The following is a 72,089-nucleotide window of genomic DNA, read 5'->3' on the forward strand; positions in this document are numbered from 1 at the left end:
TCAACTCTCTTGATTCCTTGTTAATAGTTGTGGCTCAGTGCATGTGCGAGTGTGCTGGAGTGCTAGCTGGAAGAGATAGAGAGCATAGTGGTGGAGTAACAACTTCCCCGACTGATCCTTTGAATTAGAAGTTCTCCCAATCCTTTCCAAATAATAATAATAATAATATTAACTGGTTTGAGGGAAAGAGACAAACGGGAAAAGTCTGAAGAAAAAATTGACCGTCACCACCAGGACTCGAACCAGGGACCTTCGCTTGTAGCCAGCGATGCTCTAACCACTGAGCTATGGTGTAGTCGTCATCCCAGCAGAGGTCGTTCAACATTTTCCTCAGACTTCGTAACTCACACTTCAATAATAATAATCATAATAAGAATAAGAATAAGGGCATCTTCATCTCTCTTTCTTAGGCGTCGCTAGATTTTTTAAAGAAACCTAGATATCACCTTACTGCTTCACTTACTCGTGCAACTTTTGATTGTCGACGTTCCATTACACACTGGTTGAGGGTGAAGGTAGGCATATCCAATTTCACAAGTTACAAACCCATCTTGTGTTATGCTTGCGATGTGATCCCGGGCAGTAGGATTACAAGCTGAAAAAGAAGAGGATGAGAAATTATTATCCCCGAAATCAAACATTCACATGGTCGTACTCGGTGCTGAACTGTATATTCAGCATTTTTTCACTCCTTGACCATCAGCAGTGTGATGCAGAAATGAAAGGCAGCTGGTGTATATGCAATGAGGTGCTGTAGGAAAGTGACTCCAAAGAGAAAGCATGCTTAACCTTTTTTCCGTCAACGTTCCCACCCGGGAACATATTTTCAATTGTGTATATTACCCTGTAGCCCTTTGTGTGCTATGTGCGAGTTAACTAGCTTTTGAAGTATGCTCATCCACTAGATTCGAGTTAACGCAATACATAGCTGTGCATAGACCAGTGTTCACCCTTGGAAAGATCTTGACCTCATCTTTCCGGCAAAATAAAGTTCCTTGCGATATGATACAGATACACTAAGCGGCGACAAGATGAACGCGGAAATCACGGCCCAGAGCAAACGCAAATATGTTTGTAAATGACTGCAGTTTTTTAGAGCGTGCCTGGGGATTTCCCTTTCGCACAGCGCATCTGTGAAGGACATAAAAGAAAGTGTTTGGTTCTCAACTTTGCAGCACAGTTTGAATTGTGAACAACTGTTGAATTTGGGGAAGAAGTCGAACAAGAAGCGAAAGTGAGCTGTTGTGCCGTTCCGAGTTCCATGCTTAACATGTAGGTCAGAACCATCCTGCAAAGTTTGAATGACGTTGGTAGAACCATCGCACCGCGAAGCATACCTTTCGAATTTCTGCTCATAGTACACCTTCCACCATTGAAATTAGACTTTCTTGCCAAGAGGGATAGCTTGCAACCTCGATATGGCTTGTGCCAGGCATGCTGTGAAGCGAAACCCTGTTGAAGTTGTGGCGGGGATCTGCCCTGCAACTACTACAACAGAAATGATTCGATCTGGGAAAGCGTGAGACCGCGAATCTCCTTTGAATATTTAGTAATTTAAATCTTTTCACGACGAAGATGGAGTTTTGTTTGGAGATGGTTGTCGCGGCAAAGGACATGGTTTCCGACTACTGGCATCTGGAGAAGCCAGGGATTATTGTTCCAGTCAGGTCGGCAGCCTAACCGTCAGCAAACTTGTGTTTGGATCGCGTTCTGCTCGATGTGGTGGCTCTCAAACAATTTTGTCCATGACACAGGTGCGAGACTAAACATGTTTGAGACGGAACATGTTTGAGACTAAACATGTGTGAGATTAAATATGTGTTACACTTAACATGTGTGAGACTAAAGATGTGTGGGACTTAGCATGTAAGATTAAGCATGTGCGAGAAAAAAACATGTGTGAGACTAAACATGTTTAGGCTCACACATGTTTAGCCATGTGTGAGACTTCACATATGCGAGACTTCACATATGCGAGACTAAACATATGCGAGACTAAACATGTGTGAGACTTCACATATGCGAGACTAAACATGTGTGAGACTTCACATATGCGAGACTAAACATGTGTGACACTAAACATGTGCGACACTAAACATGTGCGAGACTTAACATGTGTGAGACTATTGTTGTACATGTGGCTGCGCTTGCGTCTCTTTGTCGTACATGCTGCTGCTTTAGTGTCTCTTCGTTGTACATGCTGCTGAGCCGTGGTACACGCTACTGAGCTGTTTTTGACTCCTGCGTACATGCGGCTGCACCGTCTTCTGTCCCCGGTGTGTACACACTTGCTCGTCTTGTCCCCGTTGCACGCCTTCACTATTATATTTTGTTGTCTCGTCTTGTCTCAGTGTCAGTCGTTCTTTGTCAGTGTTAGTTGTTAGTTATGAGCTCTCCAGTCGCCTCGTGAGGTAAAATCCAAGAAAAGCTCTTTCTCAATTTGACTAGTCCGTTTGATGTGCGGCGTGGCAAGGGTATCGTAGAGGCAGCTCGTTCCCAAACCGAGACGACATTTGGTGCCCAACGTGGGGCTCGAACCCACGACCCTGAGATAAAGAGTCTCATGCTCTACCCACCGAGCTAGCCGGGCTCTCTCTAAACATGGTCCGGCATGGGAATGCTGGGGGAATGAGTGCGAACATATACAAAAAATATTAGATCTACATCATATTGCTAATACCAGTAGGAATCGGGGCACCCATTTAGAGAAGAAGGAAGATGGTGGGATTTTTGATCACCACAGAACAACATAATGTGGTGCCATGGACAATACGATGCATGTGTCATTGATAATAGTGAGGTCAAATAATGCAATGTACATGTGCAAGGTAACGGTACGGATATCTTGTGCTTCATGAATGACATAATCCGGGTTTCTGATACTTCTCATACTTCTGATACTACTTCTGAAACTTCCTTAGTTGCGTGTTGCGTGCTTTTGAGCCTCCAAAAAGCATAGAGTCCTTTCGATTAAAATCGGCGAAGCAGAACCGACTATGGAAAGGATTTCACCAGAACAAAACCCCAGGCGCATGACACAGGAGTGCGAATATGAGAAACAGTTTGAAAGACCACATGGCTGGACGAAGTGCTCAGAAGCCCGCCAGCCACTTTTGTACCAGCACGATGGTGCACTTTCGAAAACAAATAAAATCAATGCACGTGTGTTTGCAGCGAAGGGGAAAGGTAAATAGTTTGACTTTTAGGTTGTCATTCAGCTGGCGCAAAGTCCCGACTTGTCATTCTTCAACAGCATAGCCTGGTATCAATACGCTTTGCACGGTATTTTCGTGACGGACATAAAAGAAAGTGCTTGGTTCTTGATTCTCAGGCTATGCCTGTATGGCTCCTTCCATGGCATTCAGAAGATTGTAGCGGAGACAACAACTACTAGCGCCACCGTGGAGGCCATCAAGCTCTCTGTTCGACTGAAGAACTTGGCGTACTCCACGATCAAATGGCCCAATATCCCAGAAAATCGACCTTAGTGGCTGTGTTTGGTGAAATTGATTTTTTTAATGAGGCCAAACTAAAGAAGGTGTGTGGTTCGACTAACATGGACATTTTTTTTACGGGCGGGCGGGCGGATTTTTTTTTTTTAATATATTTTTTAGTACATGTAAATACACTGTATACGCGTATCGAGTAGACTCTACTACCAGCACAAGGCAGCAGTCGTACCACTCACTGCACTGCACTGCAGTACAACTACAAGTCAAGTCCAAAAGGAGCCGCCTGCGTCCGCAGACTCACGCCGCACAGCACGTAGACGTGGACGTGTTCAGTCCACGTACGTCAGTCACACGACAGCCCGCCGAAAAAAAGTTACGGTCGGGCTGAAATTGTACGGTCGGTCGGGTGAGTCGAACCACACACCTTCTTTAGTTTGGCCTGATCGGAATTATGTATCCCACTATCATCTCAAAATTTAAAAAAATCACGGTTCGCGTGAAACTCGGCTGGAGGCCGGGCTTTCCGCATCCGTAGGAACGCCACCACCCTTCAAGGATCAGGGTGCAGATGCAGCTCCTAAAGCTGTGGGAGGTGAGTAGATCACCTCACCAGCAAGTGGTCAAAGACCGAAAATCCCGTTCACTGAATCCATGTTTTCCTCGTGCCAGGCCACGAGTTCCCAATTAGCTGTGGGTCGCAGCATGGCTGGAACAAACACTGATCTATATGCCAGGTGTCAGGCACTGCGGGGCTACTCCACATCTCAGAGGCAGCTTCAGTCTGAAGTCGTGAAGCTGATGCACTTGATTCTTGTACTGCTACTTGTCCTTATTCACAATTATTTTCGTTTGGAGATCAAGTCCACAGGCAAAGGGAAGGTGTTGCCTTGGGCAACCAACTCGCTCCTCCATTTGCTATTGCCTTCATGCACTGCATCGGGATCCATATGTTTGAGACTGCCACCCTCCAGCCATCTCCCTATGGAAGGTATATCGACCATAAAATTTTAATTTGGATCTATGCCTCAGCTGCTCTGTAGGTATTCGTTTCCCACTGCAATAGCCCGCACCCTCATATCAAGCTCACATACAAAAGCAGTGAAAGTGGACCTGTTCCCTTTCTTGACGTTCGTTTTGAGGTTACCCCTGAGGGCACCATTACACACCACATGTACAGAAGCCTAAGCACAGCGGCGTCAACGTGGACTTTCATTCCCTCGCTCCGTCAAGTATGCGGTCGGTAAGCAGCACTTAGTCAGAGGTCAAAAGAATTCGTCCTCACCGGCATAAGCCTGTGAAAGTCTTGGTATGACAAAGAAATTGCTGCGAAGCAATGACTATCCCGAAGCAATCATCAAACAGATTTCTTGGACAAGTTGCCACACTGCCCAACGACATGAGCCTATATGAAAAAGATGCCGCGATACTTTTTGTTGTACTTGGTCCGCGTCAGCAATATTGTCGGTAATCTTTCGGCTTTGTTTTTATGTTGCCAATGCTCACTTGGCAGCCCGTGTCATCCCAATTTTGGTTAGCAAGTTAGTTTACTAGTACCTGAAATGTCTAGCTAGACTTCAGGTGGATCTTGAAAGCGGCAGGTGGGTGATTCCGAGTGATACAGTGCCGCATCAAAATATAATATCTTGTCACGATGTGCAGGCAAGACCAGAGCGATGTACAAGAGAGTAATCGGCTACTCTGAATCAGTTCCATTTTGCAAAATGGCCGAGATCGCTCACCTCAGGAATCGCTCGCTAAACTGAGATCGCAGTTCCCTCACATCCAGCTCAACGCTCAGAGTATCCAGCGCATCGTAGAGATTTGCAAGTACTGTAGCCGTCATCGTCGTTCAAAATAAATCTTGCAAACGGCGACTGATTTGAACCACACAGGCAGTCATGCTTCCCACACAAAGGCCTATAGAGAAGGCGGTTGTCACGGTCGATTTCCCTTTAGAAAATAGCCAGGCAGCGGAGAGGAAGAACTCCGAATCATCCATGCACCGTATCCAAAAAATAATTCACTCTTTGTTTGTTTCAGTTTCACAGCCAGTTTCTTGCATGAGAGGCGACCCCATTCGCACACTAGCGCTATTTTTCAAGTGCTATTTTTGTCAATACTCTGACCGCCAAAAGTGCCGGTTATAAGGACTTGCTACTACCTTGTTAATCACCATTGCATTCGACCTGAAGAGTAATGGAATGAATGGCCTAGTCGAACAAAAAAATTATGGCTTGTGTGCTTCGTGTGCTGAAATGTCTTTGTCCGAGAGCGTGTCTAGCAGCGTTTCCCAATCATTTCCCAGTTTCACCAAGTACTTCAGTATGCATAAAATGTCATGATTATAAGCAGTTATAAGAAAGGAAAGCATGTAGCAGAATATTTTATATGGCATACTAATGGTCCGACAGGTCAGCCCGAAGGTTTCAGCCTGCAACAACACAGCTAGTGATGGCACCTTGCATGATGTGAGATACATAATTGCAAGATAACATAAGCTGTGTTCCTCTTACGTATTTCACATATGACGGCCATTTCGGAGGTCGGAGGTGTAGTGGAAAGACCGTCTATTGTGGAGACGTATACAATGCTATCCCTTGAATTAGGCTCGAACTGGTTGATCCAGGCAGCACGACCGGTTGCTTGTTGCAATGTTGATGCGCATCTCGCCGTGTACGCGCTCACACTTAGTAATCTGCCATTGTATAGCCTGCACATGTCATGACCATCTGTAAAGTTGATATATTTGGAACCCTGAGTCCGTTTCAGGACTGCATTAACCTGACGACAGTAGCTGTACCCAGTCAATAGCCCTTGATTTGGATAGAAGCAAAAATACAGATGTAAGAGTCAAAAGACTGTCCTCCTATTGTTTGAACCAGCTCTACCACTCGGTATTGAACACTCTCTTGGACAGCCTGGAATCTCTCTGTTTTAACCCTTTGTGAGTCCACTGGTTTCGGAGAAAATGACCAAATTTTCCATTCCGACAATAATCCCCTGTAACTCCACAGTTTTTGAGAATATGTAATTAGAAGTTGTGTTTGTCTGAATGGAATCGTTCGGCTGAATCCAAAATACTATGTTAGAATGTTGCCATGGTTACCAATGTTGCCATATTAGGCACATATTGTCATAATCAAGTGTATAGCCGCGTTATTTACAGAGCGCACCATAGGAAGGAAATGAAACCATACTTTTATGTACAAATATACAGTAGACAAGATAGAAACTCACAGCACTGAGATAAGATATCCTTCACGGGAAGTGGCGTGCATGGTAAGCGGCGTAGCAGTCGTGGTCGCTCGTGATGTGGAGGTGAACATCGCACGTAGTGCAGTAGGTTACACACTGGTGCTGCTTGTTACCCACTTCTGTGCAGTTTCTGCAGTTCTTCCTTTTCCTCACTCCAGGTATGTGAAGCTGAGCAACAGGAACCTGGACATCCTGCGGAACAGGCACTGAGCGATACGAGCGCTTCGGTGGCGGTGCATGCTCATCAATCGATGACAGCTGCCGGATGAGGTTACAGCGGAAATCCGAGTGCTGCAAGTTGCATCGTCGACTTATCACCCCTGGATGCTGGCTCTGCCACAAGTGAAAGAGGCGGTATGCATTGACAGCGCACACGTCGACCATATCCAAGAAGAGACTCTTCCAGTATTTCTTCGTTTTGCGAAGCACACGGTGCGTTTCGATCAGCTGATCGAACGTGTCGACTCCACCCATGCTGCTGTTGTAGTCTCTGATGCACATTGGCCTCTGCACTTCCATTTGCTGGTGTGCACCATCAATCTTGACATTTCTTGTTACTGTGTCATGCTCATGGCCCTGATGTATGTTGCTGTACATTGACACACACCGCTTGTCCTTCCATTGCTGGTACAGGTGATCTCCGTTGCGAACATAGCGTGTTGCACCTCGCTCTGCATGTTTCTCGAACTGTTTCATGTCGGTCCGCAATACGGCTGGAAATCCAGTGCGGTTCGCGCGGACGGTGCCAACCAACGATATTTGCTTGGTACGAAGAGATGTGGCCAGGGTTTCGGAAGTGTAAAAATTGTCCGTGTAGATCACACTTCCGGCGCGCACGTCACTGACCAGCCGCATCACCACAGCATGAGTCAGGCCATTTTCACCTCCAGGTTGCTGGCCTGTGTAAACTTCAAAGTTTACAACAATGGAGCTTTGGGCGTCGCAGGCAGCGAAGACCTTGAAGCCCCATTTGACGGGCTTTTTGGGCATATACTGCGTAAAAGGAGCGCGTCCCTTGCACTTGACCATGCGCTCGTCAACACTAACGCACTTGCCAGGGATGAACAAACGCTTGCAGGCCGCCTGCAGATGGTCGTGAAGGTATCGCACCTTACGAAGTCGATCATTTGTATCCTCTGCCCTGAAGTCCACAATCTTGATGAAGCACATCAGCGCTAAGTACCTCCGGTAGGTTCGAATCATGCAGCGTGCATAGTTTCCGTTGTACAACGACGTAACGCGCCAGTAGTCCCTCGTCGCAGGCAGAGGATGAAATCCCTGGAAGAAGAGAAATGCAAGGAGGCCGTAAAACTCATTACGGTTGGTCTCCTTCCACACACCATCCGTCTGGTACGTCTTTTTTTCAGCGATATGCTCGTGCGCATACAAATTTGTAAACTTGACAATTGAATCCACAACTTCGTCCGGGAAATATAGTTTGAAGAAATCAAGTTCACATGTTGGAGCGAAATTATCAGGTAGGTTCAAACCAGTGCCAGTTATGTTGAACTCAGGTGTATTGGTTTGCAGCTGGTCAACATCATCATAGCCACTACAATTTTCGTACTGTATACCACGTCCTCGTCCTTGCCCTCTTGCAGCTCCGCGTCCTCGCCCTCTTGCAGCTCCACGTCCTTGCCCTGTCGCAACTCAATGTCCTCGCCCTGTCGCAGCTCCACGTCCTCGCCCTCTTCCACGCGCGGGGACACCTACTGCTTGGCCTCTGCCTCGTCCAGCGCCACGTCCACGAGCAGCGACGGGAACAGGAATAGCGATATCGTCAGCCGAATCGGATCCTATTTGCTCCAAGTCGGAAAAGAGATCGTCATTCAGGCGATCTTCCTCGTCAGACGAAATAAAATCGTTGTCCGAGTCGCCTACCTCGTCGCCTGAAGAGCAAGCGATATCCTCTACTGGGAGATCTGCTTGGTCCGCGTCTTGTATTAGGCGAAGCGCCTCGTCTGCATCCATCGCTGGATAAGTCCAAATTCTAATTTTGACATAATTGCAAAGGCTCTTTCAAAGCGTGCTATCAAAAAAATTTTAGTGGCGACCTACATCATGTTTAGTACCTACGTCACGGAAATTTTCTCAGGTACGCGGTGGTGAAGTCTCGGCGCGATGCGGTAAACCAGTCAAGCGCGACGATCAAAAATGTGACGCGCATTTGAAACGAGCGAAATCGCTCGTTGAGCGCACAAAGGGTTAATATCTATTATGGATATCTTTGATTTCTCTTTCTGCATTCATTCCTTTCCCAGCGTCAGTGTCCCCCTTCACCGAGACAAGTTCTCCGATCTGAGTTCTTGGTTTTGTAGATTTGACAATCCTGAGGGTGTCTTACATTTCATCTGTTTACTTTGTTCGCGTACTATTTTCTGTTTTGCTGGTCGAAAAAATAACTCGTCTTGCTCTTCGTTACATCGTGAGAGGTCATCATCATGACATGTTCGATTTGTTCCCTACTGTAGATCGCCTTTCAGTCCTTTTTCCGAACCACAGCAGCACTAGCTGCATGTGAAGGAGTATGACATCATTGCAGAAGGTCATCTCGGAGCTGTGAAAGATACTGGCTGCGCTACTTTTTGTCTATGACTTCGCAGTTTTTTGGAACGTACTAGGGGATTTCCCTTTGGTACGACGCATGCACGATAGACATCAAATGAAGCGCTTCGATCTCAACTTTCCAGCGCCATTTGAATCGTGAAAATCGGGTGAATTTGAGCATGATGCTGAACAAGAACTTGAAATTGAGTTATTGGTGTTATTCCGAGCCAAGGTCGGAAGACTCAACAGTGATGAACACATCTCTTAAGAGGGCCGATAACAGAGTAGAGGGGTGTGGGGTGAGAAAAAAATAAGAGATATTAATTTTAACCCTTTGTGAGTCCACTGGTTTCGGAGAAAATGACCAAATTTTCCATTCCGACAATAATCCCCTGTAACTTCACAGTTTTTGAGAATATGTTATTAGAAGTTGTGTTTTTCTGAATGGAATCGTTCGGCTGAATCCAAAAAACTATGTTAGAATGTTGCCATGGTTACGACTGTTGCCATATTAGGCACATATTGTCATAATCAAGTGTATAGCCGCGTTATTTACAGAGCGCACCATAGGAAGGAAATGAAACCATACTTTTATGTACAAATATACAGTAGACAAGATAGAAACTCACAGCACTGAGATAAGATATCCTTCACGGGAAGTGGCGTGCATGGTAAGCGGCGTAGCAGTCGTGGTCGCTCGTGATGTGGAGGTGAACATCGCACGTAGTGCAGTAGGTTACACACTGGTGCTGCTTGTTACCCACTTCTGTGCAGTTTCTGCAGTTCTTCCTTTTCCTCACTCCAGGTATGTGAAGCTGAGCAACAGGAACCTGGACATCCTGCGGAACAGGCACTGGGCGATACGAGCGCTTCGGTGGCGGTGCATGCTCATCAATCGATGACAGCTGCCGGATGAGGTTACAGCGGAAATCCGAGTGCTGCAAGTTGCATCGTCGACTTATCACCCCTGGATGCTGGCTCTGCCACAAGTGAAAGAGGCGGTATGCATTGACAGCGCACACGTCGACCATATCCAAGAAGAGACTCTTCCAGTAGTTGAGCGCACAAAGGGTTAAACTAAACTAAACTGATACTTGGAACAATAAAGCAGCAGTACTACAGTGGCCTGGTCACAACTGGACCCGGCAGATTTGCTCTCAGCTTCACTGCTTGATCCAGCTCTGGACCCAGAGCCTGCTGCCTCTCCAGCTGGAAGCTCGAATACCTGCTCAGAAAGCAAATGCCACTGCTCTTTCTTTGCTTTGAGTACGTCTGTCTTTCAGTCTGTTCACTTTGTCAGACACTACTTTCAAATTTAAAGTTGAACGATCTCTCCCAGATATTTCTTCCAGCCATGTTTTGAAAGCCTTGAACGTCAGTTTCTCCGTTTCTTTTAATCGGAAAAGCTCCAACACAAGACCATTGGACAAGCTCTCAGCACTACGCTTCAGCGATGGAAATGCTTCTTCATGCCATGTTTTGAAAGCCTTGAACGTCAGTTTCTCCGTTTCTTTTAATTGGAAAAGCTCCAACACAAGACCATTGGACAAGCTCTCGGCACTACGCTTCAGCGATGGAAATGCATCGTTGTTTTCCACTGAAATTAGCAGCGACGTCCGAGTCGAACCCAGCACTTATCACATATCTCGAACGATGTCCTTGTTGCTGTCACCTGTCTCCTTTTCTGTGGGATGTGCCATCGTTCAGGTAATTTGGCAGACTTTTGCTACTTCCTAAAGTTACAGGACGACTCGATCCTACTAAATCCGAGGGTGCTCTACACGAATATGAGCGTTTCCTCGGCGAGCAACCAGAAGAAAGTACTGAAAACACGATCAAAAAGATCCTCCATAAATTTGGACATCTGAAAACGGTTCAACGATGGCGAGCGACACACCAAACAAAAGCTACTGTCTTCACGAACCAGGAAATGGCTGTCTTCGTGCTGATAAATTTGAGCTTGCAGCAAAACATGTTAAAAAAGGCGTCGCTGCCCACCTGGCCACGTCATGCGTACATCCGCGTGTAGAGACCCAATGTATGTGCCCGGTCACGTGATTGAACTCCCTAATATAGGCACGGCGGTTTTTTCCGCGAAATTTGGACATTTAACAAGATGGCAGCCAAAAGTCTTGATTGGGCTCGATCGGCAAGGAAATTTAAATTTTCAAATTCTCAGCAGCCGATTTCGCTGTGGTTTTCGCTCGATTTAGAAAGCTACCAGGTCAGGTTTACCCGGAAAACAGGTATTCCGTGTTCCTCTTGAAACTAGCTTTCCGCTGGTACCTCACATGGCCAACTTCGTCTCAGGAACAGTTTGTTCCGCGTTGCACAAGTCAAGCGTTCTTTCTCGCTCGTTCCTTGATTCATCGTTGACATGCCTGCGTCAAGAAGCCCTTTCAGGAGTTTTCCCAGTCTAGCTTTCAGTTTTCCCAGGTAGAGGACTATCTTCTGGCTATCTTCACCAAGTTTTATCACGTCCCGTGCACAAACTTCAGGTCCCGTGCGTTCGATGCTGAGCTACCTTTTCATGCGATTTAGGGGACAGATGGCTTGGCGCTGGAGTCGCTGTTGAGTCCAGGAGGCCGAGGCCTGGTGGAAACTGCCCAGTAGACATGTGGGGTATTGCTGAAAAAGGCAGCAAGCACACAGATAGCCCCGAAATTGTGATGTAGATCCAATTGTGCGTTTGTTCGAGTGCATATCGGCAAATTTGAAAGTTGCACCCGTGATCCCGGCGAGGAGAAGCTGAAAGTCAGTGCGTGCGTCAATATCCAGACTACCAGGGACAGCTTGGAGAGGTTCGAAAAGGTCAGGATGCTGGTTGACCACGGGAGGAGTTCCTTTTACCTTCCTTCTCTCTCAAATTGTCTGGATATTGAGTATCTCGCTCGAGCGCTTTCAAAATAATAAATCCTGGTTTGACTCGCGAAATCGTGGAACCACACGGAGAGTGACATGAGTTTCATCCCAAAACGCAAACTCCCATCGTATTCATGAGGTTTGTACCGCGGTACGTAAATCGCACCGAACGACTCCATATTGTTAGATGTCCGTGCGCGAACAGCCATGATAGGCATGGGCGGGTAATGCTTGCATTATGGCTGGCATTATAGTCCCTTTTTTCCAGGTGGCATAATGCAAGCATAATTGCCGGTCGACAACGGTGTCATGCATGAAGCTGGCTAGGTCCAGTTCCGAAAATCGTGCATCTGAACCCGTCCGGCTTCGTCCGGAGAGGTGACGTTGCAAATCAACCTTCTCAGTGGGGGGGGGGGGGGGGGGGGGGGGGGGGTTCAGACAACCTTCTCTCAGTGGATTGTTTTAGACAACATGCTCACTGCTGTAGAAATTTTTTTTCTACGCTTTGGCCTTTCTGAAATCGACTTTTCCTACTTTCAAGCTTACATTATGGAGTATTGTGAGCATTATAAGTGGCATTATATCCTCATAATATGAGCAGTGCCGTTAGCATTATCGCAGCAAATAATTAGCATCACCCGTCCATGCCTATAACTATATTGGCTCACAATCCGAATTCAAATTTATAATTAGAGACGTCAGATTATTTTAGAATGACAGACTTGGTGTGCCAAGTCTGTCATTCGCTCAGGAAAGTAGAGCGGTACATGAGGCTCACGATCAAAGCACTAGTAAGCTAAATCATGAGGGTGCCTCATGTTGTGCGTTTTGTAAGTGCGCACACACACACAGCACACTTGTGCGAAATGTGATTTTACAAGCCTACGAGGGCAGTTGCTAACCAGCACCGGCGCTCCACTCGTCACCAGCAAGAGAACCAGCACCAGCACCAACTAGCAACGACAATGCCCGCCGAAACCCGTAGTAGTGCTCTCCGATCATTCCCCCATGCCACGATTCAAGACTGGAATCGTGTCTCATCTGCCCTGCTACGCAACCTTCCCACGCAGAAGGGAATGCAGGCATTCAAGGAAGGCGCACTGAAGTGTCGCTGAAGATGAGACCTCAAGTCGGCGGAGATGCTCCAGTATTACCACCACAATTGCTTCTGCAAGCACCTCTATCATTCAGTATTCTGTTCTCGAGGTTCGTGGTTTCTCGTACAAAAACAAAACATAGTGTGAATGCGTCGAATTCGACTCTGTAAACCATGGTCGTTTGCTGCACCGCGGTCGGAATAATCGCAAACTACTGCTGAAAACCTACGGAATCATTTTTACCATCGAGAAAACCGTGTGCTGTGCATTTTTGTTCGAGAAAATCACGGTTGAATGCACCGGTTGAAGTTGAAATTTCAAGTGTGATGCATGTCATGCTAACCGAGCATAGAGCACTGTACAAACAGCAATAACTTTGGTCTGACTACTTCAAATTCAACATATAACAGCTCATTCGAAAGCTGTTGAACGCAGCTTTCCAACGATGTTTCATTCGATATAGCGCAAAGTAAAATACTCAAGCGCCAAAGCTCGAAGTCCAGCAAATGGGTGGAGTTGAAATTTCAAACATGTGGCTGTGATGCACTTTATGCTGAAGTATGTGTTTGCCCCAGTGCACAGCCTATGTTTGACATGCACCAAAAATGAGCGCTAGAACAGCCTGGTTCTGCTTGTGTTTTAAGGGGAAGTTACGGCAAAAATCAAAATTGCAACAGTTGTAGTCTTCGGGGTGCTGAGTCGAATGGTCTTGGTCCGAGAAAGATCACTAATTCTTGATGGCTGTGGCCGCGTTCGGAACTACAATTTCAGCAGCTTCACGTCGAGCGCAATCCTCCATTACGACGACTAAATATCGGCGATGAAATTGAAGAACCTCGGCATTTTTTATATTTTTGTGCTAGCTGGGCTGCACGCATGGCTGTCGTGCATCAGTCGACAGCTTCCGCAACGGAACGGATGCGCATCAAGTTTGGATACACTGCATCGCAAAAAGGCTTCTGTGAATCATGATGATCATGATTGAGTATGTGTTCTGTCACTCAAACACTGCATAGAAATGCGGCACACACGTCAGGCGAAATAGCACGTCATAGTACATTTGAGTTCATCGAGAAGAAGATGACGACGTCCACTAATTTAGTATCTGTTGTTATGGATTGCATGCATGTTATGTGCAACGTCACAGTCCTACATTACATGCATGCTATGTGTGACGTCATTATCAGATTATCTTAGCTACTGTTACCATGCGCGTAGTTACTGTTGCCATGCGCGTAGTTACTGTTGCTATGCAGCACTCTCTGTATCTAGAGTGTACGCATGTGTGTAATGTGCTTCTCCTTGGATCCATCTTGGCTTCCTGTGCTACATGTCTTTCCTCTCTGGTTTTACCTTTACTTCCATGTTCCCTTTCAATGCAATGTATTTCTAAACTCTCCGATCCGTGTGTATCAGTGGAACTGTGTATGAGTAGTGTGCGGGCTGAATGCGAACCACAACATCTGTGCACAACAATCTGCTGTGTGTGTGACTCTGTGTGTCAGCTATAATATCATCGTCTAGAATGCCTAGCATGTACGTCTGAACCATCCTGCAAAGTTTGAATGACGTAGGTTGAGTGATCGCTCCGCGAAACATACTTTTTGAAATTCTCTTCATAGTATATCTTCCACCATTGAAATTTCTTGCTGAGAGGGGTGGCTTGCAACCTCGATATAGCTTGTTCCAGGCATGCTTTGGAGCCATCTTCTGTTGAAGTAGTGGTGGGGATCTGCCCTGCAACTGCTACAACAAAAAATGATTCCATCTGAGAAATGGTGTCCGACTTCTGACCTCTGGTGAAGCCAGGGATCATTTGTCCAGTCAGGTCGGCAGCCTAACCGTCGGTAAACTTGTGTTTGGATCCCGTTCTGCTCGATGTGGTAGATCACAAACACTTTGATATCGCACAAATTGATCTCAGCATTGTGCGTACGGTATTTTATACTCAGAAAATCCCAAAGTGTCTCTGTGTGGCCGTCCTATGCCACGAGAAACTCCAATCAGGCTCCTATGTCCTCTGCCTTCATCTTCGAGCAACGAACATAACAATTGAGGACGGCTTTGCAATGAAAAATACAGCTATACTGGAGCTGAAAAAAAGAAGAAAAAACCCTGCTCAGGATAAGACTCGAGTACACGCATTCTCTCCCAGCAGGTGAACGCAATTTTTGTGAAAAATGCCTGTCGCCGACTGACCAGTAATTTCGCCTGATAGAAATGCGGCACACAGCTGAGAATCACCGGTACTCAGGAGGTGGACATGTTCAACCAATTGTAACTCCGCTAATTCTTACTTAATTCTCGCAGTCAAAGTACGTAGGAGGAAAAGAAACCTCTGAACTTTCCCTTCAAACAATCGCCAGGCAATAGAAGAGAGCATTGCCAGAGTCATGACGCTCATCGGCTACACAGCTTCACACGGCCACAACGTTTTCCTGCAAGCGGAGGCGCTTGGTTTTCATTTTTTCCACACTTCTGCCACTCAGTGGCATAGCAACCGCAGATTAAATCAAGCGATGGACTTGCGGGACTGTTCCCCGACAATTGAGCTGGATACGTCGGTAGTGGATAGGTGGCAGCACTATTCCCGTGCAATGGTAAAAGACTGAATCTCTAGCAAAGGTGTTCATACTTTACAGTAGTCAATGTATCCTAAGCCATGCTGTAATATAGAATATGTGTGACCAACCTCGACAAATAGGCATTTCAGTTAGCGATCCTTGAGAAGTGCAGTGAGCGGTTGCTGGGCCCACCAGGTCATACCCAGTATTGCATTCATACTGCACACTTTCACCAATGTGGATGGAGGTAACGTTCACGCTGCCAGAAACTGGTGCTGAAACATTGCATTTCACAGCAACTGCAAGGAGACAAAGGGAAATTTAGGAAAGTCTCATCAGGATTCAATGGTGGAATACATCTTTCCTCCAGGGAGCATTATTCGTAGATTGACAACACAATAATGTTCAAGGTTCCTGTACACTACTTCCGCCGCAGCATCGAAATTGTAGCAGTTTTCCTAGTGACTTGTATATTATTAAAATTAATTGAAAAAAAGGAAAAAGTTGGTGCACAAGTTGAAGTCAAATGCATTAGAGTTCACCAACTGGCCAGATTGTGAACAGTCAAACGGGCACAAGAAAAAGCCAGACTGACAGGGAGTACTGAGACATTTCACGGAAAAGAAAGTGAGCTTGAGCACTAGTAGATAGCTCTAACCAACGAAAGTTCATGGATATTAGTGATAATTACTTTTTTTACTGTGGAATGTCTCAGTACTCCTTGTCAGTCTGGCGCTGCCTTGTGCGCATTTGACTGTTTAAAATCTGGTTTGGTTGGTGGACTCTAACCCATAACTTATGCCCCACTGTTTTCCTTGTTTCCACTTTTAATATTTTCCTTGCCTCACCATCTGAGTACTGATTTGTAAATAGTTAGAGATAACATTGGAAGCTACAGCAAACGAGAATTATTGCACAAGATGATTGCCGGTCCGGCTTTGTCCAGACCACTTTTTCGCCCGACCACGTTTTTTGAAGGCCCTGCAAGGATGCTTGGCATGCATCAGTGGGTTATACGACTCCCTAGCCTGCACCAGGGAGTCCTGCAAGTGTACATACATGCAGGGTTACCTAGTGTAGCTGTATGACCTACACCAGGGAGTCCTACACATACTGGATATGTGTATGGCCTAGACCAGGGCCTAGGGAGTCCTAAACATTCTGGATATGTGTATGGCCTACACCAGGGATTCCTACACATACTGGATATGCGGGTATGTGTAGGGCTCCCTGGTGTAGTCCATACATGTGTGCGGCACACAGTGAATGGGGGCCGTACACATACCGGATATGTGTAGGGGCCCCTGACCTGTGGGGTGCGCATCCACAAAAGCTTTTCGCTTGCATGCCTAGCGATTTTGTTGATTCACTGCTTTTATGTTCTGCATTTCCCAAATATTTCTCGTAGTTGTGAGTCTTTTTCCTCTCTGATTGCTGTTTGTGCAGACACCATGGAGGCTCATCAGCCTCGGAATTTTGCGTTTCCAAAGCAAAGTTTCGGGTGGACATCGATTGTCGAGCGTCCGTTTCAACCAGCTTGGTTCGATAAATTCAAATGGTTGCACTACGACGAGTTGACAGATTCTGTGACCAGCCATTTGTCGAGCGTCCGTTTCAACCAGCTTGGTTCGATAAATTCAAATGGTTGCACTACGACGAGTTGACAGATTCTGTGACCAGTAGGTGACCAGCCTTTTGTGTTCCGTTGCTGATCAGCAGGGGAAACTGAGAGCGCCATCGAAGGACTCGGCCTTCATTTCCAAGGGCTTCAAGAATTGTAAAGATACCTCGGAGGGGTTCCGTCGGTATGATAAGTCGCTGTGTCACATCGACGCTGTCCAGGTGCTGCGATGGTTGTGTTAGCGCAGACCATCCCGGATGTTGGTGAGGTAGTGTTTGCGACTTCGGCGAATCATGATCACCGAAGTCGCAACCACTACTTCGTACTGTTGTGTCCAGCGCGGGCTAGCGCGGGCTAGCGACTAGTTGGTTTGGAGGTGACAGCGTTGTGAATGACCGAGGGTCCTTGACGTCTGTTCTCAACGTCCAGGAGCGATACTGACTCACCCTGCTATCTGGTGTTCACGAGGTGTTTTTCGCGCTGGAAACGGAGCGTCTCTGTAAGTTTGTATCCCTGCTGATGTTTGTGCCTGGAGAGCACTATATAAGTGGTGCTCTTCAGGCACAATCTTCCTCAGCCTACTCAAGCTCAACTGATGAGGGGTGAATTCCCGCGAAACACTGTGTATTGAGCAGGGAGTGGTGCTTTCTTGCAGGTTTGCCTAGTCAAAGGTTCGATGGACTTCTCGTGTGCTCTGGATGGCAGTGGTGAGTCAGTCAAGTGTCAAGTGAAGTCGGCGGAATAGCGCGAGCTCCAGTGTGGGGAGCAAACCTTTTCTTACAAATCATTGCCGAAGTCGCAACCACTACTTCGTATCATAGTAACTTGTTTGATAAACTGTTCTAATTGTCCGCAAACTTTGACGCTCTTGTCCTGATCATGAGCCAGCTGATTGACAGGTTAGCACTGAGCAAAGTGTCACAGAAGGAGAGAAAACGACTGAGGCTTAAAAGGTGCTGGAGTAAAATTTGTAAAAAGAAACGCTGACAGTTAAAACAGGAAAAGTCCCTTACCTCTTTGACAAATAAAATGTAATGTGCTTGCACAAGGCAAGTCATCCCATTTACCAGGATAACGGCCATTCCACATTTGGAGACAAGGATCACCTCCGTTAGGTTCACCGGGCGCAAAGTTCGTCCAAGTTACTTCTCCAGAAGAAGATTGCCATTTGTTAGCTACAAGAGAGATTCCCAACCAGATTCCAGTCAAGGGGTAAAACTTATGCAGGCAATCATTTTCAGCTTCATTCCGGGGCCCAGCAATTTCCGCTCCCTGTGAGGAACGCTGGCATTGCTGAGATGCTTGGGATTTGGTCTTCGGAGATGGAAGTACCAAATAATCCAAATCAGTCACATTATCACAGCGCTGCCAACCTGCATACATGCAAACCAAGTGCAGGAAAATGGTACAAAACAATCAGAACAAGTCTCTTCAACAACGTGATCAGCGGTAAACAGGTTCAACTTTTAAGACCCACAAATATTTTGGATATTCATGTAAATTTGGATACTTGCTCAGTCGTTGGAATGTACTGCTATCTCTGAATATCAAATACCAAGGAATACAATAAGCTCCGCCCCAAGAGGATATGAAGAAATAATGTTGCCCATATATTATTATTATTTTGCTTGTTCGCGCTGGCATCAACCTGCATAAGGCAGGTATATAGCCTTCACTTAAAAAAGCTGCCATAAAAAAGCTCATCCGAAGCGAGAGGGCTAGAGGAAAAGATAACGATAACGAGATACAGAATACAAAGAAATCCAATGAGTTAAACATATTTCAACACATGAAAAAAGAAAGAAAGAAAAGAGAAGCAGAGGCGAAGTAACTAATCGGAGTTACGAATGCGTTGGTACCGACAAAGAATACTAATCCATTATTATTGCAAAGTAGAAACTGATTGTAGTTGCAGATCTCCTGGCGACGGCAAGCATATTGCCGATATCATAATTGTTGTTAAAATAATTTAAAAAATTTCCTCTGAGACAAAAATGCGATAATACACATACAAAGGAAACACTTGAGGCTCATTACGAACATCTTGAAAATGTTTGTTTTCACAAGTATACTTTCAAGCCTTCTCGTCAGGTGAAATACAGCCAAAGAAACAGGAACAGGAATAGTGGATTCAGTGAAGTAAGGAGGTGGTAAAACAGCGCAAAGAAGAAGATAGCTAAAGTAAACAGCGAAAATGCATGACCTATACACATAGCAATAATGACACAAAGATGCAAGTGCGAGAAACATGGCCAGCAATCGAGGACATCTGAGAGTTGTCATTTTTGTACTCCTCCGAGGTGTGATTTTTGGCGTGCTGGGCCAAGCATAAGGAAGCCATCTGCAAAAAAACTGCAGAAAATGGTTGATTTTTGATCCTTTGGTGTTATCTTTTTTTCTAGTCGAAGCTATTTGCTGTTTGGAGCAGAAACGCTGAAATTGGCTATTTTCTGCATGTACTCATACATGTACTCATGTACTCAGGCATGCAGTCTCACTCGTATTTTCGCTATTTTTCTGGAATGGATGCTGCTCTGCGCCCCTTGGTGAACATTTCCTGCGCTCGTGGAGCAGCTGAAAAGGACCACTGGTATGTCTAGTTCCTGGTTTGAAAGTGGAGAGTCGACTTTTGTGCCTTGAAAAAGGAGTAGAAGGCGATAAAGGTACGTCTGTGGCTTATTTTTGAGTGCTCCTCGTACATTTTTGATCGTGATAGAAATTCTCAGACCAAAGTCAGACCAAAGTCAGTGCGATGATGGCCGTACAGTTTTCTTGTGAATTTTTTAGTTGTTTCATCTCGTTTCTATGTCAGTATTGTGATGGTGAAGTGGAGAGGGTGATTTTCTTCCTCTAGGCTTAGTTCGGCCGACTTTGCTTCGTCCTCGTTGAAAAGTGATCCTGAAAAAAGGTCCATTCACGAAATTATGTTGAGTTTCAATGTACGTGATGACATGCGATTGCTGGCTATGACTCAATAAGCGTGACATGTAGTGCGACAACAAGAGACAACCACTGGACATAATTACCACCGTATTTCCGCGCATATAAGACAATGGCGTTATATCCGAATATAAGGTAGGGCTTGGCGGATAATGCCGGCAGAAAAATTGGCAGAATTCGGTACTTTTTCTGGTAAGTTTCATGCATGTTTGGTATGTGGATAAAGAAATGGAGCAGAATTCGAGGAATTGCCCGCCATAAGGTTTGTATGGTTCTGCCAATTTCGGTGCAAAAAAAGCAGAATCTGCCACCTTTTCGAGCATTATCCGCCAAGGCCTAATATAAGGCCACCCTCATTAACCCTTTGCCGGTCTAACTCAATGTATGTGAGGGGTGGTCATGCAAATACATGTACACACAACCAGCAATAACTCAAGAACCATGTGATGTAGGTATGGGTAAACCATATATTTTCAAAATCTGTATGCCTGAATGCGTCCAGAAAATTCAAATATGACTAGGTCCAGGCAAGGATAGGGCCCATGGTAGCCCTTCAAGTGGCGAGAAAATACAATTGCGAATGAAATACACGAATATCACAGCACGAAGGGCATACCAAGTTCGTGATGGAGCTGAAGTCGTACGATTAACAATCAGGTAAGGGCTGCGTCTTTACAAGAAATGTAGGCTCTCTACAATACCGCCATTGAACACCAACACCTCGCCATCGGCGATACGCCAGCAGCAGCAATTCCCATTCCACGATATCGCAGTTTCGGTTTGTTCATCTGAGCGCTGCTCGCGTCAGATTCACTCTCGCTCAGATGAGTACTCAGGCGCGAGCTTACGCATGCCGTGATTCTCACGGCGAGGCGAATCAGCTGATCGCACCTGACGAGTCCTTGTGACAGTCGCTGTCGCCGTGTCGGCTGCAAGAAGGCTTCCTCTCTGTTTGGAGAATTTTGTTTCTTCATTCGTGGACGATATATTTTTGAACTAGCAGGACTCAACGGAGCTCTTTTTCTCAACACACTACACTGCAAAACCTCCCGGGACATCTAGCCTGGACTGGTGATGTTATTGCTCTCAGAACGCTTGTCAAACACGGCTCCAAGAGATGCACTCGCATTCTTAAAATGCGCGCATGGCGGATGGTCGTCTTTTCCAATTTCAACAAACTTCAGTCGATCGATACGGCAAAAATTTGTATGGTAAGCATGGTTGTTTTGTACATCGTCAGAAAGCCTTGGACCTCAGCTACGCGTAGAGCGCCATTTTAGCTGTCTCCTAGCAACAAGACCCCAAAAAAATGTGGGCCAAACGTACCGATACTATAGTATCGGTACGCTTATGGTAGACCGGTAAAGGGTTAATAAAGCCATGGCGTTATAAGTGAACAAAATTCAATGCGGAGGAAGTTGCATCTGGCGTTAAAGGTGAGTTCAATTCTTTCAGTGAACCTACAGTTGCGGCGATTTTCTCTGCATGTACCCATCCCCACTGTCACATGCCATGCCGCCACCGCACCTTCACACAAGTTTGTATGCCACCTTGTACACCACCCAATAGGTTCACAATTTGAAATTTTCAGGGAAAATTGAAAGTACATGGATGCTCGAGATAACTGTGCAACGGCACCGTACGAGTACTCCAAGTTCATACTCTGCCGATTTTTTTGCATGTACGCGTCTCTCACTTTTAGCGCCATGGCGTTAAAACCGAGGCTATTTTCTCCAAAAATATGGTCCAAAACAGCGATGTTTCACCTATAACGCCATGGCTTTATATGCGCGGAAATACGGTATCAAATGCTGCAGAGGCCTATCCAGAATCGTCAATATGCTGGCCCTGGCCTGGAGATCTGCAACTACAATCAGTTTCTACTTTGCGATAATAACGGATACAATCACACTAGACACCCTCACACACTAGATACTCTAACAATTTTATCAACACAAAGCATACAATCTACACAAAGAAACCCAAACTTTGCAAGCAGAAGTAAATTAAATTCACACCTAGGCTATTAGGCAGGTCGTCAAAACCTCGTTAGTTGATATGTGGTAATTATCATAATTGTTGATAAAATTGTTCGGGCATCTATTGTATTTGTTTAACTTCAGCCACTACACATAGCACACATTACTTCCTTCCATATATGGAAATCAAATTTCCAACGCGACAATTTCGCGGTATAAACCAAGGTTACCACTTAGAAAACTACAGAAAGCAGGCTTGTATTGCACCAAGACAATCTATATTCAACCTGGGATATTGACCATAAAACGCATCCACATTTTTTCAAGTCAATAAGGAGCAACCATCAAGCACGAATGAATTAGGGGTGTGCACGGGTAGTCGGGTACCCGTGCTACTTGTGAGGACTTTGGGTAGACAGGTATAAAATAGCACCCGAAAACCAGAAGTCGCAGATGACATCATGTACAGTGCACGTGGCCAATGAGGAGGATGAGAATGTGGAGGACGAGAGGTTGGTTGGTTGGTTGGATTTATTTAAATAAATCCAACCAACCAACCAACACGAGAGGGATACTGACTAGGAGGAGTCGACAAGAAGAAGTCTGCCATTTTCAAGCATTTGGTGTCCTGTCCGGATTGTCGTAAGTTGTTTGACGATTCCTGGTTTAATGTTACTTGTTGCGCACGTTTCAGGTGTTGGAAGCTGTTTATATTCGTACACGTGATCCTGTGCTATGCAAGCAAAAATAATTGTTGTAGCACTCACACTTTTCAAATAATACGCACTCACCAGTTTTGCCCACAAGCACTCACAACTGCCACATTCATCTACCGCTACCGTTGCATAAGTTAACACTACACATGTTAGGCATAACCCCGTGCTGCTGCATTCTCACGCTCCTTTTCATTTTATTCTGGCTACTCAAGAGAGAGAGAGAGTGAAAGCTTTGTTACAACTCTGAGTTTCACATATTAATACGATCATCCGGTTATATTCTAGCTACTGTAAAACCAGAAAGTCTAACGGGTCACAAAGTCTAACGTCTTAACGACCAATTTTCATTCGCTATTTGAAGAAGTGTGATTTCATCATCATTTCACGGGCCTTTGAGCTACTTTTTTTCCTTTCTCTTTTCTTTAAAATGTTTTACTGCCAGAAGTCGTCTTCATATAAAGAGGCAGATATGCCTGTTTGTTGTACGACTTTAATTAAACGACATCGACATCAACGATCGCACCAAAAATTGTCGGTGGCGCAAGGAGAAGCTTGTCGTTTGGAGTGACAAGTGGTCACCGCTGCTTTTCCAGAACCTACCAGCATTGTGGTATTACATTGGAAGCAATACCTAATCGGGTACATGTTACCATGGAAACAATACCTAATCGGGTACCTGGCCTACCGGTGGAAAACTACCCGAACCTGATACACGAAGAAAATGCTACCTGACTCAGCACTAGAACGAATGCAGTGTGATGTACCATGGGCTTATCTGTTTCACAAGGACATTTCGGTGGGCTTATACGAGAACATGGGCTTATACGCGGGCATGGGCTTATACGATGACACCAACATTGTGCTATTGAAAAGTGCCAAGGAAGTGAGAAGTACATTGCTGAAAGCCACTGTGCAAACAAAAACAACCGATGATTATGTTTAAATGTATAAAAAAAAAAACCCTAAACATGTCGTACTACGTACATGTACAATCATCATACATGTACATGTACATGGTAGGACCAAGAGTCCATAATTTATGGACTCATGGTACAATTTAGGCCCATGGCCTTGTACGACGAAGCCTTGTGATGTTCGAACTTTCCCTGGGCTTATGCGCGGGCATGGGCTTATACGCGGGTGGGCTTATCCGCGGGATTCTATGGTATAATAGCTGGCACTTCAGGCGTTTTTTTCAAAACCAGAACTACTCGTGTTTCTTTCTTGTATCCGACTCAGATAGGTTCAATAAGACTCCACAGAAAATTTGAAGCAAAAAGAATAACTTGGCACGGAGATATGGCCACCCAAAGTCGGAGAATTGAATAACGGCAATTTCAGTATTTCGACGGCACCAGCAGCATATCAGAAACTGGCAGGACTTGCTTCAGTTTCTGTAGTGGCAAAATACCAGGCTCGCTGGAAGCAGGTCAAAATAACCAGATGAATACAGAAACAGCATGGTTTGGAAAACTTTTTTTGGAAAAAAGCATTTTTCACCCGTCCGGCACCTCAGACGAAAATATCGGGTGTGGTCACCATGGCAACTCCATTTCAACAGCATAGCAACTCCATCGCAACAGCATGAAAACAGTGCAGAGAAGCTTTTGGAAAAGCATAAGATGAGACTTTGAGGAAAGATAAAGTAACTACAATAAGTCAGTGCCAGAACACATTGTTGTTACATGTGTAGCGTTGGCACGCTGGGGACTTCAAAGCGTATAGTGTTTAGAGTATAACACATCCCCATACTGTATCCCCGTACATTAGCGTACGGAGTCTGCCTTTGTATCAAAGCTGCTGCACACTATTCTTGTATAGCCAGTTAGTTAATTTAGTTGCCAATCAGTTAAAGTTAATTTCATTGCCAGTTGCCAGTACATTTCAATTGCCAATTACAGTGTGTTCACTGAGACCCTTGTGCGTTCTTGCCTCCGAGAGACTGCGGCCCGCTACACATGTACAGTACTTTTTTATATATTTTTTATGTTTATTTGAATTCGGATAGCTCAACAGTACAGAAATACAACTACAAAGAGTACCGAATAGAAGGCCCCGAGAACGGGAAACCAAAAAAAACCAAAACAAAAACAGTAACATCAATTTACTGATTATGCATATTGCTTGAAAGCAAATCACAACAATGATTAAGAGTTAAGCTGTCTTTTAGCCAAAGAGCCAATTTGACGCGGAAATCTGCGATAGTAGTGCAGGACTTCAGGTCGTCTGGTACTGACGTGGTGAAGACTGAGCAAACTCGAATTTACCGGGTATTTGACGGAAAGAAATGACAAACTATTACATGCACAACATCGTCGGCAATTTTTTGGGACTACTGAAACTTCAGCAACTCCAGCATGAGAGATTTTGTGCATAGAGTGTGTGCTGGATTCTTGGTATATAATCTCACCGTCAATGCTTTTCTTGGTCGCTGGAAGCCACCTGCTGATCAGCTGACAATTTGTTGTTCCAAGCAGGCCGTTTTGATGTCAGCTCTCTTGGTCCAGTCGCCGAAATATATACTGTCCTACTCATCGCCTGCAGAAGAGGACGACTGCTCCGATGCCACTCCAATAACACTTGGCAATATTTCTTCTTGCGCAGCCATGCGCATGGGCTCCGACGAACAAGGACTACTGCCAGGAGGACGCCTGCCGCGGCTCGCTTTCAATAACACCTCGCATTATTTCTTCTTGCGCAGCAATGCGCAAAGTGTCGGACAAACGAGGACAACTGATTCCGAAAGGAAATAAGAGGCTGAAGACGATGACCTACGTGGCAAATGCATGCAACCAAGTGAAATGCCCGAAAAATCCTTGCCGATTTTACTCGAACTGTACGTGAGTTCCAAAAAATTGCCGCATCATGGCGTATGTGGGCTCAAACGAAAGCTGAGGGCCTCAACTACACGCTGCGCGAAGGCCCTGTGCAGCTTCCGTGCAGCTACAGATAGATCTATGCATGCGGCTTTCATTGGTGCCACGCATGTACGCGATTCGGCGTTAGCACTTTTTGACAGGCCATGTCACGTGACTGAAGTGCCTAATAATAGTTCGGAAATTTGGAGAAAAATATATCTATGTGAAGTATACAGTCCTGAATGATCTTGGACTGTTTAAACCAACTATACGTGATTGCTAGGGGTGAAACAATTATACCAATTATATTCGAATACTCATTTGGATTTTTCAAATATAATCGTACTCGGAATAAATCAGAGTTCTCGCTCACACATGGTACATGCATTTGCCACCGAAGTCTGCATTTCAGAGCAGCAGTCAGCAGATATTGATGTGCAGACTGTGTGGTGAGCACTTGTACACGAGTAAAGAGAGCCCAAATGACTCCCCAGCCAATACACCCGAGAAAAGGACTGCCAATCGGTTCAATCAGGGTTGTATCATGTGATTTTTAAGGCCATTGGTGTGCGATTTTTATGATTTTAAGAATACTCGAATACTCGAATATTCGATGGGAGAAAATCAGAGTACTCGAACTCGGGTTCTCAGCGCCAACTTTCACCCCTAATACAGAACCATTCATTTTCTCTGTGTGTGTGTGTGTGTGTGTGTGTGTGTGTGTGTGTGTGTGTGTGTGTGTGTGTGTGTGTGTGTGTGTGTGTGTGTGTGTGTGTGTGTGTGTGACTCTGAATCGTGTGTGCATGTGTTTCAGTCTTGGAAACTGTTGAATGGTGTAATCCCAGCACAAGTTGCTATGTCTAACATAGCTGTTCGCGATCATCGCTTCCGCGATGGGCAGGTCTGAGGTCTGAGGTGTGTGCATGTGTGTGTGTGGGAGGGGAGGGGGGGGGGTGCATGTGCATGTGTGCGTGTGTGTGCGTGTGTGTGCGTGCGTGCGCGTGTGTATGTGTGTGTGTGTGTGCGCATGTGTGTAAGTATGTGCTTGTCAGCGTGTGCGCTGCTTCAGCAGGAGAATAAACAATGATCGTGATAGAGTCTGTGTCCTGTCACTCACCCACTGCATAACAATGCGGCACACAGCTGAGAATCAACAGTGCTAAGAGCAAGGCAAATCCTGCAAGGATAAGCATACACAATAGAAAATGCACGGAAATGTTATTTATAGCGAAGAAATTTACCAAGAAACTACGAGAAAGCGACCAAGGAACTATAAGTAACGCTTTAATGTCCATTAACACCACTAGTTACTGTAAACTGCTTAATGTTGGCGAAGTATTAATGTCTTCTAATTTTGCGAGAAGAGAGTAACACATATTTTAACCACCGTGAAATCAAACTTCAACAGTGGGTGTATATGTGTGGCCGCGGTGCTCCGTGAACATATGCCAATGAAATTAATCATTGGCTCTCCATACGAGTCCATCCCTGCGCCACCCGATGGAAATGTTATTATTCGAACAATACAGACTTTAATCGTCGAGGTTTGAGTACTCGAGGAGGCCATTCGATCGAGTGCCTTGCCACGGTTCACCGTGGTGAATGCATTGCCTTATAGTTTACTAGTATCAGTGCTGCCGGATAGTTCCAGTTACCAACTAGAGTCTCTCTCCAACTGATTGCGATGACACAGGTGAGAGCAGCCAGCATCTCCCCTTCATAATTATCTGCCCCTACCCCTTCTCACAGTGAGCAGATGACACCACTATACATTACACTCGTAACAATGCCGTGGTGGCCGTCTAGCAACAAGACCCCAAAAAATGAGGGCAAAAACGTACCGATACTAGTATCGTTTCGCTTATGGTAGACCGGTAAAGGGTTAAGGTGGCCGGGCGGTGGTACTTTTTCGGGAAATTTTGAGTTTACCCGCAAGGTGGAGATGAAAATTGAAAATGTTTTTTCGGTAAATCTCTGGAGAATAGACTTCTCTAGCTTCCTATGGTTTTCTTTTTTCTTTCGGACTTAATTTGAAAAAGGTTTATGGAAGGTCTGTGGAAAAATAACACGGACCTTTCATAAACCTTTTTTCAAATTTTATCCGAAAGAAAAAAGAAAACTATAGGAAGCTAGGGAAGGCTATTCTCCAGAGATTCACGAAAAACATTTCCAAATTTCTTCTCAATTTTCAAATTTCATCTCCTCTTGCCAGTAAACTCAAAAATGCAGTCCAAATGTAGCCAAAATTACCTTAAAAACCACCCCAGCCACCATAATGTGATCATCAGGGTATAAGCCGCACCCCCCTTTTGGGGTTGAATTTTGAGGGTTCAAAGTGTGGCCTATACTCCTTGGAAAATATGGTAAGAAAGGGTTTGCTCCCCACACCGGAGTTCGCGCTATTCAGCCGACTTGATGGTACTCGATGGTTTTGCGGAAACCAGACGTATCCCTCATAATTACTATTCGATGTATCCCTCGTAAACAAAAAATATTTCATGTATCACTCATAAACAATTATTCTGCACACAAATTGAAGCCGTTTCACAGCAGGAATTCTCGAGTGCTGCTGCCTACTTCCTAGGTCGGAGAAAGAAGTTTCTACAAGTCTCTTTAAAAAGCACTGATGCTGACATAATAGTAATTGCCATGATGAATTAGTGATGAACTACAATGTAATGTAAGACTACGGTGAAAAGCTAAGAGAGGACCAACATGATACATGTTTTCAAATAGCGGAGTCCTCCGGATCGATAGAGTGCTCAATGCGGAAGCAGAGCAGTAACACACAAGTCACAGGAAAACCACGCGTCTTGATTGTCGTAACTTAAAGTTTCATGCCATATAGCAATCTTCAGACAACTGATTACGGTGATGCACAGCTAGTATGGTATTTATACAGCAGCATAGGAAGGAATCTGTGAAGGTTTGAGGTCTGGTGGGTGCAAAAAGTCCTGGATGGAAAATGTGCCAAACTCACATGGTCCGTGAGTGAGAAAAGAAATGTGATATGGCAGGAAGGCAAGCAAGGCTGTGTGAAAGGATGATAATGATAATGTGGCTTGCCTGTAATCACAATCATACAGGTGCAAGATGCCACACACTTTGGTAAGCGCTTAAAATGAGTTGGAGGAGGGGAGATACTTGCTCTTCAATGCACCAACAAAACAGGTGCAAGATGGAAATTTCCACGCGCTGTGATGGCTATAGGTGCTTAGAATGGGCGAGGAACATGAAAAGAAAGACCTGCAGCGTATCAGCAACTCGCCAGACGTGATAGTACCCGCCGACAAGACGCGCAACCTGTATAGTACAACGGTCGATAACTACAAAAAACTGTTACACGACAACATCACCAAGACGTATCAGCATGCACCGGAGGGTGCGTACAGTCAAATCAACCTGGAGGCAAGGGAAATCGCGGAACGGCTTGACATAGCGGACAGGACGGAGGTACTCGCCAAGGCCGAATGTTTCATAACGCTAAAAGACCATAAAGAGAATTTCCACCGTGCCCTACCGTGCCGCCTAATAAATCCAGCAAAAAGTGAGCTAGGCGTCGTCAGCAAGAGCACCCTAGCCAACATTACAAGGCAGCTCCGTGACGCTACAGGGGCGATGCTTTGGAGAAGCACGGCCGATGTAACTAATTGGTTCAAGAGAAAAAGCGCCATACGTTTGTAGTATTTGACATTGTCAATTTCTACCCGTCGATCACGAAGGAGCTCTTGCAGGACGCCCTGGAATTTGCTAAGCAGCATGTGCAGGTCAGCGACGACGACATGAATGTGATTATGCATGCCCGCAAGTCACTGCTATTTGCCCAGGGTCAGGCATGGTCTAAGAAAGACCGAGGTGATATGTTCGACGTTACCATGGGTGCATACGACGGTGCGGAGGCTTGTGAAGTTGTTGGAGCCTACATCCTCCACAAGCTAGCTGTGCACCTGGACTGGACGTCGGTGGGGCTCTACCGTGACGATGGACTTGCAGTGCTGAAGGATGCAAGTGGACCCGTAGCGGACAGAGTGAGAAAACAAATAATCGAAGTATTCAAGTCGTGCGGCCTGAAGATAACGATAGAAAGCAACCTGCGCACGGTAAACTACCTGGATATAACCATGTGCCTGGAATCCGGTACGTACAAGCCATACCGTAAGCCAAACGACACTCCGCTTTACGTAAGCGCAAAGTCCAACCACCCACCGCAGGTGTTGAAGAGCTTACCCGTTGGCATCAACAAGCGTCTGGCGATGATTTCCAGCTCAAAGGAAGTCTTTGAGGAAGCCGTGCCTGAGTACGCCGACGCGCTAGCTGCCAGTGGCCACCCCAGAGTGCTTGTGTACGACGATGTGAACACCCAGTCAAGTCGCAAGAGGAAACACGGGCGAGACATCATCTGGTTCAATCCTCCGTATAGCGCCAATGTCAGGACAAACATCGGAGGCCAGTTTCTCGCACTAGTAAGCAAGCATTTCCCCAAGAACGCCAAACTGCGAAAGCTCTTCAACAGAAACACCTTGAAAGTCGGCTATAGCTGCATGCCTAATATGGAAACGCGGATCAAAGGCCACAACAAGAAAATGATGCAACCAAAGCACGAGAGAGTCCCCTGCAACTGCCGAGTCGCCGCATCTTGTCCACTGTAAGGTGAATGCAAGTCGACCAATGTGGTGTATGAGGCCGACGTAACGTCGGACAGTGCCCTGAAGACATACACTGGAATGTCGGCACCGGATTTCAAGTCCAGGTATGGAAATCACATGACGTCGCTGCGCCACGAGCGATATGAAGCAAGTACGGAGCTGGCAAAGTATGTCTGGAGCCTAAAACGCCAGAACAAGGCCTATGAGATTGGCTGGTCCATCTAGGAACGTGCACGGGCTTACACCAATGTCACCAAGCGTTGCAACCTATGTATCGCAGAGAAATATCACATCAGCATATCCGATCGCAGCACCTCCCTCAACAAGCGAACGGAGCTCGTATCAAAGTGCAGGCACTCTGCCAAGTTCCTGCTTAGTGGGTACGGAGTCACGTGACTTGCAGCTACATGACGAGCGACAGCCATTTGCAAACGTCTGCAGCCCTTCTAATTATGGGTGTGGAATCTTGCATATGGCCTCGCTTGACGTCGCGTCATCGTGGTCATTTCTTTCCAACTTATTTTAAGCGCTTACCAAAGTGTGTGGCATCTTGCACCTGTATGATTGTGATTACAGGCAAGCCACATTATCATAATTATAATACTTGGATTGTCCCAAAAGACCGATATTTGACTGAAATACGACGGTTTGTAGCTTGGCTGTCCAGACGCACCAGTGGGTAAACTCGCCAACTTTCAAGTGCACTTTTCTGCACTGTACAGTTTTTGCGATAAGGTCTGTTTTCTCATCTGACGGCTCCATTATCATCCTTTCACACAGCCTTGCTTGCCTTCCTGCCATATCACATTTCTTTTCTCACTCACGGCCCATGTGAGTTTGGCACATTTTCCATCCAGGACTTTTGCACCCACCAGACCTCAAACCTTCACAGATTCCTTCCTATGCTGCTGTATAAATACCATACTAGCTGTGCATCACCGTAATCAGTTGTCTGAAGATTGCTATATGGCATGAAACTTTAAGTTACGACAATCAAGACGCGTGGTTTTCCTGTGACTTGTGTGATACAAGTTTTCCGTACTTCCTCCGGAAACAAAAACTTCTGGTGACTTTTTGACAAGACTTTGCAAGTAGTTACTGTGCTCAATGAATGTGTTCTTTTGGGAAAGAAACACTTCAACACATTCAATAGACATATCTACAATATGTATAGGATCGATTAGTGGGACTAGAGTCTTAGTCTGGGTCGCAATCACTCGACTCATAACCGCTGAAACCGTTCCAAATAACCGCCTCCGCTCTTGCTCGAGGATGCCCCGGAACAACAAACACAGGAAACATCAAACATTTCAAATTTCATCAGAGAGATATCATAGCCACACCAGCACTTCCCGACTACAGAGATCGGATCTCGCCTTCTCTTTTGTGACCAAGGACACATCATGAAGGCTGCTGGAAAGGCGAGATCATCCATGTTCAGGTCTGGGCTCTGCAGTGGCAGGTAAAACAGTGATGAGTTTTTGAGTGAATGACTATAAGCGCAAGAAGTGTGCAGGCTGCAACGCCTGACTGATCTCAGCGAGTTGAAAGTACCATCGCAGCGACATCACCGAAGAAATTGCATCTAGTTCAAAAATTTCAGCTTCCAACAACAGAAAATAGAACTTGGCCGCCACCCTATACTGATGACTATCGCCCATGTCCGATTCCTTGCCTGTGGTACGACTGCTGGCGACAATTTCGATGACGCGGAGGAAGTAACTGGTAGTTTTGGACAAAAACTATGGATAACATTCAACATTTTGATGCTTCCTTTCTAAATAATAATTTTTGTAAAGAAATAACAGATGTGAGTAGGAGTTCAGAAACATTAGTTATCCACAATAAGTTATTTGAACTCGGATACTGAGCCAATAATACATGTAGAAAAGAGAAGAAAACACATGAGAACTAGACCTAAGTCTCGGGTCGCTGAATGTCTCAGTAGCCTGTCAGTGTTGTGCCCAATTCTCGCATGTTCTGACTCTTTATCATCTTGTAAAGTCGTGGATATCTGCTGCATAACTCGTTCTCACGTGTTTTCTTCTCTCTTTTATGTAACAAGTTAGTTCATCATGGTATTATGACAGGCCCGTCGCACCGACTTTGGAGGTGGGGCGGCCATGGAAGGGGGTCCGGGGCCCTCCTCGTGAAAAATTTCAAAAAATGAAGCCAATTGCAAGCATTTCCGGGCATTTGGTGCCATGTAAATGTCAGTGTACGGTGTTATGTTTGAATCCATAGTCTGTCTGTACATGATCTGTACGCCATACGCTGCTCTGTGTGTACTGCACATTATACATGCATGCCTTGTACACTGTTGTCAACTGCTTTGCCATGTGTACGTTATGCGTAGTGTTTGAAGTAGAGGGCGTAGTCTACTCTGTCAGCTATGTCAGTTATTCGTTTCCTGATTTCGAATAGTTCCTTGCTTGTCGTTCTGAAGTATAGTTGTAATATATTGTGCTCTTGCTCATGTAGTTCTCTGTCGATCATATTCTGGCAAATATAACACTGGCGACAAAGATGGAGTATAGTTGTAATATATTGTGCTCTTGCTCATGTAGTTCTCTGTCGATAATATTCTGGCAAATATAACACTGGCGACGAAGATAGTTTTTGTAATCCACAATGGCAGAACGCCCAGTACCTCAGTTCGATCCTACTGGCCCTGCTCAAGATGTATCCATTCGCTGGGCGAAGTGGAAACACAGTTTTCAATACTACCTTGCTGCAGAGGATATCACCGATTCGACACGGTCGAAAGCAAAGCTGTTACATCTTGTTGGTCCCGCTGTACAGGACGTGTTTGACACGCTCCCGGAACCTCCAGCTCCGACGGATGGTTCTGTCCAGAATTCTTACGACAAAGTAGTCACTATGTTGGATTCGTACTTTCAGTACACTCCGAATGTAATGTTCGAACGACATACTTTCCGCCGATTGGCGCAAATGGAGACAGAGACAGTAGCTCAGTTTGGCAACCGTTTGGTTCAACAAGCAAAGCTCTGTTCGTTTGCTGACCAGGACGAGCAAGTGTGTGACCAGCTTGTAGAGAAGTGCATCGATGATCGTCTACGCCGAAAGTTTCTGGAGAAACAAGGCACTCTCAAGCTCAAGGATGCTCTGGAGTTGTCCAGACAGTTCGAGGCAACTGAACTCAGCGCTCGAGGAATGTCACAATCGCGCAGTGCTCCAGCTCCTGTCCGTATGGTATCCTCCACTACTGGCACTAGGACACCAACGTATTCAAGTGGTCCACCCGGAGCAGAGTGTAGCAACTGTGGTCTTTCGGATCACACAGCGGAGTCTGCTAACTGCCCTGCACGTGGCAAGGAGTGTCTGAATTGCCACAAGAAAGGTCACTACAAGCGCAAGTGTCGGAAACCAGTGACATCCAGGTCGTCCAAGACTGGAAGGAGAGGAAGAGGAGGTGGTACACATCAAGTCGTTAGTGCACCTTCAGCACACAGCGCACCAGCATCTCAGCAGAAGCCTGTCCAGCATGAGTCCTACGCTATTGGGAAAGTCACGTCTCCGCTGAACGAGTCAGACTCGCTGTTTGTGTCCGTGTTCGTCAACGAACGGCCGCTGAGAATGGAAGTGGACACAGGCGCGAAAGTCACTCTAGTACCTGAACACGTGTGGGAACAGTCCTGGAGTGATGTTCCGCTTGCGGCGTCCCAGCTGCAACTCACCACCTATGATGGCAGTTCGCTACCAGTGGTAGGAGAGACGGTTGTTGAAGTAGCGTACGGTGAGCAATCCATCACAGACACCATTGTGGTTGTGAAGGGCGGTAGCCATCCCCTACTCGGTCGTAACTGGTTGCACCGTCTTCGTCTCGACTGGCCATCATTGTTCCGCATCAACTCAGTGTCGAGCACAGAGGCTGACTTCAAGAATGAGTTTCCGGCGGTATTTGGAACTGGCCTCGGTACGGTCAAGGACCACCAAGCTGAGATCCACTTGAAGGAGGGAGCGACCCCTCGCTGTTGTTCAGCTCGTCCCGTTCCGTATGCTCTGCGTCCTGCCGTGGAGCGTGAGCTCGACCGTCTGGAGGGTGAAGGTATCATACGTCCAGTCAAGTCAGCTGAGTTGGCCTCGCCACTAGTGATAGTCAGCAAAAAGAACGGCGACAGCCGCCTTTGTGCCGACTTCAAGGTCACGATCAACTGGCACATCGATCCACGTCAGCATCCAATACCTAATCCGAATTATCTGTTGTCACGTCTTGCCGGTGGGTCAATGTTCAGCACGCTTGATCTCAGCCAGGCATACGCACAGCTGCCGCTATCCGAAGCAAGCCAGAAGTATTGCGTCATTGCCACGCATCGCGGTCTCTATGCATTCAACCGTCTGCCGTTTGGTGTTGCAAGAGCCCCGGCAATCTGGCAACAAACCATGGATCAGATCCTGCAAGGCATCCCCGGTGTGGTTTGTTTCTATGACGACATCCTCATCACCGGAGCAACCCCAGCCGAGCACGATGAACGCCTACGTCAAGTACTGGAGCGACTTGCCGAATTTGGTGTACGTCTACGTCTCGAGAAGTGTGTGCTCAGCGTTGACCAGGTCCGCTATCTCGGTTTCACTGTCTCAGGCGAAGGCATTCAAACCAATGGCGACAAGGTTGCTGCCATTGTCGACGCACCACCACCGAAAGACCAGACAGCTCTGCAGTCGTTCATCGGTTTAGTGATGTTCTACAGCCGTTTCGTGCCATCTATCTCAGATGTACTGCAACCGCTACGACAGCTTCTCGTGAAAGAAGCACCCTGGGACTGGTCTTCTGAATGTCAAGAATCTAATGGCTGATGCACCCATTCTTGCCCACTTCGACATCAACCGCAAAGTCATTGTCGAGTGTGACGCTTCTCCGTATGGCCTCGGTGCCTGTCTGCTGCAAGAAGATGATACTGGCAGCCGACGTCCTGTGTGCTTCGTGTCCCGAGCTTTGAGTTCTGCCGAATCGCACTACAGCCAGATCGAGCGTGAAGCTCTAGCAATTGTGTTCGCAGTGAAACGTCTTCACATGTATTTGTATGGTCGTCCGTTCGTACTCCGCACTGACCATAAGCCGCTGCTGCGTATCTTTGGACCGCACTCCGACATGCCAGCAACAGCCGTTTCCCGGTTACAGCGTTGGGCAGTAATTCTCAGTGAGTATGAGTACCAGATTGAGCATATCAGTGGCACCGCTAACGTCATCGCTGACTGCTTATCCCGCCTGCCATTGAAGCTGTCCGAGCAGCAAGAAGCAACCGTTGTGAACGCCGTTCTCCAGCATGCCCGTGATCCATGTGAGTCTCTACCTGTCTCTGCTGCTGATGTTGCTGCAGCCAGCAAAGACGATGCCATTATCTCGCGCATCATGCAGTACCTTCAGTTCGGTTGGCCCACCGACACCCCCGACGATCTTCAAGCCTACCGCCGATGCCGCAACGAGCTGACGATCGAGTCTGGTTGTTTGGTGAGAGGCCATCGTACCGTAATCCCTGTGCAACTTCGCCGCGCGCTGCTGCAGGAGCTGCACAGTGTGCACCTTGGCATTGTGCGAATGAAGTCCGTCGCACGCAGTTTCTTCTGGTGGCCAGGCATGGATGATGATATCAAGCATCTAGCCACGTCATGCCGTCAGTGCCAAGACACCGCTAACGCTCCGCCCAAGGAAGTACCGCATCCCTGGATCTATCCCTCCGAGCCCTTTTAAAGAGTGCATGTCGACTTCGCCGAGCACGACGGCCAGCACTACTTTCTGCTTGTAGACGCCTATTCAAAATGGCTCAGCGTCTACAAGATGTCTTCTACAACAACCCCCCAGACCCTGGAGTGCCTACTGTCGTTCTTATCTACGTACGGCATCCCGAAGACACTGGTCAGCGACAACGGTCCGCAGTTCACGTCGCACCTGTTCCGCCAATTCTGTTTGGAGAACGGAATCAGCCATAAGTGCACGCCGCCATACCATCCTGCGTCCAATGGACAAGTAGAACGTTGTGTCCAAGAGTTAAAGAAGGCGCTACGTACTCGCCAGGACAACGTGTCAGCCGGCACCCAGCTCCACCGTTTTGTGTTCGCGTACCGCAACACACCACATTCAACAACACAAGTCACGCCTGGAAGCTTGGTGTTCGAGAAATCCCCAACCGTCAAGTTCTCCCTGCTGAAGCCCAATTTCAGTAGTTCCCAGCGTCAGCGTCAGACTACAGCGTCATCAACGAAGAGAGACTATACTCCCGGTGATGCTGTAGCAGTACTCAACACTCGTAATGGCAATGGTCCAAAGTGGATTCACGGAACTATCGCCGAGCGGCTTGGTCCGCTATCGTACATCGTTCGTACCGGTGAACAGACGCGACATGTACATTCTGACCACCTTCGTATGGCAGAATCTGAGAGGGAAGAGGAGACTTAACAAATTGAAATGCAACCGCAACCGGCCGTTGAGTTTCGCCAGCCTTCCACCGTACCTGCACCAGTTAGTGCACCAGCAGAACACGCTCCCGCTGTACCAGCTGTCGAGCCAGCATTTGAGCCCGATGCAGACATCGAAGTAGCTCAACCCCTATCCACATCGTCTGAGGCTAAGCCAGCACAGTCGCCGCGCCGATCCTCCAGACAGCATCGTCCCCGTCAACGCTTGATTGAAGAATTGTGATGACACTAACAGTCCTGTCATGATTCTAGCACAGCTCATTCCGTTTTGTTAATTGTTCTGTGAGCTTTACCTTTACTGTGTTCCCTGTTGCAACGCAGTAGTTCTTTTTTGTTTTAGTATGAACAACATTCTATTCCTCACGGCGTTTCTTATCTAAAGGAGGAGGAGTGTTATGTTTGAATCCATAGTCTGTCTGTACATGATCTGTACGCCATACGCTGCTCTGTGTGTACTGCACATTATACATGCATGCCTTGTACACTTTTGTCAACTGCTTTGCCATGTGTACGTTATGCGTAGTGTTTGAAGTAGAGCGCATAGTCTACTCTGTCAGCTATGTCAGTTATTCGTTTCCTGATTTCGAATAGTTCCTTGCTTGTCGTTCTGAAGTATAGTTGTAATATATAGTGCTCTTGCTCATGTAGTTCTCTGTCGATCATATTCTGGCGAATATAACATACGGTAACTACAATGAAAAAAACGTTTTGATTCTGCAACAAACCAAGATTAAAAAAGACCTTATGATCGGGGACAAACACTACCCTTCGGGGGAAAAAATTCAAAAATTGAAGCCAATTGCAAGCATTTCCAGGCATTTGGTGCCATTTCAGTGTAACTGCAATGAAAGACTTTTTGATTCTGCAACAAACCACGATCGGGGACAAGGATCTGCCATGTTTGTGCTTAGCTAGCTGCGATCATCGCGCTTTGTTGCAGTGTGCTCCAAAAAAAAACGGCCAAAAAAGTGGGTCGGCCCCAGCCGCCCCAGCCCGGGCTGTGACGGCCTTGTTATGTCAGCATCAATTGTTTTCCACAGTGTTGTGAAAAAATATCTTGTCTTCACTGAAAAAGCACTGCAGGTCACACATAATAAAGTAATTATTCAATATTTCGGTCTGCATGACAATTAACGGAATAGTATCAATCTGACAATGTTCATGCAAACCAAAACGCCGGGCTAATTACTTGACTATGTGTGAACTGCAATGCCTATTTGAGTTTCGGCAAGTGGCCTATGAGCGAATCAAGTCAGGTGAACTGGTGTAAGCCGTCCCTCGGAATTAAAAAAAATGTTTCACTCGAATGCTGAGCCGCTAGTAAATGGAGAATAGAAGATAAACACATGGGAAGGAGTTATGAGGTAACTGGACTAGAGATGTGTTAGAGCTAGTGTTGCAAACCACCAGTTCTCAATTGGGAAAGGCCTTCGCGCTTATGGCGTTGTATTCGTCGCAATGTTGTCTTTCGACTCCGCCGTACCGCTGATGTTGCTGCATGGCATACGCTATATGCGCTGTGTGTGTTTTTGCTGTATACGCTGTTATGTCCAGTTTTATATGCTTATGTTTTGCATGTACGCTGTTTTTGCATGCTATAAATAGCTGGTGTTATTAGTGTTCATTGTTAATTATCAGATGAAGTGAAATATACTGTGTAAAGGAAAACAGTTGTCCTCGTGCCGTGTGGTCGTACGATCCTGACAATTTAGAGAATCTTAGAGGGTTCATAACATTTGGCGACCACGCCAGGATAGGAGCGAGCATGGCAGAGGAACTATGGAACAATTTGGAAGCCAGCTTTATCGACAATGGAGAGCGGTTAGGATTAGAAGGCGAGTTGTTGAAGGTACATGTGGAGCAGAGGCTCCAACAGTACGCGGAGCGTGAGGAGCGCAGTGCCAGACGACGAGAGGAGGCGCTCCGCACCGAGTTTGCCAAAACACTAAACGAGATTAACGAGCGCATCGCCAATGCGCATGAGGGTGAGGGTAAAGCCGCGATGGGAGGTACAGAGGAATCTCCCAGTCACAGCGGGGGGCGTCAACCGTTGATGAAAATCCCCTCATATGATGGAACGCAGCCATTGGAGCGTTATCTTGACCTGTTCGAGGACATCTGTTCCAAGAACGAGTTCGAAGAAAGCGAATGGCTGCTGCGACTGCGCATCGCGCTAGCGGGTAGCAAAGCGGAGAGGATATGTATTGGATGCAACAATTACGAGGAAGCAAAGCGAGAGTTGCTTGCCTCGCTCGGAAAGACTCCGGATAAGGCGTGGAAGACATTGCTGACAGGCAAGCAGCGGTCAGATGAGTCGTTTCATCAATACGTTGTCCGTGTTTGCCGAGAGGTAGAGGTGTGGGCCACACTCGCTATGACAGAAGATGGCGAGGTGGGCACCAAGTATAGCGCCGATATAGGTAAAATGGCCCCGGTGCTGCAAGCAATGGCAAAGCAGGTAATCTTGGAGCAATGCGGACCTGAGATGAAGACGTACCTGGTCGAACGGCAGTGCTACGGGATGTCACTGCGCCAGGTACAGGAGCACGGCGCGTCTTACCAGGTCGCGCACGGACGACAGGGTGATACTGCCAGGAAGCCAGTAGAACGATCCGTGCCAAGGCCCACGGCGTCGGCACAGTGCATGGCGATATCGGTCGCAGATGCAGAGAAGCAGCTAAAGTCGCTGCCACAGGAAGAGAGAAAGGGTTTTCTGCAGCGAGAGAGACTCTGCTGGAACTGCCTTAAGTATGGCCATATGGCCAGAGAATGTCGGTCAGGCTCGAGATGCACGAAATGTCAGAGGAAACACCACCTGCTAATACATGATGTGTTGGATAGAGCAGGTTACAGCCGGGAGAAACCGACTGAGATAGTTACGGAGAAGAATGTTGGGTCGTGCTGTCTACACTCGCCAAGTGTGCGGCTGATGACCGGAGTGGCACGAGTTGAGGGAAGAACTCGAAACGCGAAGGTTCGCGTGTTCCTGGACTCGGGTGCTGAGGCGTCATTCGTGACTGCAGCGTTGGTGTCAGCAATCGATGCAGAACACGTTGGGGTTGAAAATGTAGAGGTGAAGCCGTTCGGCGCGGAACCAACCCAACAGCGCATGGATAAGTACGCCATCACGATCCAGGGTAGCTCCGCTAGCATTCGGGTACGCGCGTTCGTGAAACCAACGCTTGAGCTGGACCTGAAGTGCGCAAGTCCGCAGACCATTGCGCAGTGGCACAGTTGGGGAGTAGAGCTGAGTGACAAGCCTCAACAAGGGACATCAGACGAAATACATATGCTGATTGGTGCAGACTATATCAACGCGGTACTGCACAGCAAGAAGGAAGTTAACCCTTTAAGAGCCACAGGAAAATTTCAAAATTCTGCATTTTTTCGTGTTCCTTGGATCATAGCTTCAGTTCTACTCACTCAATCCTCACAATCTAGGGCTTCCTGGAAAGGTCTCCGCGAGAGGAAGAGAATGAGGTCGATCATGATGGCCAGCACACCGTCTATCCAGCGCTAGATCGCAGCGACAGTACGAAAAATGCCCCAAATGCGTCCAATTGCGTCCCGCTCCAGATATTTCATTTTACTCGATCGTGGAGTTCCAATTTTTTCGCTGTGTACTCTTGACAATATCAACAGTGAAACCCGTGCAAATCCGAGTAAACCAGCGTGACGAAAAGTCTCAAAATTCTCAATACTAAAGTCGCACTGCGCGCTTTTGAAATTGCCGCGATCGCGGCTCAACTTACGAGTGATTTATCTCGAGAACCGTTGCTCGCAGCGCTTTGCGGATTGTTTCTCCCGACAGGTGAGCGTTTTCTCTTCGCCCTGGATATTTCGATCACTGGATTTGAGCGAGATTGGACTGAGTTACGATCTGTTGAAGTTTTGCATTTGAATGCGTCGTTTACGACGCATTCAAGTATGGGGCGGCTCTTAAAGGGTTAATGGTGAGACGGTGTGGAACACAGAGATAGGTAATGTATTATCTGGTCCAGCGTCTGCACCAAGTCGAAACAGTCAGCCGGTGACCGTGTCATGTGTCACAGCCCACATTGAACAACTATGGCAGTTGGATGAACCTCCAGAACAGCATCAGCACCTGCCATCTTTCCCGCTATGTCGCCAGGGCAGCGGGTACCAAGTGGGTCTCTTGTGGCGAAATGAGCGTCGCCCAACGGATAACTTTGCTCAAGCTAGAGTCATCGCAACGCGGCTTCTTGAAAAGCTGAAGAGGAATGGGAAGCGTGCGCTCTATGATGATGTGCTGATCAGGGAGTACCGCGAGCTTGGAGCAATTGAGCTGGAGCCATGTGAGAGCGATGCCGGGTACTATGTACCGCATCATGGTGTATTCCGAGAGCACGCTGCAACCACGAAGTTAAGAGTGGTGTTCAATGCCTCGGCGACGGCTCCAGATGGCAAGTCGTTCAACGACATGGTTGACCCTGGACCGTCGCTATTGCCGAGTCTCGCAGGTATGCTATTACGGTTCCGTGAATATAAGAGCGCGCTGCAAGCGGACATCCGCAAGGCTTTCTTCATGGTCGCGGTTAATCCCGAAGACCGTCCGTACCTGCGTTTCTTGTGGCCCGGTCGAAGCGACAGCGATGAACTGTTAACCTGGAGGCTAACGAAACTGCCCTTTGGCGTAAACTGCTCGCCGTACATGCTTACTGCGGTGATTCAGCATCACTTGAAGGAGCTACGGGCGTTGTCTGCACCCAAAGAGCGAGAGCGTATTGATCTCTTGCTCACGAGTTTCTACGTTGACGATTTGGTCTCTAGTGTCTCAAATGCCTCGGAAGCCAAGGAGATGCAAGAGTTCAGCGTGCGTGTGCTTACGGATGCTGGCATGGAGTTACGCAAGTGGCGAGGCAACGAAATCCCGTGCGATCCAGAGGCCGGAGATAAAGTCCTCGGTCTGAAATGGAAAACCAGTGATGACTTGCTCAGCATAGCAGCGCTAGGCGAGTCCGATAGGCCGTCTGTTTGGACCCGGCGATCCCTCCTCAAGTGTGTTGCATCAGTGTTTGATCCGCTAGGTCTAGCAGCACCGGCAGTTGTGCCGGGAAAGATACTGCTACAGCAAGCCTGGAAAGTCAGAGGCAACTGGGATGATGGGTTGCCTGATGGCATCGCAGCCGCATGTGCGCAATGGTGGGGAGAGTTGGCCGAAGTGGTGAGCATTGACATACCACGTTGGATTTGCTGCAATCTTGACACGCCGATTGCGCTTCATGCCTTCGCCGATGCCAGTGAGAAAGCGTTTGGATGTTGTTTGTATGCAGTCGTCAATGGACAGTCGCACTTGGTATTTGCCAAGGCCAAAGTGGCACCTGTGTCTCCGCCCACGTTAGCCCGCCTTGAGTTACAAGCAGTATGTCTAGCGGCTCGCTACGCTGAGTTTGTGGTGAAGGAGCTGCGTGTGACCGTCACGCAAGTCTATGGCTGGACTGACAGTCTCACTACCGTTCATTGGATCAGTAATCCATCGTACAAATGGAAAACATTTGTGGCTAACCGCGTCAGTCAAGTCCAAGAGATATCGAAGAAGGTCGGCATTGTGTGGAACCATTGCCCGGGCCTTCACAACCCAGCAGATTTACCGTCGCGTGGGAGTAGTGCACAGCAGATCCGTAGTCCGTTCTGGAGGGGCGGACCAACCTGGATCACGGAGCCCAATGACTGGCCCACCGCATCCTCAACCGCAGCTACAGATGAGTCCAGTGTAGAAGTACGAGTGTCAGCCACCACCTGTAGTCGAGAATCTGATAAGGAATGGTGGCTCCGATTCAGTAAATGGTCGAGGGCACAGGGCATGGTGACTCGGATGTTGCAGTGGAAGCACACTGAGCCTCGTGCTCAACTCTATTTTGCAGCAGACAACGTATTGTACCGCATCGTTTAAGCCGCATGTTTCGCTGAGGATCTTGAGCTGATCAAGCAAGGTCAACCAGTGAAGCCTGGGTCGAAGGTGTATCAGCTTGCACCGTTTCTGGATGAGCATGGAGTGCTCAGAGCCGGGGGACGACTTCAGCACAGCGAGTTGGCGTATGGAGCCAAGCACCCAGTCCTGTTAGGCAAACATCATCTGACCGAGTTGCTGTTGGAGAAAATGCATGTTGAAAGGATGCACCAAGGTGTAGAAGGAGTCTTGTCGTTCATCCGTCAGAAATTTTGGATCATCGTTGGTCGACGGGCGCTACGCAACATTACTCAGCGATGTGTTACATGCCGCCGCTACAAGGCTAAGGCTGCCTCAGAAGTCTGCCCGCCGCTGCCGGAAGACCGAGTTGTTCACGAGAGGCCGTTCGCAACTACCGGCATCGACTATGCTGGTCCGTTGTACGTGCGCCGTGGTGAGTCATCTCCGAAGGTATGGATAGCATTGTTTGTGTGTGCCACCACCAGAGCAGTTCACTTGGAGGTGGTCGATAGTTTAAGTACTGAGTCATTCTTGATAGCATTTCGGAAGTTTGTCGCGAGACGTAGTTTGCCGTCTCGGATCAGGTCTGACAACGCTACAACGTTCAAGGCGGCATCTGACAAACTGAGTGTGCCATGGATGTTCAATCCTCCAGCTGCACCATGGCATGGAGGCTTCTATGAGAGAATGGTTGGTACAGTGAAGAGTGCCTTGAAAAAGGTAATGGGAACAGCGTTTCTGAAGGTCCAGGAGCTTGAGACCCTCTTGTATGAGGTTGAAGCAGTGGTGAATAGTCGTCCGCTAACTTATGTGTCTGATAGCCTGGATGAGCCACCAGTAACCCCTGCAATGATGATGGGTAACATCTGGATGTCGTCAGAGAAGCCAGCAGGTACCCTGGACGCTGCGCAGATGTCATCGAGATTACGTTACCTCAGTCGGACACTGGAGCATGTCAAGAATCGTTGGGAGGTGGAGTACCTAAGTCAGCTGAACAAGCACCAACAGACCAGGTCGCGCCCTTTAGCTATGGGTGATGTTGTCTTTGTTCTCGATGATACCAAACGCAAACAGTTCTGGCGTTTGGGACGGATCATCGAGTTATTCCCTGGTCGAGATGGTAAGCGTCGTGTTGCCAAGGTTAAGTTGAGTACCAGTACCCTGTTGAGGCCGATCCAAAGGTTAGTGCCATTAGAAGTATCGTCACAGGACGTGGCTCCTGGGCTTGCCGATACCGCTCAACCTGCTATCGTCCCTCAGCAGCCAGCGTATGAACCGTCAGCACCGTTACCACCACCACGGCAGCAGGAGATGACGCGTTCTGGGCGCGTAGTCAGAGCCCCGGATCGTTTTTGACTTGTGTGCATTGTTGTACGGCGGTGAGAAGCCCTTTGGTGGGGAGAATGTTGCAAACCACCAGTTCTCAATTGGGAAAGGCCTTCGCGCTTATGGCGTTGTATTCGTCGCAATGTTGTCTTTCGACTCCGCCGTACCGCTGATGTTGCTGCATGGCATACGCTATATGCGCTGTGTGTGTTTTTGCTGTATACGCTGTTATGTCCAGTTTTATATGCTTATGTTTTGCATGTACGCTGTTTTTGCATGCTATAAATAGCTGGTGTTATTAGTGTTCATTGTTAATTATCAGATGAAGTGAAATATACTGTGTAAAGGAAAACAGTTGTCCTCGTGCCGTGTGGTCGTACGATCCTGACAATTTAGAGAATCTTAGAGGGTTCATAACAGCTAGGTTTCAGGTCGTTGAATGTCTCAGTACTCTGTTACAGGTCGTCCCCCGTTAATACGAGTCCGGTTAGTACATAAACCCCGTTAGTACATAAGAAATCTCAAGTCCCGGACGAAACGTTGTCACTTCCATACAAATTTTGTCGGTTAGTACATAATTCGTTAGTACATAAACCCCGTTAGTACATAACATTTCTCCGTACCCGCACGCCACCTACCTCAATAGTACATAATTTGTTGGTCTTTTGGCCTTCCAGTGGAGGCACGTCGTGTTCTAGTTTCTACTTGTGGATTCAATTAGCTCAGAAATCAGAGTGCATATCACAAACCGACAAAGCTCTGTTTTTTTTCGAGTGACTGTATACAGGAACGGCTGGACATGTATCATGTAAACTGTAGAATCTTCGCTGACGGGGACCGTTATAACATAATTTTTATGTTATATCGAGGGGATCAAGAATATCTCGCTCCCTAGTCATGGCAGCAAGAAACACTCAGAAAAGTTGAAAAAAGTGAAAAATTCTAGTATACAAGCAAGTTATGTACACTTTCGTTTAGTACATAAACCCCGTTAATACATAACATTTGTCAAGTCCCAGAGATTATGTATTAACGAGGGACGACGTGTATCGCACTTTCTCACTGTCCATTAACCTCTCTCTCTTCCCTCTTCGCTACCTTGTCATTGGGAAGAAATTCCCGTAGGATTTTGCGAAGTAAAACAAAGTTAAAAAAAATAAAAAAATAAAAACCCTCTTACAGTCATGGATAGTTGCTTCATAACACGCTCCCATGTGTTTTTGTTGTGTTTTTCTTTTGTTTTTGTTGTTAGTGTTGTGAACATTACCATGCAACAATCTTTTTTAATCTTTTATTCTCACGATGGCCTGTAGCCAATAAGACAACAAGAAATACAGACAGGGTGATTGGATAAAGTGAAGTCATAACTTGGCTTAAATAACCGACGAGGAGACAAAAGGCGTAAAGTAGCAATGAATAAAATTGATTGAGCACTCATTCCCATGTATTAAAAAAATTATTATATAAAAAAGAATGAAACAAACTATACTGTGTTTCTGATGATCGCTTAGTGCGTGAAACTCGAGAGTAAAGACACTTTCTCTGTCCTCCTACTGTTTGTACCAGCTCTACCACTCGGTATTGAGCACTCTCTTGAACAACCTGGAACCTCTCTGCTTTATAAAAAGGATTGTCCAGAACGTTTTCTCTTGACTATCATCAGTGGAATATTGTCACATGGTAAAAATCACTAAACACCCTATTATATAGCCAGGATAATGTCAAAAACGAAAATACAACAAAACAAAATTTATCTGTGTGCTAAAATTATAAAATAGTAACGATGCTAATGAATTACAATTTCTAAATTTGGACTTCACGGAGAATTTCAAAGCATTAGGGAATTGGAGGCCACATGCCACGTACTGCTCTTTTCTCTCCGAAACTCAACACTTGCAAGCCAGATATGAAAGAAAGAAAAAAAATCAGTCACCTGACCGGACTCGAACCAGGGACCTTGCTATTAGCGAGCAATGCTCTAACCAACTGAGCTACAGCAACACTCTTATCCTGTGGATATCTGGCTTGCAAGTGTTGAGTTTCGGAGAGGAAAGAGCAGTACGTGGCATGTGGCCTGTGATGCTAATGAATATTTGTTTTATCTCCAGACTCTGGCAAAAAATAAAATAAACTATAATTATGTTTGCTCGGAACATTGGATCTCCCTGGGGGCTCGACAACCAAAGTACGTAACCCTCTCCAAATATTACCCATGACAAGAATACTATAGAAATGGCTGCAATATAATTAATATTTCGCTGAAGTAGATTATTCCAAAATTAGCGCCGGTGAAAATTTACCCATTTCAGCGACAGAGTTAAAAGTTTTGCCCCGCAAATCTTCTTCTTTTTACACAGAAACTTGGATCCTGAGAAAAAGCCAAAGTTTTTACCTGCTAAATTTATCCGTTCTACATTAATACAAATGCAGTTTCACCAACCTGAAAATATGCCAAAAGGGGCCATGGTTCTAGGGCCTGTGTCCGTCTGAGAGCGAAATCCTGGCCGCTTGGAGAGGACACGGTTTACAGCCATATCAAGTAAACTATAAAACACACACACACAATCACATACATCCACACACACACACACACACACACACACACACACACACACACAAACAAACACATCCACACACACACACACACACACACACACACACACACACACACACACACACACACACACACACACACACACACACACAGGCAATCAAAAGCGAACACACAAAACGAACACACGTCAATGCACAAACAAATACACAGACCAACGCATAAAACAAAGAGACACAAAGAAGCACCCGCACGCATACACACACATACAAACGCGTGCAAGCACGCACACATACACACACACACACACACACACACTACTACTACTACTATGATACAGCTACCCTAAACGGGTCACGCCGCCCTCCACCCAAGCATGAGCACTATGAGGGGCAGTGGCAAATAAAGAGAATCAGCTAGCAGAACTGGCAAAACAGATGAAACAATGGAGCAGAACGGACGACTGCTGTACTGTAACAACAACCTGACAGCTACAGTGACAACGACTGAAAATGAACAGGAAGGAAAAAAAATTCAAAATTTCACGTCACGAAAAAACACTGTCCATGAAAGAATCCACCAAGCAAAAGGAGTGTGGGCATCCGAAATCCCACCAGGACTCCACTAGCAGTTCTTCCACGTTGACGATGTAAGCGGCAGGGCAAGGCCTCACAAATCCGACAGACTTCCACAACGCTTGACCAGTGCACTCATGACGACGAAATATTGAAGTTTCAATTCCCACCATTCCGCCATTGGGACCTTCCTCTCCGCACTCGCTCGTCCACTCCACTGAAAACAACGAGTTGTTCCAGCACTCCACCGGCCAATCCTCAATTCCCACCACTGCATTCTTCGAGCTTGGATTCTTCACAGCACTCGAGGGACAGCTACTCCACTGCGAGTGGTGGACCACGGCCGACGCAGCAGTGACAATATCGAAGTAAATTGTCCTGCAAGCTACATCGCGATTCCGCGCTCCAATCATGCAGCACTACCTTGGCAGTGTGCGAGGGTGCTCCAGGGTCGACTCTGGCTACGCCAGAGTCGCCCTGGGCAGGCAGAAAACTTGGGAGAAAGCCAAGAACACGGAGCTCAGAAAGTGTAACCTGCTCCCAAGGAGCAAAAAACACACACACATACACACATACACATATACATACACACACGTACGAAGATAGTATCGTATTCCGTCACCAGCCGCGAGTGAATGCAACTTCGCTTGGTTGTGAAAGAAACATCATCTGGAAGTGATTAGAGAGGTTCTGCATAACGAATTTCGTTGCATTTTTTCGTCACCATGAGTGCGGCGAAAAAGTGGACGAATATTCGTCGAAGTGGGCGTGAAACTCGAGTGTTGAGCGAACAAATTTTTGTTGCTCTTTTGCTTCACTGCGGACACCTTTTCTACGTACTACGTACAGTCTTGCTTTGATCTGAGTCGATTTTAGTTTCTATCTCCGTGGCACGTCGTTCAGTGTGGTACCTTCAGCTTACGATTGAAGCACTTGGACGGCGTATGGTGAGGGAAGATGATGGTGTGGATCCGCTGACTCCCGTTGTGCAAGCGCCAATTCTGGTGACCAGAAACAACAATTCATCCTGCTCGAGGTCTCCGTCATCGTATTCCAGTAGTAGGAAACAACACAACAACTCCCCGTCATCATCTCCTATATCCACCGACATCTCCCACACCCACGCCACGGACAACACTTCACGACTGAACCAGGTGATTTTGCTCCGGAAACACAAGTCAGAAAAAAATCCGTAGAAAAGCAGCATTGAAAAAGCAGCGAAAATAGCGCAGCAAAGTTTCGTCCTGCAGACCCTACCGGCGTTTGGATTTTCGCGCCTCAAATTTCGTCACATTTTTCGTCATCAGCAGAGACGAAATTCGTTATGCAGAGCCTCTCTATTACTTTATCATGATGGGAGTGATTACTTCATCATATGGGAGTGATTACTTCAATATATGGGAGTGATAACTTCATTATATGGGAGTGATTACTTCATCATATGGGAGTGATTATTTCATCATATGGGAGTGATTACTTCATTATATGGGAGCGATTACTTCATTATATGGGAGTGATTACTTAATTATATGGGAGTGATTACTTCATTATATGGGAGTGATTACTTCATCATAGTGGTGTGATTATTTCATCATCTGGGAGTGATTGCATCATATCTGCTAGTGAGTTCCGTAGTTTCCAGGGTATGAGCCTGACATTTAACACTGGATATTCACCCAAAAAAGTCAATGTTCAAATTGAATGTGATGAACAGGGTGGATATCTGTCAAGATACTAGTGTGCGGCTTATACTCCCCACAGTACATGCATTATGGAGAGTGGTATTGCCAGAGTGCCTCGCTTTGCTAGTACTCGTGCTGTATTGCCATGCAATACGTATTGCCCATAAATATACAGACTGTTAGGGCATGGCAGGTGTCTACAAGATGTTCGCTTGTTCACACTTGCTCTGTGACGCCCCGACAGCCTTTGGGCTATGGCACGGCTGTTTTCAGCACGACATCTATAAAGATGGCGACGACCTGTAGCAACGGCCTTGGATACGGGACGCGCGTATACCGCGTGGGCACGCGATTGAGTTTTCATGCACGAGTGATTGTGGAAATTCAAATTATTTGGTTGCTGCGCTGAAGCGCATGAGGAGAAATGAGGAGAAAGTTTGTTTCTTTCGTCTTCATCTGAGACGGCACGCTTAGAACACCCATTCCATCACGCGTGCAATGATGGACCCCTTTCCCACTCCGAAGAGCAACAACGAAATAATAAGTAAAACAGTTATTTATCGGCCTATTTCTCCTTGCAATGATTCGAATTAATATTAGACCTGACGCGACGATCTTTTCTCCTCTTAGCAGAAGGCATTTCGTTCTGTAACTTGGGGATAGTCCTCAAGTAGTGCTGGCGAGTGATGGAGAGCAGTCGTTGAAGTGGACATGCAGCGCTGCATTTCTTGTCCAAAGTGTTGAACGCTGCATGGAGAGCCTCGCCACCTTGCTCACACAGAAGACTCAGTCCACAGCCAAAGTGGGTCATCTGTGGCACGACATGCTGCTCCAGCAGGTGTAACTTGGGAGTGATGTTCCCCAGATGGCGCTTCACGATCTGCTCTCTCACCAAGGTCATAAAGCTCTGGATGTGGCATTGAAGCTGGTGGAGCTGGTCTTCATTTACAGCTGAGGCAAGGTTGTAGACTGCACGACACTTCGCAAAGGTGGTGAAGAGTGCTGTGTATCGTGCAGCCAAGGAAGCAGCCATGTCTGTGACGGGGTGGTCGGCACCAAGTTCGTACTTCTCCAGAGCCTTGGAAGGAGCCTGGACAAGCTTGTGGACCAAGGCAAAGTTGCCATCTTTGTCGGGACTCAACATACGGTGAACGTGGTTGCCGACAAAGGTTCCGCCATGGTACTGTTGCCGTTTGATGTTGACAGTCTGTAGTGTGTCGTCGTAGGATGAAAGGCATGGCCCATCTGTCAAAGTCTTGACACTGTCAATGTGACCTTTGAGCACATGAAGCTCTGCTTTGATTTGTTTCTGCTGTTCAGATAGCTGTCTGTGCTGTAGCTGTAGCTGGCCTATCACTACTTGTATTCTCTGCACCTCAGTACCTGCTGCTGCTTGTTGAAGGTGCATGGCATTGAACGTGAGCAGTTGCATCATGTCATCCAACTTAGTATCAATGGTAGCTAGCTCTAGTTCCTTAGACTTCCTGTCACTGTTCATCTTAACTAGATCATTAAAGGTACGACCATTCAGATCACAGTTAATGTCAGGCATGTGGTTGGCTAGTGCGACGTCAAGGGATTGGGTTTCCTGTAACATGCATTCAAATAGGTATGGGAATATCCCAAGATCCAAATGCAATGAGGGGATGCATGCATCCTCAATTGGCACGGGCAGAATGCATGGCCTCACAGCATTAAAGTATTTCTTTGCATTTGAAGCAACACCCCCACTCTCAAGAAACTCCTTGTGATTCTGTGCAAGTGTGGTCAGAGTCCGGGGCAGTACAGGCTGAGTCCTAGCTGCAGGTGACTGCTGGAAGTCACGCTTTGCAGTGTGGCAGTGCAAGCAAGGGAACACACCACTGCTACCGGAAAGACCGTAGTTGTGCGTCTGGAACTCATAGTCTCCAAACAACACAACCTTCACCTTGTACGACATGAATGTCATGGTGCTCAGCTCACGAATCTGTGCCTGAAAGGGCTGAAGTGCAGTGGCCATGTTGGCTGGTGAATCTTTTGCTGCAAACAAAAGAAAGGGAACGGTGTTCTCAAGTGCATTAGGGTGGACATGGTTGGCGATTTGGAAAGCCATCTTGAAGGATTTACCTCCATGGTCACCACCAATCTTGACAATGATGGTGTCCTTGGGGACTGCTCCATCATGCCAGGTCAACTGTCCAGCCTCATGCATGGCAGAAAGGTAGTGGGTGACAAGGCCGACAAGATCTAAAATGGCAACCATGGCACACAGGGTGATGTTCCCAGCCTTGTCTGTCATTGGGACCTTCTCTGCTAGAAACTCAAAAGGGAGCTCTGATCGGATGTCTGCCCTCATCAACCTCTCTGACTGCAAAAAGATACCAAACTCTGTCAACCATACCCTCAACTTCCTCAGTGCATACCACGTCAGATGCAGGTCTGCCTTCAGTGCTAGAGCAGACACTTCCCAGGTGCAAAGTAGACCTGCATCCGTCAAAAGGCTGTCCCTGTCTGATGTAGCCATGACTTTGAGGTCATGCTGAAGTTGCTCTTGGGCATTACCAGAACTGCTGGCAACAGTAGTTGCCAAAGATTTCAGCTCACTACCCCTGCGCTCCAAAGTTCGAGTGGTCACATCTGATGCCTCCTTCTCACCCTTCGTTACCCTCTTCCATGTCTGTGGCCTACCCCGAGAACCAGACCTCACTTCTAATGTCCCACCTTCAGACATGCAGCCTACCAAGTGTGAAAGCAGTGCCGTTGATGTTGCACCACGTGTGTGCTGTGGTGTGGTTAAAAGCACGTCAGATACCGAAAAGGAACCCGTGACAACTGTAGGGTGGGGTTCAAGACTGTTACCAGGGTTATGTGAACATTCCCGGACATGATCAACCAAGGATGCCAAGGACAAGACCTGTCGACACCCTACAAGGGGGGATTCCCTGAAATCACAGTGCACCAGCATTGCCGCTAGAGCATGGCCTACAAAGGGGTGCGGTGATGTAAGCTGTGACGCCATCAGGGCTGACCGGCAGTATGGGCATTTGGTAGACCCCTGGAGCCACTGGTAGATGCATGGCAAGCAAAATACCTGCTTGCAACAAGGTGCCTCTATAGCTGGATCGGTAACTAATCTGCAGATAGGGCATGCAGCATAACTGACATCGTGTGTGAAACGGCTTCCATCCAGTGCAATACCAGCTTGGTAAGGAGGAGTGGCTTTCTTCTGTACTTCAGTTATGTCTACATCTACACCACTCTGGTCTTCGATGTCTACGTCTACGTCTGTACTTGTCTGTGTGCCTGCTTGTTTTTCATGACTTGATTGTGGATTGACGTTTTGATCCTGGGTAGCCTGTGGACATTCACTAGCATCATCACACTTCTCAATCAGTCTTGGGGTGGTGTCCTTGGTGGCTGCTCTGCCAGGACGACTCAGGGTGTCACAGACAGAACAACCAGTACGTTTGTGAGCCACCCACTCTATGCTACTACTACCACAACCACCACCACGAGTCACAAACGAGCTAGACGCCTTACTGTACCTATCTAGCACTTTCTTACATGTTCTGCAGAAAAACTCAGGGTGTATGCCAGGCTGGTCATTCAATACATTGATTTTGAAGCATGCTTGAATCTCACCGGCACGTTCGGCAACGGAATAACGGGTGGATCGGTCCTGTTTCGTAAATTTTCCACCACTAATCCTGCACACCTGCTCCAGCTTCTTGATGTGGCCCTCCATAGCCAAGGAAGTTCGAGGGCCGTGGCCCGCGCGAAAACCACTGCGGCCCAAGCTGCGAATGTGTGGGAAATGTCGACCAAGGACAAACGAGTGAATAGAAAATGAAGACCAGCTCCAGACAATTAAACGAAAGAAGATAAGCGCTCCACAAGCAGGGCGAGATCCACCAAAGGAGTAATGGACGATTCGTACCGGATCGTAGAAGAAGGACACAGAGAAAGAAAGCCAGCTTCAAAATTTCTCTGTCGATTTTGTTTCTTCTTGCACGAGGAGAAAGCTGCTTTTCGGTGGAAGCATTTTGCTTGCTTTTCGCGACCCAGAGAGCCAGCCACGAGCAGCAAATAAGCAGCGCAGATGAACCAAACCAGTATTTTTGAGTGTTTCAAATTTTGAATACAAGCCACGCCGTTGCGGCCGCGTGGTGCCGCGTACGCGATCGCCAGGGAGACGCGCGATCGCGGCCATCTTTTGAAATGTCGCAGTATCCAAGGCGTAGGACAGCCGTGATGGGCTTGTGATGATGATGTGATGAATACTAAGAGAGTGATAAGAAATCACATTAACCCTGCTCTGGTCCATCAGTTGAAGAACAGATATTTAGAGTTTTGCACCTTTTGGTCTCTTCAAGTACATTTTATTTTCTACTGTTCAGCGTTTTGTCACCTTTCCATCATGATACAAGTGACCTTGGCACGTGGACCAGAATGTTGTGCCTTTCACCTATTGAGTCAACCCGTATGATGTCAGTGCTGTCAGTGCATTTGTAGGCAATACATGGTTGAAAACCACACAGCTTGAATCATCATTGCAATACACATTATAATAGTGCTTGTCACAGCATGGGCTCCAGTCTCACAGAAGGCATGGATTCGAATCCAATCACTGCCACCACAATTGTGTTGGGACTGCTAGCCACGCATGTGTCCATGTGCGGGAGAAGACAAGGACTGAATTGTTCGCATCGAGCATGCGCAAATAATTATAAGTCAGATGAGAGAGAGAGGGGACAATACAGAGAGAAACAATGCTGTGACAGACACTATATACTTCAGTTATCAGAACCATTCCGGTCTTCCGCTGCATTTCCAATAGTTATCCTCCCCTAATTTGTCGTCTTTTGAGCCTCGTCGTCCGGTGTCTGACAGCTCGTCTGTAGTAGATTGTTTAAGAGCAGCAGCTGAGCAAAGGTGCAAACCTCTAAGTACTGGCAATCATGTTTTATTTCCTATTTCTAAGTTACATCGCCTTGTGAAAGAGTGCAGTTTGTTTTCTAGTTCCACGTACGTCTCTACAAGTCGACACACTTATTTCGCTTCCTTGCTGCAATAGACAGTTTTCCAAACTCACTGAAGCCATCACTTGGAGACTAGTGACAGACCTATATATTTCCGGCAAAACTTCTACATGTGCTGTTGAAAACAAGTTGCGCCAGTCGAAATTAAGCACAGAGTGACACAGCCAGGAACCGCTTACTGGTAATGCAGCATTGAAAGAACAAGCGTAATCGAAACTCACCGGTGTCTCTCGGCTGGCTAGTCCCGCGGGTCACAATAATACCGCCACACAATGCCGTTTGATCTGGTGGTATTGAAATGGAAGACAACTAACTTCTCTAGACAGTACAGGGCGGCTTCAAAGTGTGAAGTGATTGCTGTGTGCCTGTGTGGCCGCTTGTAAAAGACGTGGAATACAGCCAACGACGTCTTTTTCGATGCTCCTCCTACGCCAAAACGTTTTGTGCGTAGATGAGGTGAGGTCTCGGGTCATCTGTGGGGTTCTGGGACCTCTTTTGTCAGCCAGGGGTCATTTCCCCCGTAATCTTTGAGTATTGTGGGGCACCCCACAGGCTCTCCTCAAGTGTCCTCGTCCTTTTTATTGGCTCGTAATGCGTGCGCAGCGGCCAGATAAGGCCGTTGTTGCGCCGTTCAGAGCCCACAGCACGAACCATGCATGGGGGGGGGGGGAGGGGGGGGGGGGCTTTATGGTGATAAGAAACGTTGCCCCAGTTTCAACTGTTGAATAGTAGTAGTAGTAGTAGTAGTAGTAGTAGTAGTAGTAGAATTTATTATTTTGATAGGGAAGGCCCTACAGACGTTGCCGTCTTGTTACAGGGAACCCTAAGTGCTCTTTACAGAGCGAAACAAAAACGGATAGATGCTCAACCTGACGACACGAGACAGGCAGAGAATTCCACCTATCAGCGCCAAGGAAAGAAATGGAGAACATGCCATATCTAGTGGTAGCAGCGGGCAAAGAAAGTGAAGAGAATGATTGCCCTCTAGTGCGCCTCTCGGTGCAAGTAGCAGCTGACTGGAGGGTGAACATTGAGGAAAGAAGAGGACTTGTAAGCTTATGAATACAGCGGAAAACAAAAATAAAAAGCCTCAAGTTGAGACGAGATTCGAGGGAGTATAACTTAGCGTGCCGCAAAACAAAGACAGTCGGGGTACGGCGAGGAAGACCAAAAACATGTTTCATGCTGATATGACTTAAAGTAACAAGGCGAGAGTATAAAGATGGTGTAAGACAGTGAGCATACGAGTTGCTGGCGTATTCAATAGTGGATTGGATGAGGGATAAATAAAATATTCGCTTAGTTGTGTGGTCTACTGTACGGCGGCAGCGGCGGAATGCTCCTATCTTCTTATAAACAGATGTACATACATGGTTGACTTGATCCTCAAAGGTGAGGTGTTGGTCAATAACGCGCTGTGGCAGAAGGTCGAATATCGACACCACCGCATGCAATGGTAAGATCCGGCGGAAGAGGCAGAGCCTTCTTCCGAAGCACCATTAACTTCGTTTTCTGGGCATTCAAGATGAGACCAATGCTTCCAAGGTACGTATTTAGTCTGTTCAACTCACTTGTCAACTTGTGCTGAAGTTCTCCAGTAGACTGACAGTGTATATAAAAGGCGATATCGTCAGCATACTGTTGGGACTCTGCGTGGCGAAGTACTCCAGGGACATGTCGCACGTACAAAGAGAATAACAGAGGCCCTAGCACCGACCCTTGCGGAACGCCTCGTGTACAATGTGTCTCGTCTCCTCTGTTATTTCCAATTTTCACCTGTTGTCGTCCACCCTGGAGATAGCTGGAGAACCACTGTAGTGCTACTCCGCTTATGCCAATAGCTTGAAGCTCGTTAAGTAGTAGTTCATGGCGTACCCGATCGAAGGCCTTGCTCATGTCCACGAGTACAACCCCGCAATACTCGCCCTTGTCCACACTCATCATCCAGCGGTTTACTGCGAGAGTTAACGCATCCTCACAGGAGTGCGCTCTGCGGTAGGCGAATTGCTCGTCTGGGAGAATACGAAGCTCAGCGTGATCTTGAAGGAATCTAATCATTTGCCGATGTACTACCTTCTCAAGGATCTTAGAAACAATCGGCAAAAGTGAAACAGGGCGGTAACTCGACGCTTCAGATTTGTCCCCTGACTTGTGGACAGGACACACTGTAGCCAATTTGTACACGTCTGGCACCATTCCAGTACTCAAGGACTCGTTAATTATCTGCGCTATGGGACCTGCAGCGGCAGGCTCACAGAGGCGTAGGAGCAGAGGAGGAATGTCATCCGATCCAGCTGCCTTGGCACAGTTCAAATGCTTCAACAGGTCGCTTATCTCCAGAGCTGAAACGGCACGAAATTCTTTAAAAGATTGGGCGTCTGCGTCAGCTGTTGTCGAGATGTCAGGTATTAGGTTGCTCAAGGGTGGGCAAGGATTAGGATCAGTGACAATAGAAGCAAATGTGGCACTCAGATCGCCTAGCGTAGCTTTTGGAGGTTCACGGACAAAGTTGCGCCCTGTGAGCATGGTGAGCGAGTTTAGAATGTTTCGTCCAGCTGCCCAGAAAGATTATTTATTATTATTATTATTATTATTAGTGCAATTAGGAGTATAATCGATGCAGACATGGCCAGACAACAACAAGTTCATGGAATTTTTTAAAAGGATTTTTTTATGTTATTCAAAATCGATTTTCGTGTTCCGCTCATCAGTGAATAGTATCGGAACTGAGGGTACTGTGTACAAAAAAAGAACATTTTATAACAGCATAATTAATTAAAAGTGTGAACAACAAAGGAAGTGCTACAGCATTACATAATAGGTGTCAAACATAGTGCTAACGTATATAACTGAGTGCAGCCACAAAGCAAGATGTGATACAGTGCAACATGACACAACATTTACATCTGATAACCAGCTACGAGAACAACTTTAGCGCGACTACATGCTTCTTTTGTTTACAAAGAACAGGATTATGCACACGAATACATACAGCTTCCAGAACCTTCAACTGCTTAACATAACTTGCACGGCACAAAATAGAAAAGTGAGAATCATCGTACACACTAAGACAATCTGGACGTGATAACTATTATGTAATGCTGTAGCACTTCCTTTGTTGTTCACACTTTTAATTAATTATGCTGTTATAAAATGTTCTATTTTTGTACACAGTACCCTCAGTTCCGATACTATTCACTGATGAGCGGAACACGAAAATCGATTTTGAATAACATAAAAATATCCTTTTAAAAAATTCCATGAACTTGTTGTTGTCTGGCCATGTCTGCATCGATTATACTCCTAATTGCACTAATAAAATTGCTTTCTCCACGCCGACTCTTTAAATTATTATTATTATTATTATTATTTTAATAACGAAGGTACGTGTTGGGTCGTAAGTATCCACGCAAACACACATCCAGTCAAAATAAGGCACTTGTCAAAGTATCCGAACGTTTTCGGTCCCTTGTCATCAAGGATTATACAGGAAATGGCTCAAGTTGGAAACACTAAAGCTTATATAGCGTAAAGATATGAGATAACAACACTCGTGACAAGGTGGAAAATTATCAAGTTCAGCACGACACAAAAACTCGAAGGAAATAATAATAGTGACAAGAACATAGTGAACAAATTAAGTTACATTGTTAACACCTCGACGAGGAGTAACACCAAACAATTGTAGCGACAATACGTTTTCTTTCTGTACGCAAAGTTCAGGATCTAACTTACGGATATACAAAGCTTCTAACACAGCCAGATGCAACGCACATCTACCACGTGACAATATTGAGAACACATTATCACTGTACAACTCACGACAATTGGTACGGGCCCTCTATGTACTGTCGTTTTGTAGACGATGTGTACTGTCACGATGAGGATGAGGATGTCTGTGGGACTTTTCTACTAACTCTGAATAGCCTCCATCCGGCGTTGAGATTCACGTCGGAAGCGGAACAAAACGGCAGATTATCCTTCTTGGATGTACAAATATCACGCAACATTAACACTAAGAGTTTGGACACCACTATCTATAGGAAGCCAACTTTCACCGGCCTCTACATTCCGTGGGGGAGCTATACTCCAACGAAATCGAAGAGACATCTTGTGAAAGCGCTAGTGTATCGTGCGCATAGAATATGTTCCCCTCGTCTATTGCAGGACGAATTAGACAGACTGACATCAATATTTACGAACAACGGCTATCCAAAGGAATTTCTGGCCAAGCTAATCAACGAAAAACCGGCGACAGACAAGCCGATCCAATTTGGACCTGACCTTTGCCCAGTGGTGCTCCGTTTACCCTGGGTTGGCGCCGGTTCTGCACGCGTGGAGAAGGATGTTCGTGGTATCGTATGTCCATCTTATCCGTGCGTCAAGCTGTAGAGGGGACGGTTTCAAATAGGACACCGGTTGCAAACCGGAACGGACTCAATATTCACTTTCTCTCTTGGTATTTTGATCAGAAAACATATGTCACAGTGAGACTACTATGTGTTATACTCCGAGCCAAAATTTCATGGCTCTGCGATGACCAGAAGCGCCATATCAAGCAGGTGAGTTTTTGACGTGTTGCTTCGCACTGCGACTTGAGTTTTACGACTTTCGAAAAATCAACTTCTTGTCGCAGGTAAACAGCGGCTCGCCTCTCGCCAATAAAGCACCGCATACCAATCAAAACTAATGGAAGCACACACAAGGCTTATTGTTACTCTATACTGGCCGTCGTGGAGCGATAGCAATTACCTAATTTCAGACCCAGAGTGAATTTGACGTGCACTCTAAAACGTGTCCGGTTTGGAGCCATCTCTGATTTGAACTTTTTTGAAGCGAAAAATTGGGCAACTTGGAGGCAATGGGTCAACACAAAGGAGTGGCTCAGTTCGATTGACTCTGGCCCCAGAGCAAACTTCAACACTCCAGTTTCCTTCCACAAACATATTTCGAGTGAAAAATCAACGCTGATGATCGGTTTGGGTCTATACAAATTTGGCTGTCAAAACGTCCCGGTATCGAGCCGTCTCCTCTACGTCATATTTGGGACAGTGCGTGCGTTCAGTGTGAAGAAGGATGTTCTACCTACCCTTAGTAAAAGTAACCTTATCTATTTCTTTCAATGCCGACAATGTGAAGATCGGTATGTAGGTAGAACCCTTCAGCACCTGGGCGCGCGCATTCGTCAACATGTGCCGTTAAGTTTTGTTCCGCTTGATGCGCGTGAGTGTCGTCCTCGCCGTGGTCGTCCTCCCAAATGTGCTGTCATGTCCATTGGTGGATCTTCCTCTTCCTGTGAAGATGTGACTGCATGCCCGTGCTCCTCCGCGTGTGTAGGGCAGGATCCAGCTGAGAACAGCGTGAAAGCTGGTGAAAGACCGACACGTAAACCACCGAAATTGACAAAGGATCTGTCTGCGTCGGGAAGGGTTACGCGAAGCCAAGTAAAAATACGGACTGGTGAGGACACACGTACAACGACAACGGAAGTGACAACAACAGTCAATATTCGAAAACGTGGTAGACCGCGAAAACGAACCTCAATATCGAACACCGGACAAGTTGGAGTAAGAAGATCAATAGAAATCCGCAATGGAGGAGACGTAGCTGAAAGGACACTGGGCATCGCGCACACAACGGCTAGTGTCAGAAAACCTGGAAGGCCGCGGAAAAGCAAAGAGACGGATAGTGGTGATGCCGCGAAGAGGCGAGATGACGGGACATTGGAGGAGACAACACCCAACTGAGCTAAGAATCCCACTTCGTCCATCAAGCAACATCTGTCAGCCCGTACCAATTGTCGTGAGTTGTACAGTGATAATGTGTTCTCAATATTATCACGTGGTAGATGTGCGTTGCATCTGGCTGTGTTAGAAGCTTTGTATATCCGTAAGTTAGATCCTGAACTTTGCGTACAGAAAGAAAATGTATTGTCGCTACAATTGTTTGGTGTTACTCCTCGTCGAGGTGTTAACAATGTAACTTAATTTGTTCACTATGTTCTTGTCACTATTATTATTTCGTGCTGAACTTGATAATTTTCCACCTTGTCACGAGTGTTGTTATCTCATATCTTTACGCTATATAAGTTTTAGTGTTTCCAACTTGAGCCATTCCCTGTATAATCCTTGATGAGAAGGGACCGAAAACGTTCGGATACTTTGACAAGTGCCTTATTTTGACTGGATGTGTGTTTGCGTGGATACTTACGACCCAACACGTACCTTCGTTATTAAAGTATCATCCGCCTCCGACTTCTTGTGAAATTATTATTATTATTATTATTATTATTGCCTGTGTGGATTCACAGGAAGTGTGAGTTACGAAGTCTGAAGAAAATGTTGAACGGCCTCTGCTGGGATGACGACTACACCATAGCTCAGTGGTTAGAGCATCGCTGGCTACAAGCGAGGGTCCCTGGTTCGAGTCCTGGTGGTGACAGTCAATTTTTTCTTCAGACCTTTCCCGTTTGTCTCTTTCCCTCAAACCATTTAGTATTTTATGACTTGGGGCTCCCGGCGTGCTAGTTTGTACGTGAAGTGTGTGGGTTACAGTGAGGGCTGCGTCCCACCCGCCTGTGTGGATTCACAGGAAGTGTGAGTTACGAAGTCTGAAGAAAATGTTGAACGGCCTCTGCTGGGATGACGACTACACCATAGCTCAGTGGTTAGAGCATCGCTGGCTACAAGCGAGGGTCCCTGGTTCGAGTCCTGGTGGTGACAGTCAATTTTTTCTTCAGACTTTTCCCGTTTGTCTCTTTCCCTCAAACCATTTAGTATTTTATGACTTGGGGCTCCCGGCGTGCTAGTTTGTACGTGAAGTGTGTGGGTTACAGTGAGGGCTGCGTCCCACCCGCCTGTGTGGATTCACAGGAAGTGTGAGTTACCAAGTCTGAAGAAAATGTTGAACGGCCTCTGCTGGGATGACGAATACACCATAGCTCAGTGGTTAGAGCATCGCTGGCTACAAGCGAGGGTCCCTGGTTCGAGTCCTGGTGGTGACAGTCAATTTTTTCTTCAGACTTTTCCCGTTTGTCTCTTTCCCTCAAACCATTTAGTATTATTATTATGGAGTTGGCTTTATTTCACTCACGTTGTCATGAGATGAGGTAAGAACCCCATCACCGGGCCAAAAGAGACCAAGGGTAATGAGAGAAAAAAAATAGATAAATGGCCAACGCAATGAAGACCGAAGCAAAAAAGGATTGTAAAAACCAAAGCAAAAATATTGAAAGCCGACGCAGAAACTGAGAGACGGACAGAAATAAGCAGTACGATGGAGGATGCCAGGACATATTCGAATACAAAAAGATGGAGGAGGACAGGACATATTCGAATACAAAAAGAGTAATTACAAAAATGGACTACCAGTACAGGAATAGACCTGTAGAAATAGAGGAAGAGATGAATGCCGGACATACTCAAATGGCAAGAGAAAAATCAGGCTGTGAGAACCGTCATACTGCACATTCATGGATGTCAAAGCAAATGCGGTATTGGAGGTTTATACAGACTAGCTCTACCCGTAACATGAGGAGCCTAATGCCGAATGCCAAGAACCGACTTGATGATGTTCAGCGTGCCCAGGATAGCACATTGCTGAGCCCTTTCAATGCGCAGAGTGCCTGCCAATGCCAACACAAAGTGTGAGAGGGGCACACCAGTCAGTCCACCAAGCGCCCCAACAACCAGGGGCACAACGCGGACATCATCCACATGCCAGATGCGCCGCAGCTCTTGGCAAAGGGGAGCGTACTTTGTTATTTTTTCGGCGATTTTTGTGGGCACATTCTGGTCCAGTGGAACACTGACATCCATCAGCAGCACCTGTGTGCTGGACCGCAACACCAGGTCTGGACGGTTGTGGCGCACTTGCGTATCCGTTGGGATATTGAACTCCCACAGGAGCTTCATGTCAGGATTTTCCGTGACAGGCACAAGATGATGCTTCAGCGGGTTGCTTCCCGGCTGACCCAGACCATGCCGCTTGCATAGTGCCCAATGCACCAACTTGACGAGCGTGTCATGCCGTTCGATATACAGTGTTTTGGCTAGGGCTGGGCAACAGGCCACAATGTGATCAACTGTTTCTCCGCGAGTGCCGCAAACTCGACAAATGTCCACAACGTCTCCCCGTCCAATGACCGTGACCTGATAGTGCCTGGTCGCAATGGCCTGATCCTGTACAGCCAGCAAGAGTCCCTCTGTCGCAGGCCTGATCGTTGGCGATTTCAGCCAGCGAAAACTCAAGCCCAGGTCCAAGCCAGCATCAGAAGCTCGTCTCCAGAACTGGCCATGGAGAGGCTTACCTTGGATAACGGCCAGGCACCGGAGAGCAACGGCCTTCTTGACAATGACTTTTGTGGCAGTCTCCAAGTCGGGTAGGTCAAGTTCACCCAGAAGTCTGGAGGCTTGACGTGTAACTGATTTTGACGGTGCCACATCATTGTCGTGATGGCGCTTAACAGCAGCCAACAGTGGCACGTTTGGGTGGGCTTGTAGGTACCGCGCCACCCGGACACGGGTTCTATCCAGGAGATCCCGGAATGATAGAATTCCTCGACCACCCATGTCACGAGGCAGGTGGACCCTGGCGGCAGAGTCCTTGGGGTGGCGGGCGTGTGCTTTAAACAGTGCTTGGCGGGTCTGTCGGTCGAGTTCTTCTATCTCTGCCTTTGTCCACTCAACGATGCACAGAGAGTAGAGGATGACTGGAATGGCAAAGGTGTTGATGGCTTTGACCAAGTTCCTGGCGTTCAATTGAGACGAGCATATCAATTGAAGGCGGCGGCCGAACTCAGCCTTTGCTGTGGTCTTCAATTCGGTGGCGTGAAAATGTGCTGATTCCGGGACACCAAGGTACCTGTAGGACTCCTCCGCCTGCAGCTTAGCAATGGCGTGACCCTGGAGTGTCTGGAGAGCAGACTGCTGATCGCTCTGGGCTCTTCCCCGTTTCATGGTGAGCCAGCTAGACTTTGATGGGTTGAATCGCATACCAATGCAGTCGCCCATTGACTCCACAACATTGGTCATGGAGAGCAGATTATTGTCGTTTCGGGCGAAGAGCTTCATGTCGTCCATGTACCACAGGTGCGATACAGGGCACACCTGGGCCGGTGGGCCACAGCGGTAGCCAAGACCCGTCCTGGTCAACTCGCCACTGATCGGATTTAGAGACAGGCAAAATAGCAGTGGAGAAAGGGAATCGCCCTGGAAAATGCCACGGTGGATAGATATTGGGCGACTGAATGCACGGGGTGTTTGACCAGGCAGTACCATTTGCGTTCTCCAATGATCCATCATGCTTGAGATGCATGAGACAAGATTGTCTGCAAAGCGGTAGATCAACAGGCATCTCCGGATCCACTGGTGAGACAGGCTATCGAAGGCTTTGCGGAAGTCCACCCAGCACGTCGAAAGATTCCGACTACGGGATGCTGCATCCTCTAGAACCATCTTGTCGATCATTAGTTGGTCAAGGCATCCACCACGCCCTGGAGTACAGCCAACTTGCTCATCTGCAAAGATATCCTCTGAAGATAAATGGCGCCACATGGCAGCAGCGAGTAAGGATGTGAATATCTTGCTAATCGTTGGCAGGCATGTTATTGGGCGATAATTCTCGGGCCTAGAAAGGTCTCCTTTCTTAGGCAGTAGAGTGGTGATACCAAACGAGAACCAGGCCGGCGACTCTGTCTCTGCATCCAGGATTGATTGAAAGGAGACCACAATACGCTCGTGGATAGACGAAAACTTCTTCCACCAAAATGCATGGATCTTGTCCCGTCCTGGGGCTTTCCAGTTGTTTGATTTCTTCAAGATGTCCCTGAGGTCCTCCAGTTGAAGAATGACACGGTCTTGTTGTTGAATCTCCTCACAGTCCCTCTCCAAATTATCAAGCCAAGCACCGCCACGCAGCTCCACGGGTTCTTCCAGTATAGATGACCACACTGAGAACTCAGTAACAGCCTCACCCGATGGATGCGCAGCAGCTTGGTCGACAGGTGGCTGCCCAGGCATTTCCGTAGACTTGGTCATATTGCGGTAGAACTGACGCTCATTCGTGACGAAAACACGATTCTCCGACCTGCGTGTTGCCTCTAGCTTATAGCGCCGGATCCGTGCGGCTGTTGCTTCTAGCTGCATTTTCGTATGCTCCAGTAGCTGGCGGGCCTGATCCAAAGTCTGGACTTTATATTGCCGGTGGATCCTGTGCTGCTTGATGTTGGTGTCAGAGAGGGATCCATCACGCAGGAAGCTGGTCAGCCGGGAGACGTCAGCCCTCAGTGCACAAACACGTTTTTCAAGGCGTTGTCGCCAGGCAGGCAAGGAGCGTTCTCCTCTAGCTGTGTCAGGGGTACCATCTGTATTGATATCCAGCAGTGAGAGTACAAGCTTGGCCCCAGCATAGACCATTATTATTATTATTATTATTATTATTATTATTATTATTATTATTATTATTATTATTATTATTATTATTTGCAAGAAAAGGGTTTGCTCCCCACACCGGAGCTCGCGCTATTCCGCCGACTTTACTTGACACTTTATTATTATTATTATTATTATTATTATTATTATTATTATTATTATTATTATTATTATTATTATTATTATTATTATTATTATTATTATTATTATTATTATTATTATTATAGTTCTCCTCTGTCGGGGGAGCTGGCGGTGAGGCCCGGAATATGTTGAAACGTCTCGCCATTCGCCTGGCAGCGGCAACCGGAGACTCGTACAGCATCCTCATGGGACGGATCCGCTGTAAGCTTGGCTTCACTCTAGTCCGTGACTCCGTCATGATGTTGCGTGGTAGTCGGAGGAAGGTGAATTTCAGCCATCACCCCAGCGATGTCCTGCAGCATGAGTCGCTCATGCCAGTTTGACTCGGCTCGATTTGTCTTTTGTGTCTGTGCATGATGATGTCACAGGTTTGTTTGCCAGTTTTGGTTCTGTTGCCGTTTATCCTCCGTCTTTGCTTTTTGTTTTGCTGTTTCCTTTCTCTTCTTCCTCTTTGCTCACGTTGATGCCATTTTGTTGTGAGTCCGCATGCTTTGACTCGAACTCGCAAGGTTGATTATTATCTCTTGCACCTTTTACTGGTTTAGGACTTGTGCCCAGTCCTGAAGTTATTGCTCATTGTTTGTGTTTTTGTTTTTAATTGTTTTGCATTTACATTTACATGTATTTAGAACACATGTGCAAGGTTGATTGCTATCCCTTGCACGTATCAGGGCCTGTGCCCTTTCCTGTTTTATTTCATCTCACATAATAGTACATAATAAACCAGTTTATTATTTAATAATAATAATAATAATAATAAAAAAAATAAAAAAAAATTATTATTATTATTAAAATATTGACTGGTTTGAGGGAAAGAGACAAACGGGAAAAGTCTGAAGAAAAAATTGACTGTCACCACCAGGACTCGAACCAGGGACCCTCGCTTGTAGCCAGCGATGCTCTTATTATTATTATTATTATTATTATTATTATTATTATTATTATTATTATTATTATTATTATTATTATTATTTGAAACTCGGATGTTGAGCCATAAATAAATGTAAAATAGAAAAGGACATATGGATACGAGTTTAGAGTAACTCTCCATCACTGTAACATGATACTATATACAGTCAGAAAGTGCAATAACTAGGCACAAAACTGACAGAGTACTGAGACATTCGACGTCCTGACACCTAACTTTAACACATCTCCGTAGCGCTAACCGACAGCCTTCCAACTTGGAAGGTTCAAGGTTATGGAAAAGACCAAAGAGGGGAAGGCAAGCGCAACGAAAACGAGCAAAAGCTACAGTCCCAACGGAACAAAGAATGTCGATTGTTACTGGACGATGACGAGACCAGTACGATATTTGACAAAGCGGTCTAACTACAATTCGAAGCAGCAAAGCAGCACACCACCCAACTTGGGTGGGTCATAAATATCAAAGATAAGTAAAGAAAGGGAAGCTTTGCGAAAACGAATTGTACAAGCCGAAAGCCAAACTCCTACAGTACTCCTCATGCATGACATTGTGATGGACTAGTTGACTACAAAACAAGTTGTTTCACACGACGTACGTTTCGCCGTATGGTTCGTGACGGCTCATCAGGTGTGCAATTTGAAACTCGGATGTTGAGCCATAAATAAATGTAAAATAGAAAAGGACATATGGATACGAGTTTAGAGTAACTCTCCATCACTGTAACATGATACTATATACAGTCAGAAAGTGCAATAACTAGGCACAAAACTGACAGAGTACTGAGACATTCGACGTCCTGACACCTAACTTTAACACATCTCCGTAGCGCTAACCGACAGCCTTCCAACTTGGAAGGTTCAAGGTTATGGAAAAGACCAAAGAGGGGAAGGCAAGCGCAACGAAAACGAGCAAAAGCTACAGTCCCAACGGAACAAAGAATGTCTTTCAAAAAAAGAATGAGTTTCAAATTGCACACCTGATGAGCCGTCACGAACCATACGGCGAAACGTACGTCGTGTGAAACAACTTGTTTTGTAGTCAACTAGTCCATCACAATGTCATGCATGAGGAGTACTGTAGGAGTTTGGCTTTCGGCTTGTACAATTCGTTTTCGCAAAGCTTCCCTTTCTTTACTTATCTTTGATATTTATGACCCACCCAAGTTGGGTGGTGTGCTGCTTTGCTGCTTCGAATTGTAGTTAGACCGCTTTGTCAAATATCGTACTGGTCTCGTCATCGTCCAGTAACAATCGACATTCTTTGTTCCGTTGGGACTGTAGCTTTTGCTCGTTTTCGTTGCGCTTGCCTTCCCCTCTTTGGTCTTTTCCATAACCTTGAACCTTCCAAGTTGGAAGGCTGTCGGTTAGCGCTACGGAGATGTGTTAAAGTTAGGTGTCAGGACGTCGAATGTCTCAGTACTCTGTCAGTTTTGTGCCTAGTTATTGCACTTTCTGACTGTATATAGTATCATGTTACATTGATGGAGAGTTACTCTAAACTCGTATACATATGTCCTTTTCTATTTTACATTTATTTATGGCTCAACATCCGAGTTTCAAATTGCACACCTGATGAGCCGTCACGAACCATACGGCGAAACGTACGTCGTGTGAAACAACTTGTTTTGTAGTCAACTAGTCCATCACAATGTCATGCATGAGGAGTACTGTAGGAGTTTGGCTTTCGGCTTGTACAATTCGTTTTCGCAAAGCTTCCCTTTCTTTACTTATCTTTGATATTTATGACCCACCCAAGTTGGGTGGTGTGCTGCTTTGCTGCTTCGAATTGTAGTTAGACCGCTTTGTCAAATATCGTACTGGTCTCGTCATCGTCCAGTAACAATCGACATTCTTTGTTCCGTTGGGACTGTAGCTTTTGCTCGTTTTCGTTGCGCTTGCCTTCCCCTCTTTGGTCTTTTCCATAACCTTGAACCTTCCAAGTTGGAAGGCTGTCGGTTAGCGCTACGGAGATGTGTTAAAGTTAGGTGTCAGGACGTCGAATGTCTCAGTACTCTGTCAGTTTTGTGCCTAGTTATTGCACTTTCTGACTGTATATAGTATCATGTTACAGTGATGGAGAGTTACTCTAAACTCGTATCCATATGTCCTTTTCTATTTTACATTTATTTATGGCTCAACATCCGAGTTTCAAATTGCACACCTGATGAGCCGTCACGAACCATACGGCGAAACGTACGTCGTGTGAAACAACTTGTTTTGTAGTCAACTAGTCCATCACAATGTCATGCATGAGGAGTACTGTAGGAGTTTGGCTTTCGGCTTGTACAATTCGTTTTCGCAAAGCTTCCCTTTCTTTACTTATCTTTGATATTTATGACCCACCCAAGTTGGGTGGTGTGCTGCTTTGCTGCTTCGAATTGTAGTTAGACCGCTTTGTCAAATATCGTACTGGTCTCGTCATCGTCCAGTAACAATCGACATTCTTTGTTCCGTTGGGACTGTAGCTTTTGCTCGTTTTCGTTGCGCTTGCCTTCCCCTCTTTGGTCTTTTCCATAACCTTGAACCTTCCAAGTTGGAAGGCTGTCGGTTAGCGCTACGGAGATGTGTTAAAGTTAGGTGTCAGGACGTCGAATGTCTCAGTACTCTGTCAGTTTTGTGCCTAGTTATTGCACTTTCTGACTGTATATAGTATCATGTTACAGTGATGGAGAGTTACTCTAAACTCGTATCCATATGTCCTTTTCTATTTTACATTATTATTATTATTATTATTATTATTATTATTATTTTAAGTGGTTTGAGGGAAAGAGACAAACGGGAAAAGTCTGAAGAAAAAATTGACTGTCACCACCAGGACTCGAACCAGGGACCCTCGCTTGTAGCCAGCGATGCTCTAACCACTGAGCTATGGTGTAGTCGTCATCCCAGCAGAGGCCGTTCAACATTTTCTTCAGACTTCGTAACTCACACTTCCTGTGAATCCACACAGGCGGGTGGGACGCAGCCCTCACTGTAACCCACACACTTCGCGTACAAACTAGCACGCGGGGAGCCCCAAGTCATAAAATATTAAGTGGTTTGAGGGAAAGAGACAAACGGGAAAAGTCTGAAGAAAAAATTGACTGTCACCACCAGGACTCGAACCAGGGACCCTCGCTTGTAGCCAGCGATGCTCTAACCACTGAGCTATGGTGTATTATTATTATTATTATTATTATTATATAGTATATAGGGGAGGGGCCTCTGGTCCATGCAAGAGGATGCATTTTTTGACATAAGGGTTTTCTATCCCTGCGCGTCCTCTTACATGACTAAGTCCCTCTCTGCGACCTACAGATGGCATGAGGAGCAGAAGAAAGCGGCTTATGGTGAGCGGATCCGGCGGGTGGAGAGGGGCAGCTTCTCTCCATTGGTGTTCTCCTCTGTCGGGGGAGCTGGCGGTGAGGCCCGGAATATGTTGAAACGTCTCGCCATTCGCCTGGCAGCGGCAACCGGAGACTCGTACAGCATCCTCATGGGACGGATCCGCTGTGAGCTTGGCTTCACTCTAGTCCGTGACTCCGTCATGATGTTGCGTGGTAGTCGGAGGAAGGTGAATTTCAGCCATCACCCCAGCGATGTCCTGCAGCATGAGTCGCTCATGCCAGTTTGACTCGGCTCGATTTGTCTTTTGTGTCTGTGCATGATGATGTCACAGGTTTGTTTGCCAGTTTTGGTTCTGTTGCCGTTTATCCTCCGTCTTTGCTTTTTGTTTTGCTGTTTCCTTTCTCTTCTTCCTCTTTGCTCACGTTGATGCCATTTTGTTGTGAGTCCGCATGCTTTGACTCGAACTCGCAAGGTTGATTATTATCTCTTGCACCTTTTACTGGTTTAGGACTTGTGCCCAGTCCTGAAGTTATTGCTCATTGTTTGTGTTTTTGTTTTTAATTGTTTTGCATTTACATTTACATGTATTTAGAACACATGTGCAAGGTTAAAAAAAAAAAAAAAAAAAAAAAAAAATTATTATTATTATTATTATTGTAAAATAGAAAAGGACATATGGATACGAGTTTAGAGTAACTCTCCATCACTGTAACATGATACTATATACAGTCAGAAAGTGCAATAACTAGGCACAAAACTGACAGAGTACTGAGACATTCGACGTCCTGACACCTAACTTTAACACATCTCCGTAGCGCTAACCGACAGCCTTCCAACTTGCCTTCCCCTCTTTGGTCTTTTCCATAACCTTGAACCTTCCAAGTTGGAAGGCTGTCGGTTAGCGCTACGGAGATGTGTTAAAGTTAGGTGTCAGGACGTCGAATGTCTCAGTACTCTGTCAGTTTTGTGCCTAGTTATTGCACTTTCTGACTGTATATAGTATCATGTTACAGTGATGGAGAGTTACTCTAAACTCGTATCCATATGTCCTTTTCTATTTTACATTTATTTATGGCTCAACATCCGAGTTTCAAATTATTATTATTATTATTATTATTATTATTATTATTATTATTATTATTATTATTATTATTATTATTATTATTATTATTATTATTATTATTATTAACTGGTTTGAGGGAAAGAGACAAACGGGAAAAGTCTGAAGAAAAAATTGACTGTCACCACCAGGACTCGAACCAGGGACCCTCGCTTGTAGCCAGCGATGCTCTAACCACTGAGCTATGGTGTAGTCGTCATCCCAGCAGAGGCCGTTCAACATTTCCTTCAGACTTCGTAACTCACACTTCCTGTGAATCCACACAGGCGGGTGGAACGCAGCCCTCACTGTAACCCACACACTTCACGTACAAACTAGCACGCGGGGAGCCCCAAGTCATAAAATATTAACTGGTTTGAGGGAAAGAGACAAACGGGAAAAGTCTGAAGAAAAAATTGACTGTCACCACCAGGACTCGAACCAGGGACCCTCGCTTGTAGCCAGCGATGCTCTAACCACTGAGCTATGGTGTAGTCGTCATCCCAGCAGAGGCCGTTCAACATTTCCTTCAGACTTCGTAACTCACACTTCCTGTGAATCCACACAGGCGGGTGGAACGCAGCCCTCACTGTAACCCACACACTTCACGTACAAACTAGCACGCGGGGAGCCCCAAGTCATAAAATATTAACTGGTTTGAGGGAAAGAGACAAACGGGAAAAGTCTGAAGAAAAAATTGACTGTCACCACCAGGACTCGAACCAGTTATTATTATTATTATTATTATTAACTGGTTTGAGGGAAAGAGACAAACGGGAAAAGTCTGAAGAAAAAATTGACTGTCACCACCAGGACTCGAACCAGGGACCCTCGCTTGTAGCCAGCGATGCTCTAACCACTGAGCTATGGTGTAGTCGTCATCCCAGCAGAGACCGTTCAACGTTTTCTTCAGACTTCGTAACTCACACTTCCTGTGAATCCACACAGGCGGGTGGGACGCAGCCCTCACTGTAACCCACACACTTCACGTACAAACTAGCACGCGAGGAGCCCCAAGTCATAAAATATTATTATTATTATTATTATTATTATTATTATTATTATTATTATTATTATTATTATTATTATGACGACTTTATTCACTCCCAAAGCAGAAAAAGAAAGCTTGAAAGGAGGCATGAAGCACAGCACCGGGATCCATATGACCCAAGGGTGAAGCACCAATCAATGAAGATAAAAGAAAATCCTGAACCAAATTTTGATAAACTTCATGAGAGAAAAATTCAAGTATACCAACTTCGATACTCACATAAAATCACAGTCATGTATAACAGAACTACTCAAGTAGTAAAAAAGAAGCATGCTGCACATGGGACACTCCAAGCAAGACAAACTCAGACGAGATAAAACGGCATATGCAGAGAAAGACAATACATGACTGGGGGCATATGGCAGAAATTCACGCCTCTCGGCTCGTCACACAGCACATGATGCACCACAATCATAAAACACACAGACTGAGACACATCGAGACATTACGGGCAGGCTAACATAAGGTCAACCGACCGTTCCGACCATGCCACTCTCCCATCCATGACCAGTCACCGACCGCACAATTCTCAGGGTGCCCAGAATAGCACATTGCTGCACATTGCTGCAGCCGCTGGATCACGGATCACGGATTATTATTATTATTATTATTATTATTATTATTATTATTATTATTATTATTGTGGGTCCCTGGTTCGAGTCCTGGTGGTGACAGTCAATTTTTTCTTCAGACTTTTCCCGTTTGTCTCTTTCCCTCAAACCAGTTAATATTTTATGACTTGGGGCTCCCCGCGTGCTAGTTTGTACGTGAAGTGTGTGGGTTACAGTGAGGGCTGCGTCCCACCCGCCTGTGTGGATTCACAGGAAGTGTGAGTTACGAAGTCTGAAGAGAATGTTGAACGGTCTCTGCTGGGATGACGACTACACCATAGCTCAGTGGTTAGAGCATCGCTGGCTACAAGCGAGGGTCCCTGGTTCGAGTCCTGGTGGTGACAGTCAATTTTTTCTTCAGACTTTTCCCGTTTGTCTCTTTCCCTCAAACCAGTTAATATTTTATGACTTGGGGCTCCCCGCGTGCTAGTTTGTACGTGAAGT

General features: G+C 46.4%; 2 long non-coding RNA genes across 2 annotated transcripts; both read right to left on the reverse strand.

The window, feature by feature from the left end:
• Positions 1-470: 470 nt before the first annotated feature.
• On the reverse strand, positions 471-18,714 carry LOC135812793 (uncharacterized). Its single transcript, XR_010552978.1, has 4 exons — positions 18,412-18,714; positions 15,906-16,076; positions 5,966-6,265; positions 471-595 (listed from the first exon to the last, which is right to left on the reverse strand). It is a non-coding gene; the product is annotated as an uncharacterized LOC135812793 (long non-coding RNA).
• Positions 18,715-27,034: 8,320 nt separating this feature from the next.
• Positions 27,035-54,399, reverse strand: LOC135812794 (uncharacterized). Its single transcript, XR_010552979.1, has 3 exons — positions 54,281-54,399; positions 46,674-46,777; positions 27,035-27,068 (listed from the first exon to the last, which is right to left on the reverse strand). It is a non-coding gene; the product is annotated as an uncharacterized LOC135812794 (long non-coding RNA).
• Positions 54,400-72,089: the final 17,690 nt, after the last annotated feature.

The sequence above is a fragment of the Sycon ciliatum genome, chromosome 3 (genome assembly GCF_964019385.1).
Source record: "Sycon ciliatum chromosome 3, ocSycCili1.1, whole genome shotgun sequence".
NCBI classification, from domain to species: Eukaryota; Metazoa; Porifera; class Calcarea; order Leucosolenida; family Sycettidae; genus Sycon; species Sycon ciliatum.